The 72,089-nt window shown below is 39.3% G+C and overlaps 3 protein-coding genes, 2 long non-coding RNA genes, 3 other non-coding genes and 1 pseudogene across 11 annotated transcripts; 8 read left to right on the top strand and 1 right to left on the bottom strand.

The window, feature by feature from the left end:
- Positions 1–9,302: 9,302 nt before the first annotated feature.
- Positions 9,303–13,551, top strand: LOC113653677 (piggyBac transposable element-derived protein 4-like). Its single transcript, XM_047813582.1, has 5 exons — positions 9,303–9,853; positions 9,954–10,143; positions 11,057–11,227; positions 12,884–12,932; positions 13,457–13,551. The coding sequence occupies exons 1-5, from the start codon at positions 9,303–9,305 to the stop codon at positions 13,549–13,551; spliced, it is 1,056 nt and encodes a 351-aa protein (XP_047669538.1).
- A 332-nt stretch (positions 13,552–13,883) lies between these two features.
- Positions 13,884–16,444, top strand: LOC113653678. Its single transcript, XR_003443139.2, has 3 exons — positions 13,884–14,617; positions 15,403–15,499; positions 15,923–16,444. It is a non-coding gene; the product is annotated as an uncharacterized LOC113653678 (long non-coding RNA).
- A 5,270-nt stretch (positions 16,445–21,714) lies between these two features.
- Positions 21,715–23,509, top strand: LOC125141255. The gene is made up of 4 exons (XR_007140640.1): positions 21,715–21,985; positions 22,065–22,135; positions 22,840–22,954; positions 23,049–23,509. It is a non-coding gene; the product is annotated as an uncharacterized LOC125141255 (long non-coding RNA).
- Positions 23,510–24,432: 923 nt separating this feature from the next.
- Positions 24,433–26,371, top strand: LOC113653652 (chromodomain-helicase-DNA-binding protein 1-like). The gene is made up of 3 exons (XM_027163342.2): positions 24,433–24,775; positions 25,422–25,503; positions 26,107–26,371. Exons 1-3 carry the CDS (start codon positions 24,702–24,704, stop codon positions 26,227–26,229), a joined length of 279 nt encoding a protein of 92 aa, XP_027019143.1. The 5' UTR covers positions 24,433–24,701; the 3' UTR covers positions 26,230–26,371.
- A 5,092-nt stretch (positions 26,372–31,463) lies between these two features.
- Positions 31,464–46,099, top strand: traf3ip2l (TRAF3 interacting protein 2-like). 4 transcript variants are annotated; one of them, XM_027138692.2, is made up of 10 exons: positions 31,464–31,639; positions 37,952–38,095; positions 39,451–40,103; positions 42,147–42,189; positions 42,311–42,378; positions 42,868–42,965; positions 43,625–43,693; positions 45,083–45,196; positions 45,285–45,359; positions 45,597–46,099. In XM_027138692.2, exons 2-10 carry the CDS (start codon positions 38,052–38,054, stop codon positions 45,741–45,743), a joined length of 1,311 nt encoding a protein of 436 aa, XP_026994493.1. In that variant the 5' UTR covers positions 31,464–31,639; positions 37,952–38,051; the 3' UTR covers positions 45,744–46,099. The 4 variants fall into 4 exon arrangements, with proteins under 4 accessions (XP_026994493.1, XP_026994494.1, XP_047670261.1 ...); XM_027138693.2 differs by having other exon boundaries at positions 31,465–31,639; positions 37,994–38,095; XM_047814305.1 differs by having other exon boundaries at positions 31,466–31,639; positions 37,994–38,095; positions 42,314–42,378.
- On the top strand, positions 32,486–32,632 carry LOC113653681 (annotated as a pseudogene).
- Positions 46,100–56,128: 10,029 nt separating the features above from the next.
- trnaf-gaa lies at positions 56,129–56,201 on the top strand. Its single transcript has one exon. It is a non-coding gene; the product is annotated as a tRNA-Phe (tRNA).
- Positions 56,202–58,498: 2,297 nt separating this feature from the next.
- trnal-aag lies at positions 58,499–58,580 on the top strand. The gene has a single exon. It is a non-coding gene; the product is annotated as a tRNA-Leu (tRNA).
- A 2,406-nt stretch (positions 58,581–60,986) lies between these two features.
- On the bottom strand, positions 60,987–61,059 carry trnaf-gaa. The gene has a single exon. It is a non-coding gene; the product is annotated as a tRNA-Phe (tRNA).
- Positions 61,060–72,089: the final 11,030 nt, after the last annotated feature.

The following is a 72,089-nucleotide window of genomic DNA, read 5'->3' as shown; positions in this document are numbered from 1 at the left end:
GCACGTCATTATGCACATTTTATTATGCACATGTACAGTTCATCAGCTAACAGAATTCCGTGGAAAGATAAAACCAGTTAACATACAAAACTGTATAAGTTATATATGCCACAGGTAATCAATGTAGTAGCATTAGCAATAGCTACATAGCGTAGCATGAGAGATATGTTAGCCTGTTTCATTACATTTTTTCCATCTTTTTCTTATTATTAGCCTATAATTTGCACTAATTTCTAAGCTCGCTTGCACCATCTTCCTGCACTTGACTAAACTTGATACAGTTTAAACATTACTAAAGTTAATATTAATACTTTTTAATAATTCTTATCACCTCGCGCACACGAACCTGATTGGACAACATTGGAATACATCACATCCGGTCAGCATATCGGATGCGGTGTAGTCGCACAAGTTCAATTTTTTTAACGGATCCAACGCTCAAAACGGATCCGAAAATTACGGATCCGTAGATGGTCGGCACCTCACGCAACGACCTTGCGACTCTCCATAGGAAATGTATGGCTTCCGGTTTATCAGCGGTCGTTTGTCGTGTGCAGTGTGAAGGCGGCTTAAGTCTTCATTTAAAGATTCAAACAATAGATTAAGTAGAAGACCTTGGGGAGGAGCCTTTGTTAGAAAACCGAGGGGCCTTCAAAAGGACACCTGCGTTCAAGGTAAGACCAACTTTTAAAAGTTGATCTTGTGTTCACATTCTTAACGGGTGTGCGGAAGGGTTTCCTACGCAATCCGAAAACATGTGTCGCTAAGGGACAAGTATGTCAGTATAATTACTTCAACAGTCAACTGTTAGTGGTATTATAACACACAAATTAGAAGCAATTGGGAACAACAGCAACTCAGCTACGCAGTGGTAGGCCAAATGAAATCATAGAGCAGGGCCAGAGAATACTAAGGCACATAGTGTGCAGAAGTCATCAACTTTCTTCAAAGTCATTAGCTCAAGACCTGTAAACTTCGTGTGGCCTTCAGATTATCTCAAGAACAGTGAATAGAGAACTTTGTGGAATGTGTTGTGCAATGCAAAGTGTCGAATGCAGTGGTGTAAAGCACTCTGCCACTGGATACTAGAGCAGTGGACACGTTCTCTGGAGTGATGAATCTCACTTTTCTGTCTGGCAATCTGATGGATGGGTTTTGGAGGAACGGAAGATAGGAATGTTAAAGGAAAGTCATCACTCTGCTTCATGACACTACTTCACCAATGATTATTTTCCTGTAACAGCATACTCCATTTTTATTTTTCACTTCAACATTACAAACTCCCTCTTTAACCACAAAGGAAATGATTCTGACTATTTATTGTGTCATAGCAGTACACTTTAATGGTATATCATGTGTATATCCACCATGTTTGTCTCCTTTCACAGGCCATCAGTTTGATGGTATATGCTCGAGGGTGTCTCCTCATGAAGGGTCCAGTTTTTGGTGCTCTGTCCACTGGTGGCTATAGACAACTGGAAAATGAGTTTAAGCAGTAATGAATTATCCTGCTAGATTTTGATTAAGTATAAGGAAAATAGCATATACTATAAATTGGACTACATAGCTAATGCTAAACTAAATATCTGTAAAAGTTATGAGGCTCTGTAATGAAATTACCTCAGACTAGCTAGTAAATGCAAACCTACATTATTTCAGATTAGCTAGGAAAAGCTAAAGTAAATGACCTCTTATTACATTTAGAATGTTAACATGCTAAGAGAAAGTCTTAGTCTCTTTTTTTTTATTTTCTTCCTTTTTTCAGTCTTGGAATTTAAAAGTAAATGACTTCAGACTAGCTTGCAAATACAAGGCTATTTTACCACAGATTAGCTAGGAAAGGCTAACGTAAATGAACTTGTACTGCATCTTAAATGCTTAACTAAAATGACCTCAGACTAGCCAGAGAAAGATAACTGAAATGACCTCAGACTAGCCAGAGAAAGCTAACTGCAATTCCTAGCTAACAAATACAAACCTTACTGTTGTATTTGGTCATTATACAGATATTTTATAACATGTAAAATATTTATAATCAACTCTCAATTATTTATTATAAAATTATTAAGCTTATTTTTTTGCTTTTTTTTCCAGTTTCTTCCCCAGAATGTCTGTGATTTTATACTCTAGTGTACCAAGAAACAGAGTAACCAAGAAACAGAGTAACATGGAAAAGGAAGCTTTCCACATCTTACTGACTAACTTTGAGGTCAAGATACGAAGCTGGATGACAGGATTCATTTTTGTCCTTTAGTTTTTTTTCTCTTTTCTTGCATATTCAACATCAGTTACCTTTATGATTTTACTTTTCCTAGATATGCCTGAAAGTATTAAAAAGTTTTTTTTTGTTGTTTTGTTTTTTGTTTTTACATTTTATAAATATAAATAAATAAATATAAAATTAGTCATGTAAATTGTTAGCTTTACTTTAATTCGTTCAGGCGGAAATGGAAGATTATGATGTTGGATGAAGCTCTGAAGAACGAATTTTCTAAGCTTCACCAAAAACTTAGATTTTCTTCAGAAAACTGTAAATAAACCGTTCATTTCATATGGATTAGTTTTCCGATCTCTTTATGAAGTTTTTGAAGCAAGTTTTTGAAGTTACAAAGGTAGTCATTGGAAGTAAAACTGACAGCATCTTGTCATCAAAGATATCATTTGTGTTCTGAAGATGATTGTATTCTTCTCAGTATTGATGTTTTGATAACCTTTCAAATATTAAATATAAATGATCTTTTTTAGAATAGGTTTTCATTTGTATAGCTGGTCTTCAAAATTTATTTATGGTCTTTTTATGCAGTGGTTCGAATGTCTGTATTCCTCCCTGCATCCACTGCTGTGTCCTGTTTGAAAATGCCTTTACGTTTAGACACAATACCGTGTTAGTACTTTAATTTCTCATTGTAATGTATGCGCTCTCAAAAGCATTGTGTGGCTTACTTTGACTTCAATTTTGTTATATAGCATTCCCAATTTAGGACTGTGATGGAAATGAAGACATGTCCAACATTGTAATTGTGATTCTGACAGTGATTCCAGAGGACTCTGTAACCGTACCCTACTCCCTGCATCTTGATGCCACAACAACAGCAATCATTTTTACGAAAATCTTCCAGAAGCAAAGTGTTTGCTCTTTGGACAAATTTATGCTCTAAACTTAGAGTATAATGCAGCACTGAAGAGCACATTTGATTTCATACAAATCTCATTGGCCACAATTCACTCAAACCTAAAATCCAATCACTAAAAAATCACCTGATGCAGTAATAGGTCATTGCCATGAGGTGATTTTTTTTTTTCATGGTTAACTATTACTGAGTTGAGTTTGAGTGAATAGAGCTGTCTAAGAAAACTATTCAGTAAGAAAATTGTTCAGTACTGTTTTACAGATACTTCAGTGTTTTCCAATCGTTGAAAAATATCCCTGCAACCTGTTATGTGACCGCCGTGCCGTCCATGGCACACAACCACTAGGGTTATGTCCATGGCACACAACCACATACTAATTCAATTCAAGTTGATGGTCACCTAAACTAGGTGGCACTAGTCCAGTTGTTTACTTACCTTTAAACGCTTCCCTTTCTTCACTGGGGTAATATTTTCCAAAACAAATTTTTTATAAATCCCTAAGAGTCCAAGGAACTGGAATATGTAAGCCTTTTAATCCAAAACGCTTTGCTCGCCTCACAAATATTACGTTTCTGACCGAAAACTGTAAACAGCAGTTCACTTCCGTTCTTTGTTTCGGCTCTCACTTCTCCTAGGAGGCTTGTAGTCCAGGGCCTAACGAATCAAACAAGCCCACACATGAGCCAATCGGCGCCTGTAGTGCAGAGATAGACGGCTGAGAAGCCAATGATTTCTCTCCATCCTAGGTGGGACACCCTTCTTTGACTGACATTTGTTCCCTCCAGTAGCCATTTCATGATCCAGGACCTTTACAGCTCTTTAGCCAATAAGGAGACGATTCCAACGGTATGCAACCTGACACATCTATGAAGAGCAGGCTTTTCTAAGTAAAGTCAACTTATTACTTTTTACAGTGCAGGAACCACAAGAAAGTTGATTTCAAAGGTTTCTACTGAAGTTTAATTCCAATCATATTACAATTCAGTACATCATATTAAACTCAAAGAAAGAAAAGCAGAAAAATAAATCACAACTATTTATTTCAAGCCCAGAAACATTTACCTTTTATAACAAATAAGTGACAAATAGATAACTCAGATAATTAAGTAAATGCAATAGAGCGGCCACATAAGAGCAAAATCAGGCATAAGAAAAAAAAAATCTGCATCCAAAGTTCAACAAAAGAAAAAAGAAACACATTTGCTTACCATGTCACTCATTGAACTACTGGGCTTGAAACATAACTCATAACTTCACACATAATATTTACAACATAATCCGGCAACTCAAGCACCAAAATAAACACCAAAAGAAAAACCTCCCTATACAAAAAAAAACCCATGACAAAGAATTTCTTGTGTTAAGATTCCTGTCGTGTGTTTTATTTAACTAGCATTGTTATAAAAATGCATTTTGGCTTTTATTTCCCCTTCTGTTCTCAGTTCACTGTGGACTTCAGACTTTTGTTAACTGCTACTCCAGTACAGAATACAGTAGACTTGAGGAACTCTACTCGCTCCTCACGTTTATTCAGCCCAATATTTTCCATCCTGATTCTGGGAAAGAGTTTTGCACCACATATAACAGACACTGATAAAACAAAAGCTATTACATCATCCAAGCATTTATTCAAAAAACACAATATATTTCTTATAATTGCACAATATAGACACAATTTGACTTAAATGTATAGATTATAAAATCTGAATAAAACCAGTTAATTGTTAATATTTTAAACCAATAGTACATTTGTTTAAATAAGGTAATACAATATCAGTAATTTAGATAATAGCTGCTATAACAAGTGAGAACAGAAATAAATTAACACTTAAAATGTTGCCATAAAAGAACACCGTTGGTGAACACCGTCCCACATATGGTAAACCACCGCTAGGGGATGAGGCTGCATCAACTTCATTGTAACTTTTAAGCATTAAATCCTCTAAATATACGATTATACCATATATCGTTTGAAAGCTTAGACTCTCAGAATTTTATTCATCCCACACACAAAGCATATGATTTATAGCAGTCATAAAATCTAATCAAATTTATAGTCACCTGAACTAGGTGGCGCTAGTTCAGTTTGTTTATTTACTTTTAAACTCTTCCCTTTCTTCACTGGGGCAATATTTTCCCAAACAAATATTTTTTTATAAATCCCAAAGAGTCCAAGGAAATGGAATATCCAAGTCTTTTAATCCGAAACACTTTGATCGCCTCACAATAATTACGTTTCTGACCGAAAACTGTAAACAATAGTTCACTGGCGGCCATTCTTTCGGCTCTCACTTCTCATTGGCGGCTTATAAAACTACACTTGGGTGTCAAATTTGTAGTCCAGAGTCTAACGAATCAAACAAGCCCTCTCTTGAGCCAATCGGTGCCCGTAGTGCAGAGATCGGCAGCTAAGAATTCAACGACCTCTCTCCATTCTATTTGGAACACCCCCCTTTTGTTGACAATTGCTCCCACCAGTAGCAATTTGATGTTCCGTGAGCACAATAGCTCTTTAGCCAATAAACAGACGATTTCAATGATGTATGATATGCGTTATCAGGTAAGGGTGTGTGCCTGTTAGAGCCGTGCTCAAAAAAGCGTGCGCCCTCACACAAACACAAGCTGTTGGGAGTTGGTGTTGTTGGAGAGAGTGTGGTTTGAGTAGGTTAATGCAGAGAGCGTGTTTTTGGAAAGCTTTTTTGGTTTTTGCGAGTATTTGGCAAACAACGTCAAACAAAAGGTTCACAGCTGAGGAGTCAGCCATTATGTTGGCCGAAATGTCGGACGACGATATTTCGTGCTCGTCGGATAGCAACGTGTCTGTGGACTCTGAGGCTGAGATGGATTTCCTAAAAGGAAGAGATCCTGATCTAGAACTGTGAGTACATATATTAGGTTATGTATTTATAATTTTGTGTGTCTGCATGCGCGTGTGTGTGTGTGTAAGGGAAAATTGTAAATGTGATTTGAATAAATTTCATTTTAAGTTCTCTGACTGTTGTCAATATAGAAACTTTGTATTTTGGAAAGGGTGCTGTTTAAAAACAACACCTGCCTTTTATTGCATTGAGTTTATTCTGGGTGTTGGGGGATGATACTGTGTGCATCAATGAGGTGTGAGAAGCTACTCATTGCATTTCTTTGTTTCAGAGAGTCAGATTCATCTGACTCAGATTGGCAGCCAGAGTCAAAGAGGCCCACGAGGACCCTGGTGACTGTGGAGGAGGAAGAGGAGGAGGAGCTAGAACCCCAAACCTCTACCTCCACACAGCCTGCAAAACAGGGGAGGCGGGAGAGCCAGAGGAAGAGCCAGGAATTACAACAGGTATGTACAGAGTTTTCATAGATTCAACTCTTTGAATTGAATTCCATGTCAATGCATCAATATCAGTGTAATGTAATGGCTATGTTCCAGAGGAAGAGCAGGAGGGAGAAGCACTCCAGTGCAGAGTTCTGGATCTGAAGGTGGATGGCAGGGCACTGATGTGGAGGACATCACTCTGGGACAGCCATCCTTCCTCCCAGCACGCACACCTGGTGGCCAGCTCATGGGTGGTGTACAATACACCATCCTAGAATTGTTTACTTTGTTCATGAACAATGATATACTCCAAGTCATCGTGAACAATTCAAAAAAGTTTGGAGAAACCAACCACCCAGACACCTTTCAGAGGATCACCTTGGCGGAGATGATGTCGTACATGGCAATGACCATCTATGGGACTAGTCAAGACACGGCACATCAATGATTATTGGAGAAGGTCTGAGCTATATGCCTTTTCCGTTCCATCAAGTGTGATGTCAGGACGCAGGTTCAAAGTCATCTCGCGTGTCCTCCACCTCAGTGACCCTGATGATGCTGCTGCCAATAACTCAAAAAGAGGCACAGATGGTTACGATAGGCTTTGTAAAATCAAATCAAGCCATTGTACAATGAGTTTAGACAGATTTGCATGGCACATTACCAACCCCACCAGTGTGTTGCGATAGATGAGCGGATGGTCGCATCCAAAACCCGCACCAGAATCCGCCAGTATATGAAGAACAAGCCTGTGAAGTGGGGTTATAAGTGGTTTGTGCTGGCGGATTCCACCAATGGTTACACCTGGGACTTCTTTGTCTATGAAGGCATGGGATCATCCATAGTCAAGGGACTCAGCTACGACTCTGTTATGCGGCTCATGAATACGCATTTGCTTGCTACCAGGTATAAGTTATATGTGGATAACTTTTACACAAGCCCAGGTCTCTTTCGTGACCTGCTGGCCAAGAAGATCTGGGCCTGCGGTACCATTCACAGACAGCGTATTGGGTTCCCGAAAGACACGCCAGACGGGCTTGAGAGGTCGTCTCCCATTCGCTGTTTCCATTCCACCAGCCATCAATGATTACAACAGGTATGTACAGTGTTTTCATAGTTTCAACTCTTTGAATTGAATTTTGATATCATGTCAATGCATCAATATCAGTGTAATGTAATAGCTATTGTTCCTTTTCTACTCAGGAACACGGGTGGTGTGGACCTGTCTGATGCCTTGATTGGCTATTACAACACCCTGCACAAGACCAAGAAGCGGTACCGGTCTTTCCTGTACCACTTCATCGACATCATCATCCTGTACAAGGAGATCGCCACTGCAAGGCAGGAGAAGGTGATGACACACAAGGCCTTCTGTAAGACCCTGGTGATGGAAATTAAAGCAGTGGTCTACCACCACAGCCCCTCTACAGCCACCCCCTCCTGCTCCCCAAGGTGCCTCACACAAACCTGTGCACTTTTCACTGAATAGCACCGTAGGTCGGAGGTGTGTCTGTGTCAGGCAAGGGGGTGTGCCTGTTAGAGCCGTGCGCAAAAACTTTTCTCCAGATGCGTAAAGCGTGCGCCCCCACAAAAAACAGTTGTTAGTGTGAGTTATTGAGGAGAGCTACATTGCTGCGTTTTTTGGACAACGTATATTTTTGTAAGTTTGCAAAGTATTTCATAATGGCAGGAAAAAAGGTTCACGGCTGAGGAGGCAGCCAACATGATGGGCGAAATATCAGAGGAAGATATTTCGTCCTTGTCCGAGATCGATTTATCGGTGGACTCAGAAGCTGAGGCCGATTACCAAAGAGGAAGAGATCCTGATCTAGAACTGTGAGTACATGTGTTATGTATTTATTATTTTATGTTTGTGTGTGTGTGTGTGTGTGCGTGCGTGCGTGTAAGGGAAAATTGTAAATGTGATTTGAATAAATTTCATTTTGAGTTCTCTGACTGTGGTCAATACAGAAACTTTGTATTTTGGGAAGGGTGCTGTGTAAAAACAACACCTGCCTGGTATTGCATAGAGTTTATTGTGAGTGTTGGGGGTCGTTATTGGCCATTGAGATTGTTCTGGGTGTTGGGGGATGGTACTGTGTGTGTGAATGAGGTGTGAGATAAGCTAATCATTGCATTCCTTTGTTTCAGAGAGCTAGAGTCATCTGACTCAGACTGGGAGCAAGAGACAAAAAGCTCCAGGAGGACCCCAGTGACTGGAGGAGGAAGAGGAGGACCTGGAACCCCGACCCTCTACCTCCACACAGCCTGCAAGACAGGGGAGGGCGAGAGCCAGAGGGAGAAGCACTCCCCAGCAGAGTTCTGGACTTGAAGGTGCATGGCAGGGCACTGATGTGGAGGACATCACTCCTGATCAGCCATCCTTCTGCCCAGCACGCACACCTGGTGGCCAGCTCTTGGGTGGTGTACAATATATACCATCCTAGAGTTTTTTACTTTTTTTTTTATGACCAATGACATACTCCAGGTCATTGTAAACAACTCTAACAAATTTGGAGAAAGCAAACAACCGGACACATTCCAGAGGATCACCTTGACAGAGATGATGTCCTACATAGTGATGATCATATACATGGGATTAGTCAAAACACCTGAAATCCGTGACTATTGGAGAATGTATGAACTATATGCCTTTTCTTTTCCCTCAAGTGTGATCCCTGGGCGCCGGTTCAAAGCCATTTCTCGCGCCCTCCACCTCAGTGACCCTGCCGAAGATGCTGCCAATAACTTGAAAAGAGGCACCGCTGGGTACGATAGACTTTATAAAATAAAGCCATTGTACCAGGAATTCAGGCAGATGTGCACGGCACATTATCAACCCCATCAGTGCATTTCTATTGATGAGTGGATGGTCGCCTCCAAAGCCCACAGTGGAATCCGCCAGTATATGAAAAATAAGCCTGTGAAGTGGGGTTATAAGCTGTTTGTGCTGGCGGATTCCACAAATGGTTACACCTGGGACTTTTTCATTTATGAAGGCAAGGGATCACCGATCATCAAGGGGCTCAGCTATGACTGCGTAAAACGTCTCACGAATACGCATGTGCTTGGCACCGGGTACAAGTTATTTGTTGATAACTTTTACACAAGCCCAGATCTATTTCGTGACCTCCTGGCAAAGAAGATCTGGGCCTGCGGTACCATTCACGGACAGCGTATAGGATTCCGAAAGGACAGGCCAGGCGGGCTTGTGAGGTCGTCTCCCCGGGGAACCATTCGCTGGATCCGCGAGGGGCCCCTGGTGTTTGTGCAGTGGAGGGACACCAGAGATGTGCTGATGTGTTCCACGTTTCATTCAGCACATGGACAGGACAGTGTCCGGAGACAGATCAAGAGTGCAGATGGGCAGTGGTCTGTGCAGGATGTATCCGTTCCACCAGCCATCAAGGATTACAACAGGTATGTACAGTGTTTTCATAGTTTCAACTCTTTGAAATTGATATCATATTAATGCATCTATATCAGTGTAATGTAATGGCTATGTTCCTTTTCTACTCAGGAACATGGGTGGTGTGGACCTGTCGGATGCCATGATTGGCTACTACTCAGTCCTGCACAAGAACAGGTACCGGTCTTTCCTGTACCACTTCATCGACATCGCCATCATCAATGCCTTCATCCTGTACAAGGAGAAGGCCATTGCAAGGCAGGAAAAGGTGATGTCGCACAAGGCCTTTCGAGAGACCCTGGTGATGGAGCTGAGAGCAGTTGGGTCTAGCACCACAGCCCCTCCACAGCCCCCCCTGAACAATTTGTAACTTATATATCATGTAAATATTTTGTGTGTGGGTTTGTATTTTCACAGTTTTGAGAGTTTTCTTATTTTATCACGATTTTCAATAATGTAAATAGTTTATTTTCTAATATTTCTGCATAAAAACACTGACAGTGCATTTTGTTTGCCCCTTTTTTTTAATTATCAAAATCTCAGGTGGAATGGAAGAAAATATGTTTTTTTTTGTGGTTATGCTAATGTAATGTTGTGCCTAATTGACTGACATCAAACCCAAATACAGAACAAAATACCTCATCAGGTACCAAGATTATGTTTCTAGGCAAAGGGGTTCAAAAGTTATACGCCCTGGAAACTCTTACCCAAGGTTCATTTTGGAGTCTCCAAATGGCACAAAGCAAAAACGCATGGACATACCTGTAGAAAAACATTCATATACAATCTATTTTTGAGTCTTTTGACTTCAATCTTTTTAGGGTGAAAGATAAGACATGTGGCTGTGACCCTCAGTTGTTTAGCTCCTAACATGTTTCACAGCAATAAGATTAATCAGTTTATCAGGTAAACAACTCGGGCAGAAATCAAAACCTTCCATTCTAGCCTCTAACTTTGCGTCAGTAAGGTCTAGAATCAATCTGACACTTGTCTCTGAAACTAGAGATTGTCTTCTTTCCAATGAGACCAGGCTCACCCCTGAAGTATGCTGGAGCTGTGCCACTTTTTATTTGTCATGTAGGCCCATAGGAGGTTAATGTATTTCTATTTTATTATTATTTCCCATACACTCAATTTAGTAAGCCACTAATACATTATGTGCTCTGCACCTAATTTGCACAAAAATAAAGTGAATCATGTTCTCTTATGTGCAGACAAGATGGAACAGCAGCCTCTACATGCTGCAGAGCCTACTGCAACAAAAACGTGCTCCAAGTGTCTTTGCAGCTAAGCGCACTCTACCAGCAACACTGACAGCTCACCAGTGGGAGCTGATGAATAAGACTGCTCATGTGCCATCTCCCTTTGAAGAGCTGACCAGGGATGTGAGCAGGGAGACTGCAACTGCAGCTGATGTCATCCCTGCCATAAACAGGTAATATATATTTTTATTCATTACTTTAAAGGGTGCAGAAAGGGACCTGCCAAAAAAAATAAATGCAGTGGTTTATCGCAGGATGTCTTCTCTACAGAAGATGTTCTACAAAGCCGTTCGGAATAAGGACCGGTGTAAGACACCCATGTACACACAAACCAACAGAAAAGTGTACAAAGTAGCACTGCAACAAAATCTTTTTTTATATATCTATAAAAATCTATTTTTGTATCAATATTAATACAAATATTCACAGCCACATATACCTATTATGGAAAATTATTGATTTTGTTGATAAATACTTGCAGCCCTGTTTAAAATCTTGAGATTGAAATTTGAGTTTAAATGAATGTAGGAGTAATTTCCGTCCTGTTTAAACGACTGTCTGATTTTCAGCTGTCTTTACCTTGTTGCACTACTGAATCATCTGATTCATGACCAGAGGACGAGCCTCATAAACTAATGGATCTGAATTGGAAGCATGACTGTCTATAAGCACATGTGCTTCACTCTGAATACCGGGCACATTGAACTGTAATGACTTTGGTACTTTCAATAAACCCCATCCTCTTCCTTTACTTCCACAGATCGGAGTATTATAGTCATCAAAACCACTCATTGTGAATAATCACTACACAAACAATGAATAAAATAAATAGAACGAGAGGAAAAAAAAATAAAAAAAATTCTAGAACGTGCTGTTGGAAAACTGTCCTATGTAAAGGTCTCTAAATCTGAAATTCTTAAAGTCCCTCAGTGAATAAACATAATAACAAACAAGGTTTCTCTCATCCTTTTTTTTTTTCAAAAAAAGAAAAAAAAAAAAAAAGGGAGAGAGAGAGAGAAGAGACCACAGTTTCTTTACAAGACTTGTGTCCACCTGACTCCAGCGGAAACTTTAAGATGAACCCTCGGCCGCTTCAGATGATATCTTGATTGAAGAAACGACGAGTCACGGCACCGTGACTGTGTGTGGATGTAATAATCTCACTCAGATCAGGTGGATGATCACTTGGGGTTGCTTTACTGTGTCTGGGGGAAGAACAGCACAGTGCATCAGTGTCGCATTAGAAGTCTTAACAGCAGGACGAGCTATGAGTGATTATATATTTCTACAAAGTGCTCGCGAAAATACATTGATATATACACTAGATGTCGCCTTGGTTACGGCAGTACATTGGAACGAACGCGTCAATAGAGCCACCATCTTGGTACATGGGACCCTCTCCTCTTAATGCATTAGCATCAATGTTGGCAAAGAAATAAAATCACCATACAGTAAATCGTCATGAATGCGATTTTCTATTTTTTTTTTGGTTCGTTCTAACAGTCAGACATGTATTTATCATTAAGTCCAGAGAAAATTTAAGGTTTTGATGTTAAGATAATCTACTTTTTCACAATATAATGCATAGTGCTAGTAGGTCTAAGTTTATTATAAACCTCAAATGAACAATCGCTACTTACCTTCGCCTACTGCATGCAACACTGCTACAATAGTGTGACTATACATGTTAATTTAAACATTTAAATTGTATTGGTTTATTTGGTATCCCTGCAACAACACGACCTTACACAGTTTCTTCCTGACACTTTTGCTCTGCAGTTGCAGAGTATGAAGCTTTGTGACATGGTGTTGTCTCAGCTTATGAAAGGTAGAGACAACCAGTGAAATTAAGCTAAAGTGACGGTTGTCTGCCGTCTTGAGTCTCAACAATGTGATCACTAAGGCCAAATATGTCATTATACATTTTATTTAATTAACATACGAAAAAAAAAAAAATCCAAACCCTTTTCAGGCATAATCTCATTAAATATGTCCTTAATTGAAGTAACTTGATAAAAGAGCATTCTGCTTGTGTTAAGTCCAGGACAATCTAATAAAATATGTTTGACAGATAAGGGAATCTTACAAAACACACATAAAGTTGGGTTTTCACCTTTAAGCAAAACGAGCATGGGTCAATTTTTAATGTCCTTATTAAGAGCTTCGGATTCTACAAATATTGTCTGTTTTCCTTAATGTCAAAAACTAATGGGTAACTAGCATGGATTAGTTTTGGTGGTTAACGAAGGACTGAAACAAACCAACAGAACAAGAAATATAATTTCCTAACATTCAATAATATAAAACACATTCTCACCTGTGAAAAGTAATCCCTTGCTGTCTGGTTTTTAGATTTCGTTCATTTGAACATCCAAACGCAGCACAGAAGTCCGGCATCATCCATGAATGTGAAGTACAAGTACCTGTACAAAGATGGCGGCGGTTGAGACATTTTTAGGACCCCAAGGCGACATCTAGGTGTAGATAAGATTAGATTCAACTTTATCTTCATTACACATGTACAAGGCAACAAACTGCAGTTTAGGTCTAACCAGAGTGCAATAGCAGTAAGTGCAGGATATACAGTTTGTACAAGATTTAGAAAAGTTAAATAAAATGGTAATATGGAAGTAAGTTACAGATGTGTGTGTACTATGAACATAATATACAGATGACTAATAATAACTGAAATTTACAGAAGGATGAAACAAAATATGGCTACTACTATAAACAGTAATTTACAGATGTGTATGCATTATGAACATATATACAGATGAATATATATATACAGATGAATATATATATACTAAAAAATATAATAATATGCATATGGCTATTAGTATAAACTGAAATTTACAGAATGGTATGTGCTATAGACAATGTATGTACTATAAACATAATATACAGGTAGATATCTATGGTGAAAATACAGCATACATTAAAATAAAATAAAATAAAACACTAATACAGACAATTCACATTATTACAGTAAAGATATAAACTTAAGTAACCGCCGTTTTACACATTGTGTATAAATGAAATGAGGAGAGAAGAACGCAGCCCTAAAATGGCGCAGTTACACGTGCAGCACGTGCGCGCTTAGAACACACGTGTGCTAATAGCTAACACTTAGCTGGGGCTAATATTTGAACACAGAACATGACAAAACTCAATAAAACACATACCTGGGAAAAACAGCACCAAAAGGTTTATCAGCGTACAGTGCATCAGTGTCGCATTAGAAGTCTTAAGTGAATAAACAGACATTCGGAGTTTACAAGCAGGACAATTAACACACTGTTCATACTGAAACACAACTAGGAGTTGATTGAGAAAATAAGTAAACTTTTATATAGTTTATCGTTCAAACTTGGGCTTGAAAATGATCCGAACTTAATTATTAAGACGGAGCAAATCATTGATGCGACTTACCAGCAGGACGAGCTATGAGACTGTGATTATTAAGCTCCGCCCCCCGATATCGTGCACAAGTGCTAGTGACAACAGCCAATGGTGAGTTTCCCAATTTATACTGAATTTAACTATTTTTAAATCTTTCTTTTTCTTACTGTTCTTATTTTCAATAGTTCACAGTTTAGAGTCCATTTCAGAATGATTGACACTTGTATTGCAGATAGGAAAAACTATGTGATGTTTGCCATACCTAACATTAAATAAATAAATTTAAAAGTGACCATAGAGACAGATTAGAAGAACAGAGAGTTTATTTCTTTTAAATACCTGTGTTTACGTTTTCCCGACACAGCAGGAAACGAGCTGCTCAACTCCACCCCTTTTCTTGATATGGCGCGATAATTTAAACAAAAAGGCCCGTTTTAAATGCATTTGTAATTCATCTGATATGCAGTAGAGGGCAGTAATTAACTATAATTTAATAACTATAGTTTAATAACTAAGAGATCCCCCCCCCCCTCTCTAGCTGTCTCACTACTTTTAAATAATTAACTTATTTTTACACTGGATATGGAATGAAAAAAAGGTTTACTTAATTAAAAATTACATTTAAAGCAGCTCATTAATGATTTAATTTGCCCTTTATGCAATTATCTATCTATCTATCTATCTATCTATCTATCTATCTATCTATCTATCTATCTATCTATCTATCTATCTATCTATCTATCTATCTATCTATCTGTCTGTCTGTCTGTCTGTTTATTTGGTCACAACATAAAGTTCTCTCTCTCTCTCTCTCTCTCTCTCTCTCTCTCTCTCTCTCTCTCTCTCTCTCTCTCTCTCTCTCTCTCTCTCTCTGTGTGTGTGTGTGTGTGTGTAAGGTGTGGAGTCCGAGCCATTTGAAATTGGGGAACACTTGGTGGAAGCGAGTGTGAAACTCTCTCTGCTTGATGCGATGCTTTCCCAGCTGCATGAGGAGTAAGATTCAGTTATTTTTATTGTCATAACAGTATCTATTAACCTTTAACACAGTTCTTTACCGTAGGGATACATGGTCTCTGATATCTGTCCACTTTTAAGCCTCAAAAAAATTCTCAAACATCTGATAAGAAAATATAAACTTTTATTCGTCCCAACGGGGAAATTTGCATATATACGAGTTGTGAGGGTGTTGGGTGGCGAGGGAGTTGAGAGGCGGGGAAGTTGGGTGGCGAGGGAGTTGGGTGTCGAGGGTGAAGAGAGGTTGGTGTGAGTGGTGAGTAATGTGAGAGTCGGGGGTTATGTGAATATCAGGGTTAATGTGGTGTGAAGAACATGCTGGTGACAGGTCACCAGAACTACAACTACAAGAAACACAACTTTTATGTGTGTTTTACTTTTACTTTTATGTGTGTTTTTTAGGGGCCACAAGGTTCTGTTATTCTCACAAATGATCAGGATGTCGGATATTTTGCAGGACTACTGTCTGGAATTTAAAAGCAAGATCATATAAAAAACCTGGAAAAGTGTGGAAGCTGCTGCAGACTTCAAAAATCTTAGTATTTTTTGGCTTTTTGGATTCTTCCTGAATATCTATGAAATAATGTTTATGCTGGAATTTCCAGCTATATGTGAAAGGATCTTTCATCACTTATTGTACCACCCTTTTTTTTTACTGAGATCCATCCCCTCTTCTTTAGTATTCATAAAGCAGTTTTTCAGTACATATTAATTCACTGCTACTTAATATAAAGCAGCAATTCATTTTGTAACTGTTTACAATTAGTAATTAATAGATTTTTTAAATAAATTGCCCACTGCTAATTAACATTCATAAGCTGTACTTAACATATTTTAGAATCAATTATTGAGACCTGCCTACTGCTAATGATTATTCATGAGCAAGTTTTTTTTTATATTAATTAATAAATTAACTCACCACTGTTTTACTAACAACTAATAAATATTTTTCTAGAAATTATTGTACAGCTTTTTGTTTCTTTTCAGGAACCCACTCCTGCTTATTAATATTCATATTTGTAATATTATTATAATCTTTTTAAATCAGTTACAGTATATTGCAAACGTTTTTGTTACTTTACACTGAGACACACCCACTGCTTATTAATATTCATGAATCAGTCATTACAATGCTCATTACTAACTTATAATTCAGTATCTAATCAGTTTCTTTTACCGAGACCATTTTTAGTCCTCATTAATATTCATTAGCTTTCTGATACCTTTCTCATTGCTTTTCCTCAGAAAATGCCTGATATAAGAAAGTCTTTTCTTCTTTACATTTACTGGTTTCTAAGTAACATAAACTGTTTTGTTTTTTGTCTTATTAACTTCATTGTTGTAAATTAAAGTTGTTAACTTTTGAAATTTTCTGTGGTACATGAAGAAGAAAAAATGTGCAGTTCTAGGAAAACAATCAGATATCCGTAGCTCATGGGGGGGGGTGTGTGTGTCTTGTTATCATTTTTTTTCACATTAGCTCTGAAACATACCTGAGGAGCCAGTTTTGTTGCATAAAGTGGCACATTTGTGTAACCACATTTGTGCGACAAGCTACGTGTTCATGCCGTTATCACCTTCTGTGATCTAGTGAAGTAGCTGTGGTTTTAAATCACATCCTGTTGGTTTTTTGTGTTTGTGTTGATGAGCGTTCTTGAATGCTCTCAGGTTAGAGCAGTCTGTGTTGATCAGCATAAGCAGAAGAGCGCTCACTTGCCATAAGAACTTCAGAGACGAAGATACCTTAATCTTCTTGGTCAGCACCAGGGATGGTGGGTTCCTCCGAAGTTCACAGAGCAGCACCACACTGTCTGTCTTTACCCACAATCCTCTGTCTGTCTGTCTGTCTGCCTGTCTGTCTGTCTGTCTGTCTGTCTTTACCCACCATCCACTGTCTGTCTGCTTGTGTTTACCCACAATCCTCTTTCTTTATTTCTTTCTTTTAACCTTGCACCACATTGTACTGCTTTACCTAGAATCCTGTGTGTGTGTGTGTGTGTGTGTGTGTGTGTGTGTGTGTGTGTGTGTGTAGGCGGGGTTAGTTTGAACCTGATAGAAGTCGACACTGTAATCTTCTATGACAGCGATTATAATCCACAGAATGAGAGGAGGTAGAGCAGATGAACAATATAACCATCACACCTCTTTACCTCACTATGCACTGACACTGGAGACTCCTTCCTTAAACTTTTACATGAACATCTCCTTGTAGACAATTTTATGGTCCCTGTGAATGAACCCGTTACTATGGTAACTTCAGGTTAAAAGGAGCCTACAATATTAAATGGAATACAAGATTACTAATAAATATAATAAGAACTATAATCTATTCCTTTGTGGTAACAGTAAATCTGCTTCATTACACCACTCAGTGTGTTACATTCCTTATAAAGGGCTTATTTTATTTGGAATGATACATATTTTATTTTTATTACAAATATGATACATATTTGATTATTTTTAATCACGCTTTAAATAACGATCTGTCTGATCCTCAGTTTTTTGGTGGCTGTGTTGTCAGGCCTGTGAAAGTGTTCCGGTTGCTGGGGATGGGCACGGTGGAGGAGGAGATTTACTCCCACGCTAACACCAAACTGAAACTATACAAAGCCGTGATCAAGAGCGGACTGTTCCCTCTGTCCAGAGATAGTCAGGATGCTGCTCTAAGTCTATAGTATCTAAGTGAAATTATTCACCAGAACCTGAGAACCTTAGACTTACACAACCATCCAGGTAGAACAATCTATAGCACTCTTTAGGGAACCCGAGTGGTAACAACTCCACAATCTGACCAAAGTCTCAGCAGCAGACAGGCATGAGGTAGAGCTTCAGGATGGACCAGGCAAGTCCAGAGAGGACATAGTGTGCACATCCAGTGTGCTTTAACTCTCTACATTATATTGTCTTCTGGTAAAGTAGGTTCCTGACTTTTGTATACTATCTGCTTAACTCACTTTGTTCTAGAGTAGTGTGATTTGAATTGTGTTATATTCTATACCATTGTTGATTTTATAGTGTTGGTCTTTGTTGTTCTCTCAGCTGATTAATCAGGAGTAGTTTCATTGTCCCTTAAGGTGTGAATTGTGGGCAGGGCTTACCCATTAAAATTGAAGGATCTCTGCAGTTTGTAAGTATCTCACATTGTAACATAAGTGTCTAGTACTGCTTTGATATATTATACCATACTTTAATTCTCACTTTTGGTTGACTGCAAATATGTGCCTCAAACCCATCTCTGTCCTCAATTCCTACTGTTGCAGACACTCTCATCTACAGAGCAGAGGTCACAATCCCAGTAACCTCATCTTCCCTCCTCTGTTGTGTAAGTCTCAAACAGTGGTGGAAGGTGAGCTCTGGAATTGCCAGTCTGCTGTAAAGAAAGCTGATTTTATCTCCACTTTAACTTCCCATTGCTCCTTTGATTTTCTTGCGCTAACAGAGACCTGGATATCCCCACAGAACACTGCTACACCAGCTGCTTTTTCCTCTGCCTATGCTTTCTCTCACTCACCACGAGAAACAGGCAGGGGTGGTGGTACAGGTTTATTGTTGTCAAAGAAATGGTGCTTTACACCTATCCTCTTGTCTCAATTAACCATCTCCTCTTTTGAATTTCATGCTATTTCAGTTACCTCTCCAATCAACCTTGTTATCATTGTTGTTTATCGCCCTCCTGGTCCCCTAGGAGACTTCCTGGAAGAAATGGACACACTACTTAGTGTTTTCCCATCCAATAGCTCCCCTCTGACGGTGCTTGGTGATTTCAACTTCCCCTCTGACAAGCTTCAATCTTCTTCCCTCCTGACTCTTCTCGACTCATTCGCCCTGACACTCAACAGCTACATCCCCACACACAAAGGAGGCAATGTCCTGGACCTGGTTTTCACCTGTCCTTCTCCAGCTACAGACGTGACTGCTACCCCACTGCAAGGCTCTGATCATCACCTGGTATCCTTCACCATCACTCTTCCTAACCTACCAAAAACTACCTCTCACCCCCTCGCTCTTACTCGCCGCAACCTTCACTCTGTCTCCCCTTCATCTGTAGCTTCTGGCACTCTTTCTTCCCTTCCTGATCCTGATTCTTTTTCCTCCCTACCCTTAGACTCAGCCACAGATACTTTCCTCTCATCTCTTTCCTCAACTATGGACTTTCTCTGCCCTATGTTCACTAAACCCATGAAAACTTCTTGTTCTGCTCCTCAGATGTGCTGCACAATAATCGAAGAGAGCTAAGATCATCAGAGAGAAAGTGGAAGAAATCACAACTTGATGCAGATCTTGAATCTTACCGAACACTCCTTGCCAAGTTCTCCTCAGATGTGACTTCTGCCAAGACACATGACCCTTGGAAAATCCACAACATCATCTCTTCTCTGCTCAACCCCCCGGCTCCTCCTCCTTCATCCTCCCTGACTGCAGAAGACTTCGCTTCTTTCTACCAGGAAAAGATTGAAGAAATCTGCCAGACCTTCACTTCAGCCACGACTGCACTCACATCTCAGAGTATGGATTCCCCTACATCTTCGTTGTCACATTTCTCAACGGTAGCAGCAGAAGAGATTTTACAACTCATCCAGTCCTGCAATCCTACCACTTGCCCATTGGATCCACTCCCTTCCACTATGCTCCAGACCATCTCGCAAGACCTTCTGCCCTTCATTACCACTATCATCAATAGATCCATAGCATCTGGTCAGGTACCAACCACTTTCAAGTGAGCAAGGGTTATTTCTATCCTAAAGAAACCTGCCATGGATCCATCAGACATCAGTAACTACAGAACGGTATCACTTCTTTCTTTTCTTTAAAAAAATTCTTGAACGCATTTTCTATAATCAACTGTCTGTCTATCTCTCACAGAACAACCTCCAAGATCCCAACCAATCTGGCTTTAAAGCAGCTCATTCCACAGAGACAACCCTTCTGGATGTCTTTGAGAAACTACATGCTGCTAGATCAGCCAAACTGTCATCCGTCCTTATCCTCCTTGACCTTTCAGCAGCGTTTGATACGGTCAACCACAAGATTCTATTGTCCACCCTCAGGAGTCTTGGGATTTGTGGATCAGCTCTGGGATTGGTTCGCTTCCTACTGGAAGGACGCTCATATCAGGTAAGATGGAAGGGAGCGACATCTGCTCCACACAGACTCTCCACTGGTGTCCCACAGGGCTCAGTACTTGGTCCTCTTCTTTTCTCTCTATATACTCACTCTCTTGGTGAAGTCCTCACATGGGGTCTCTTACCACTGCTATGCTGATGATACACTTATCTTCTCTTTCACACCCTCAGTTACCACAGCTTCTGATCGGATCTCAGCATGTCTGGCAGAAATATCATCATGGATGACTGCTCATCAGTTAAAGCTCAATCCTAGCAAAACTGAACTGCTGATTCATCCCCAGGTCATGATCTTGCTATATCCTTGCACAACGATCTGATCTCCCGTTCAGCCACAGCTCACAACCTTGGGGTAACCATGGACAATCAACAGTCCTTTTCCTCTCATGTTGCTAATGTAACAGCGTTTAGCTCAGGAGTTATTGACTCGGGAAACTCCAATCTGTGAACATGCGGCCAACTTTACTTAAGACGCCAAGGCGCTTTTTTCCTTCTCGATAGGTGAGTAACGTTGGTTTTGCTTTGTTACACAGAACTAATATATGCCGTCCTTTGCATGATTATGCTTGTGTGTCATTTTTACTTGTTTTTATTTATCTGCAATTGTATTGTTCTTCCCTTCAGCTATGATGAAGACACATTTCTTACCATTAGTTGCCTGGCTTACGTACGTATGTATGGGTGGGGCTATCAATACAGGGGTGGGGCCCATTTGGGTTAGAGGCATGTTTGTTTTGGTGATTTCAAATGTCGACATTGGCTTTCAAACATCGGAGACCCCACCTTTAATGTCTATTTACTTTTCTTTTTCTTTCTGTCCTCCTTACTTTCTTTCTTATGTTATTCTTTCTTTCTTTCTTTCTTTCTTTCTTTCTTTCTTTCTTTCTTTCTTTCTTTCTTTCTTTCTTTCTTCTGATATAGAGCAGATAGGAATATAAAAGCATAAATAAAAAAATGTCATCTATAAATAGATATTATTATTATAATAATTATATATTATTATTATTATTATTATTATTATTATTATTATTATTATTATTATTATTATATAGTATATAGTATTTTCTCATTTTCAGGTTTTTACGTATAAATTGCATATTTATTGATAAAAAGACAAAAGGTTGCTCACATGAAAGACACAGTCCTTTTGAATACATGATTTTTTTTCGAGTGTGTGTGTGTGTGTGTGTGTGTGTGTGTGTGTGTGTGTGTGTGTGTGTGTGTGTGTGTGTGTGTGTGTGTAGATGATTCTGGAAAGTGGGGAACTGGTGGCTTGTGTACAGCTCTGGAGCGACATTCAGTGGAGGTGAAGAATCAGTATGAAATGGCCGACGCAAGTACGGTGAGTAAAAAGTCCAGATCCTTCAGAGACTCGTCATCAGCGATGTCTCCAGATTAACATACCCGATGCTCCGTTTCAGACCTGGATCTCGGGGACACGCTGCTGATACCCATCGAAGACAAGCAGTCGAGAGCGAGCGAAAAAAACTTTGTGAGTCATAACTCAACCGGCTCCTTGTTTCTCAGCATCTTCTGCTCTTTGTCCTCTGTGTTCGAGGTGTGCGTGGGATTTAAAAAATCTCAGTTGCTCTGCTCAGTTTCTGTGCATGCTACAAACCTCCCTCTGTCACCTGACCTAAACCAGGACAGGACACTGCACTGTGGGACTGAGGTCTGAGCTCACTTTCCTTTTGTCTGTGTGGGAATCACAATAAGCCGTGCCCCCAGGAAGGGTCACACTTAAACACTTAAATACACTACACCATACTGTCCATCGCTCTCAGTATTTCAACTCAACATTTCTACACTTGTCTTTCTTTCTTTCTTTCTTTCTTTCTTTCTTTCTTTCTTTCTTTCTTTCTTTCTTTCTTTCTTTCTACCACTTTTTAAAATTAATTTCTTCCTTCCTTCTTTTCTTTCTATATTGAGAGAGATTACATTACGTCCCTGTGTGAAAACAAACTCCTTCAGTATGAAGACACTCCAGTACGCACCACAGCAGCAGCTTGTCTTATTTATTATTTTTTATATGCTCAGTTGATACAGTAAGATCATTTTACACTGAACACTGAAGACAGGCATGTGACTGTGTGACTTGTAGCGCTTTTGCTTGCAGTCCTTTAACCCTGTGAGCTGTTCGATATTCCCGTCCTGTAAACAGACATCTGTTACATTTCCATCCTCATGTCACTACAGGTGACTCTGATTGTGGCACAAAGGAGATATAAAAGCAACAATCTGTCAGGGATTAGCCTCGCTGTCCTGGAGGAGGGGCTCAAGAAGATCTACAGAACTGCCAAGGCCAAGAATGGTAAAGATCCTGCTCATAAATGCTCACTTTGAAGAGGGAGATACAAAGTTTTAGAGTGTTGATGCAGTTTTTCTTTATCCGGTTCTTTTTCCAGCAAGGTTTCACCTTCCGCAAATTGGGGTAACCACTAAAGACTTCAACTGGTTCGGCACTGAGAGACAGATACGCAAGCACTTAACCTTGCGAGGCTAACACTTATCATACCACCTTCATGTATCCTTCTACACGAGAAACTTCATCACTGCATCACTACCAGATACACTCGATCCACTACAGTTAGCGTACCGCCAGAGCCGCTCTACTGAGGACGCCATTGCTCATCTTCTCCACACCACGATGAGCCACCTGGACTGCAGAAAAGGGAATTATGCAAAAATGCTGGAACTACAGTTCAGCATTTAACACCCTAATTCCCTCCACGCTCACCTCTAACTTGAAGGTCCTGGGACTCAGCCTGCTGCTGTGTCAATGGATCTCCAACTTCCTGAGTTGTGTTGTGGTTGTGTTCTGAGCCCCCTGCTGTACTCACTGTATATGTATGACTGTGTGGCCACTTTCAACTCCACCACCATCATCAAGTTTGCTGACGACACTGTTGTGGTGGGCCTGATCTCCAACAACGATGAGACGGCCTACCTACAGGAGACTAAAAACCTGGAGAGATGGTGCCAGGAGAACAATCTTCTCCTGAATATCAGCAAGACCAAGGAGTTGATAGTGGACTTCAGCACAAAGCAGAGGTTATCATACCAACCGCTAAACATCAACGGGACCCCAGTGGAGAGAGTGGACAGTTTTCGGTACCTGGGTGTTCACATCCCGGCAGCGTCTTTACCACCTGAGACGGAGGGACTTAAGGGACTTCAGACTACCCTCTCAAGTGCTAAAGACTTTCTACACCTGCACCATTGACAGCGTCCTGACAGATAGCAACCCTTCCTAGTTCGGGAACAGCACCATGCAGGACAGGCGAACCCTCCAGAGGGTGGTGCGATCAGCTGAACGTACCATCCACACTGAACTCCCTGACTTGCAGGACATCTACAGCACGCCGTGCCGGACCATAGCCAGGAAGATTGTAAAGGATCTCAGCCATCCCAACAATGGACTCTTTTCTTTGTTGCGTTCAGGGAAACGTTTCCGGTCCCTGAAAGCAAACACAGAGAGAATGAGAAGAAGCTTCTTCCCGCAGGCCATTCGGAGTTTAAACCAGGAAACACACAGGATCTAGTACTGGACCTCTCTCTCCATTTACACTGTTTTTATGCACACCTTTTTTTTGCACTGACACTTTAACTCTGGACTGTCACTGTCACTTTAACTTGGACTTGCACAGCACAGTGCCACTTTATACACTATATACACTATTTACACACCATACTGCACCTGGACACTTTAAGGACAATCTTTAAAAACCATACACATTTATACATTATTTCTCCACTTATATTTTCATATTTTATATAGTTTTTAAAGATTTGTATATAGTTTATACTTTTTTTAATTTATCTATCTCCTTTTGGTTTTGGTTTATTTTTTATCCTAAATTGCATTCCTTTTTTTATGCTTATATATCGGACAGTTGCATAAAGCATTACTTATACTTAGATACTACTACAAGCGTCCAGCCTTTCAGTCCACCACGAGGACTCCGTCTCCAGACACAGAGACCCCGTCTACCTCGAAATCAGCGACCGGTCCTACGGAAGCTTCCGGGACAACGCAGTGGTGCGGTTTACCCAACTTTATGAGAGGAGTCAGTGTGTTCTTCTACAACATCGGAGCGGCAGAGAGAAAGCAACTCACACGCCACCTCATCGCATATTAGTAGTTAATTAATAGTTATTAATTGAGAAGAAGCTCAGTCCAAACACTGTCAAGGACACGCTACATTTCCCGGCTTGTATAAATGTCTTGTGGTTGTTCTGTGGTATGAGAACATTTTGTGAATGATTATTTTAATGCGAGTAGAACAGGTTTGAAACAGGACCAGCCACCTTTAGCACATTCACAGAGCTGCTTGTAGGAAAACTCCACTTCAGCAACAAACAAGAGGTTTGTCATATGTTTGTGCTGCAAAATATGACAAGCATGAATTTCAAAAAATAAAGACATAAAATAATAATAAAATAAAAGCTCAGCACTCCAATACTATCACTACATGACTAACTTGGACCTTTTCCAACAGTACAAACAAATATATCCTAGAGGCCCAACAGAATCTTTTTGACTCTGCATTCGTTCTTGGTGTTTGTTGGGAAATTGAAAGTTGTTTCTATTAAAGCAATAAAACAATTTAAATCTGCATGAAAATCATTAACTTCTGACTAACATCGGACATAAAAAAAATACCAAAACTGGTAAATTGTCTGTCTTTTCTTCCCGCTTGTTGACCTGTCCTGTCCAGTGTCCTGGGTTTGTAGACAATGAGCCACTTTCTCTCCATTCCTCCTTAACCCCTCTGTACGTATGACGGAGATAAAGAAGACATCATGAGCTCACAGGTCATTCACATAGTAGCTGAGGCGGAAAGTCCAGCTCATACCCAGGTATAAAATATTTTACTCTTTAATTATTGTTACACTTAAAGAACAATACAGTAAACAAGGAACTCTTTATGTTAATGTTTCTTTAACTGCTAATATTTAACATGAGATAACATGAACAGGAGCTCCATGTTAACACCTTAATAAACGTGCTTTTAACTTTCACCTCATCCTTATACACCTTTCTACATCTTTCTTTCTTTCTTTCTTTCTTTCTTTTTTAACAACAGGATGAATAGATTTTGTCAGAAAATCCTTAAGGTTCACTGCTGTCAAAAGATAATTTACACACTTCATTTAATGCCAATTTTTTTTACTTTACTATATAATTATAACTGTTAAAGAAATGCTTGTGGAACAGATCAGATACATTTACAGATACAGAAATACATTTCTTTATTAAATCAGACTCATACCGGTTTGTTTAATAATATATATTTTTCTCCACAGGGATTTCCTGTAAATATAAAGATACTTCCTGCAATTAAATTTGATAAAAATATATATATTTTATTTCATTTTTCCCCTAATAATCATTGTACACAATATTTGTTGTGCTGCAGGTCCAATGCTCTGACGAGTTATTTGTGTTTGCTCTCTCTGTAGGAGTTACAGGATATGTGTCAGCAGTATCCTCATGCCATCCTGGTACAGAAGAGATGGCTGAGGTCTTGTTTTGTCACCCAGAAAAAACTCTCTTCTTCAAAGTACATCCTGAAGTTAGAATAAATGAGAAGGTTTTTGTTTGTTGTTGTTTTTATTATAGAAAAGAATGAATTTGTTCAAGTTATGAAGTTGACAAGTTAAAAACCTCGGTCTCGTTCTGCTGATGTGTTTTGGGCTGGGAAAATAAAATAAGTTATTTCTTTCACTTTTTTGTTTTGTATGTAATACATTTTTTATCACCTCTAGTATTGTCAGTGACACTTCAAATTTTACAAATAAATGTTATACAATAAATAACAATATAATAAAATAATACAAAATAATAAATAATTTAACAACAAACTGGTAGATCTAAATAAAATGTTACACACACACACACACACACACACACACACACACACACACACACACACACACACACACACACACACACACACACACTGTAAAAACACAATGAATGCATGTCATTATGTGCATTTTATTATGCACATGTACAGTTTATCAACTAACAGAATTCCGTGAAAAGATAAAACCAGTCAACATACAAAACTGTATAAGTTATATATGCCACAGGTAATCAATGTAGTAGCATTAGCAATAGCTACTTCATAGCAGAGCATGAGAGATATGTTAGCCTGTTTCATTACATGCTATATACTCTTAACAAAACGACTTAGTCTTAAACATACCTTTTGTGCCATTTATCCATCTTTTTCTTATTATTATCCTACAATTTGCACTAATTTCTAAGTTCTAAGCTCGCTTGCACCATCTTCCTGCTGCTCTCATTACAGACATCATTGTCACCTAAAGAGGTGTCAACTGTAAATAAACAGCAGCCATCCTTCTTGTATTGCCCAGTAAGAATCTGCCACTGAGAATTGTAAAGAAAAACAGAAATAGTGATGAAAATCAAATTCTTAAAGTCCTGAGTGTCTACTTTCATATGAGCTCCATATTAACACCACTGTGGAGTGAGACATGAGGAAGACGTTCAGTCATCGACACGGACACAAAAAAACAGGAGGAAAATATTTTTTTGGCCTTTGGGGAAAAAGTTAAACCTGACTGAAATTCAGCAGTTAAATTAAATAAATATTGTCTTTCTTAAAACAATCCAAATAACACAGAAAAACATTAGGAAGAAAATTAGAACTGTATAAACATACACAGGTAATAAAAATAGAAATCTGATTCTTTATTCTATAATAATCACACATGCAACAACTATTGACTGAACAGCAGGACCCTTTTAAATTTTATTTCATTTTTTTTTCTGTAGAAATAGGAGGAGAAAAAGAAAAATGTATCTGTATGTATGAGTCTTTTTGCTTAAAAATAATAAAACCGAGTAAACAAGCTTGAAGTGTTTCATACACTGTGTTTAAAAAGTCAGGAATTGATGTGGCTTTATATTTATTGTTTATTAGCATATGTTCAATTCAATTCAAGTTTATTTGTATAGCCCTTTTTACAATTGACATTGTCTCAACATAAACATAGAACAAATGGTTAATATAAAGAATAATATAAAGATTAATTGAATACAAAATTCAAGATTGATATTAGATAGATTTAGTTCACAAAATGTAATTACACTTTTTATCGTATAATTATTGTTTTACTTTTAGATGAAAAAAAATGGTTTTGGCGTCAGACGAAAGGGTAGAAACAGTGCTTCTTATTCCTTCTTGCTTTTTCAGACACCCTGTAGAAATAGTCGGGGTGCCAATACTTTTGACTCAGGAGGTGATGCATTAAAAAAAAAAAAAAAAAAAAAGCTAGAAAGCATTCACATATGTATCCATATATCACTTCTTCTATTGTATTATAAATGAGAAAACACTTCAAGGATATTGCAGGGTGCCAATAGTTTTGGAGATGATGTGATTGTGTGTTTTTACAGATTCTCACGTTCGGATTGAATCGTCATAAGTACAGATTCCTGGCAGCTTGTATTTAGTATCTTCATACAGAACTCTCTGTAAATTCTCTCAGAATTGTGGCGTATTTACTTTTACAAAATAACAGCGGTTCATTTTCCATCTGAAGTAAAAGACATCGACCGCAACGAGAACGGATTTAATCCTCATTAGCGTAAACACGTGTAGCATCATGTAGCATTAAACATCATGAGTCATGTGTTCATTATGGTCCAAGTTACGAGAACTGAGAACACGAGCACACACACACACACACACACACACACACACACACACACACACACACACACACACACACACACACACACACACAGTGGAACGTGACCTCTTTCACTCTGATGGTTTGCACAGAGGAAGATAAAGAAGAGAGAGAGATGAAGAAGAAGAAAGTAGAAGAACACTAACAGGTTGTGTTCTTGTTTTCTTTAAAAGTAAAAGCATTGCAGTAATGAACATGCGACACTTCAGGAACTGAGCGACGTAATGCGTCTAAGGATGAGAGATGAGTTTCTTTATTTCATGTCTCGATTGTGATCAACAGTGAACGACGAATTATATATTACACTTTAAGGAGTTTTAAGTCTTTAACCTCAACTTTAACTGTTCCGTATGATGTTGTGCTACAACCAGGAACTGAAATGGACTTCACTAAGATTATATGTCTTGAATAATCCCAAAAAATATTGGGGAAGATCAACAGAGTTCTGGGGGAAAAAGCATCATGCTTGTTAGAAAGGACATTTAGAGATGAAATAATTTGGAGCAGAGCCACAATTGTGTCCACAGAAGAAACCCTCCACCCAGAGACTGTGACTAGGTAAAGAAGGAATTAGTCAAAGATGCAAATCCATGAGATTGTGTAAGTCTGATTCCTGAAACAACCGAAACAACCAGAGCCAGGACACTCCACAAAGCTGGGCTTTTGAGAAAGAGCTTGTTTAGCTTGCTGGAAACTCATGAAAAAAACATGTCAAAAATGCTTCTCAAGTCTTAAAACACCTAAATTGAAAAGTCTGACCTTGGTACAAAGTGCTTTGTTTGGAAAAACCCAACACTACTGATCACCCTGAGAACAAAATCATCTGTTTGGAACATGGTGGTGGTAGCATAATGGTAGTATCATGTGACTGTTGAAAGGATATTATTCATTATAACACTCTCTGGTGTTTATAACAGTTTATAATCACATCCTCCAGTGTCACCCAAATGAGGATGAGGTTCACTTATGAGTCTGGTTCCTCTCATGGTTTCTTCATCTTCTATCTAAGGGAGTTTTTCCTCACTACACTCACCTCAGTCACCTCAGACTTGTTCATTAGAGATAAATACAAACATATTTATATATAAGTCTAATGTTAAACTTTTTGTACTGTATTTCTAATGTTCTGTAAAGTTGCTTTAACACAATGTTCATTGTTAAATACAAATAAAATTAAATTGAATGTAACAGGGATGCTTATATATCAACAAGCAAATGGGAAACTGGTCAGGAGTAAAAGAGAGATAGATGGACAGGACCATTCTAGAAGATACCTTCTTCCAGACATCTTCTAAAAGGAAGTGTAAATCTGTTGGGATCACAAAACAACCACGGCTAGAGCTAGGATACTCCACAAAACTGGGCTTTTAAGGAAAAGTGGTCAGAATATGGGAAAATATAGGTTTGGCTTTGGAACTCTTCTCCAGTCTTTAAAGACCTAAATTGATAAGTTTTATCTTGGCTTAAAGCATGTCATTGGGTGGAAACTCAACACTGCTCATCATCCTGAGATCATCAGTGTGAAACATGGTGGTGGTAGAATCCTGTGGCTGGAATGTTTATTTATCAGCAGGTAAATGGAAAACTGGCCAGAGTTGAAGGAGAGATGGTTCAGACAGGGAAATCTTTAAAGACACCTTATTCCAGACGTCTTCTTACAGGACAATGATGCGAAGCAAAACACCAAAGTTAGGACTTGAAGCTGATTGAGAATCTGTGGGAAGTCCTGAAACCTTGCTGTACACCTACAAGCATTTTACTGAGTGTTGTGTGGGGTAAAAACGTCTTCAAATGGCTGTGTATGTTAATTAAATACACTCCAGATGCTGAGGAGAGAAATGAGAAACACATGGAGGACTGTGTTGTGACATATATATAAACTGTTAGAATGAGCACATTATCTTAGCTGGTGTTCGTAGTTGTGTTTTGTTGCTGTCAGGAAGCTTTTCTTTGACCTTCTTTTCCTTCCTGACTCTAAACTGCTAAGACAGTTACAACCTCAGCATCATCAAACCACCATCTCTTTATCACTGAAACCTGCTGCTTCTGCATTTCTTTGTCCTACTTATTTTTTGTCGTCGTATTTTCCGATACTAGAGATCTCTGATCTGCTTCAAGACTTTAATAACAAAGATGAAATTTAATGTTAACATTCTTGATAACATCCTACTTAATAAAATGAATAAGAAAGTCTAAGAAACCAAATAACTCTTTAACCTAGTTTTCATTTATTTATTTGTTTGTTTATTGTCTGTATTGTCTTATCGCAGGAATTAGTCCACTGCATTCTTGAATCTGATTGGTCGGAAGGCGATGCAATTTTTGACACAAGTGTAGCTGCAGATCAAAGGTCTATATCAATGCGTTCATTCTATTCCATTATCGTTTCCAGGGTAACAACTTACACAAAGGTCTTATACAGGGGACGAGTAAACAAACAGAGGTTTTTATTGCTCTGATATGCTGTGGAGATGTACGGAAGGATTCTCACTAAGGAGTAACAGGACAGCTGTGTTTTTGTTTCATTTATTAACTTCATTAAGAACGAATGTTTACAGCTGTTATAACGTAAGTGAGAACCGGTACTAAATTGTCTCTATGATCACCATGCTAATCATCTGTACGTGATTGCTACTTAAGCCTTGATTGATAAAAATAATTTTATTTTTCCCATGTCTGTTCAATAAACGATATATACAATGATTTATATAGTACTGGCATTATTAAAGCATTTACTACTACTACTACTAATAATAATAATAATAATAATTATTATTATTATTATAGCAATACTACTACTACTACTACTACTACTACTACTACTACTACTACTACTACTTCTAATAATAATAATAATAATAATAATAATAATAATAATAATAATAATAAGAAGAAGAAGAAGAAGAAGAAGAAGAAGAAGAAGAAGAAGAAGAAGTCGAAAGACAGGAACACAATGCAGTCAGTTGTTGTTTTAAAGCCGCGTGTTACAACGAACAAGACTGTGATTGGACAGGGAACCTGATAATCATGGCTCAGGAGGCGGGATTTATTGGAACGCAGGCTGCGCGTTATAGAGAGAGAAAGAGAAAGAGAGGGAAAAAATAGAGAGAGAGAGAGAGAGAGAGAGAGAGAGAGAGAGAGAGAGAGAGAGAGAGAATATGTTTACGAGCTCCGTCCTGTAACCTCAGCTTTACTCCGGAAATTTATTTGATTCATTTGTACTTTAAATAACTTTGGACTCCAAACGTTCTCAGCTGTGTGAGTGTTCAAGGTAAGTGTACACTTATATGTCCCGGTGTGTGTATGTTTGTGTGTCTATCTGTGTGTGCGTGCGTGTGTGTGTGTGTGTGTGTGTCTATCTGTATTTATCTGTGTGTCTCTATCTCTGTATTTATCTCTGTGTGTGTGTCTATCTGTGTGTGTGCGTGTGTTTGTGTGTCTATCTGTGTGTGTTTGTGTCTGTCTATCTGTGTGTTTGTGTGTGTCTATCTGTGTGTTTGTGTGTTTGTGTCTATCTGTGTGTGTGTTTGTGTGTTTGTGTCTATCTGTGTGTGTGTTTGTGTGTCTGTTTGTGTGCATACGCGCTCGCCGGCGCCCGAACGAGCGCTCGCGTTTGACTAACAAAATGTCCGATTAAAAGCAAAGTAATTAATTAAATGAGTTACTAACGCGTTGGTTTTGGGTCGAAAAAAAGGGACAATGGGTAAAGAAAGAAAGAAAGAAAGAAAGAAAGAAAGAAAGAAAGAAAGAAAGAAAGGCAGGTAGGCAGGCAGGCAGGTGCGGGCGGAACCGGTAGCTTTCTCATGTCTGCAGTGTGAAATATTGTCATGTGGAAACTCCAGTTCATCCTGCTGTACTCTCAGGTCTCAGGTCTCAACACACCCTCATCAGGTCTTCACTGGCTTATTATACACGCTCTTATTATACACGCTCTTATTATACACGCTCTTATTATACACGCTCTTATTATACACGCTCTTATTATACACGCTCTTATTATACACGCTCTTATACACTTTACTGGCTCAATATTCCACTTTAATGCAAACAACGACGGAGAAATGTATTAAACTTAAGATGCTGTGCAGAAGTTAAAGTACTTCACATTTCCTTACACATACTTACCTGGCAGGGGCAATACCATGATCAAGGAGGTGGTTTGCCCAAAGCGAGGCTCGGCCATTGCACTCGGGCTGTGCTGACCTTTGTGAATTCCCCGAATGCGGGAATCTCGACTGCATAATTTCTGTTGGAAACGTCGTGGCCTAAAGGTTAGAGAGACTGACTCGTAACCCAAAGGTTGTGGATTCGAGTCTCGGCCCGGCCACGACTGAGGTGCCCTTGAGCAAGGCACCGAACTGCTCCCTGGGCGCATTTATTCAGTTCTTATGTCTAGGTATTTAACACTGCTACTGCAATCATCATCATCACAATAATAATAATAATAATAAATAATAAATATTTTGATTGCATATTTCTTTGTTTTAAGGTGCAGTCCTTGTTTATCATAGATATATTTGGGTAAAATTAAACGTATTTTCTTTTAAAAGTGACTAAGCAGGTTTATTACATTGAAAATATAATACATTATAAAGCTTTACTCTAAAAACAAAAGCTCTAAAAATCATTTGTGCACAATATCAAAACTTCCAGGTAATGTAATATTGTAAACCAATATTGTTTTTGTTTTGTGTTTGTTTTATTCTGAAAATATAAAATAATAATAATATTTGATGACCAGAATATGGTAATAATTTTGCAAAGAATAAAACAAACTGCTGTAAAGAATTTGTTGAAGGTTAGAAATATTTTAGAATCTGAACAGGAAAACAAAATACCAAAATAAAAAAACAAAAATAAAATGACAGGTTCCACAAGTTTTCACTAAAGATTTATTTGATTCCTTACTATCACTCGTCATATTTAAATCTGCATTTAAAAGCTTTCAGGGATTTTAATAGCTTTTATGACGTAATTTTTGTGTGTAAAGTTAGAAAGTGCTGGAGATTTTTTCTGGTAGTAAGTGCTGGAGATGGGTTATACTGCTTCAGAAGATCAGTAAGATATACAAGAAATGAACCATTTAGCGCTTTGTACGTCATCAGTGAAATCCTGACGATGTGAAAAACGTTAATAAACAGCTAATGTGAACTGAATAAAACTGGAACGATGTGAGATGACACTTTTTTTTCCTGGTAAGTATGTAAATGTGCCACAGTCAGAAATAAGCAGAAATGTTTTCATATTTCAATGTTATTGTCCACCGCTCAAACCTTATCGCACACTTTCTCACAAACTAGCCTTGTGGGCTTTAAGCTCCGCCCACTTCACAAGCACCGAGAACTTGTTTATTGATACATTAATATGTTAATATGATGCTAATGGAACATAATTTTATCCCCTTGATGAACTTTATTAAGTTTACATTTCATAAAAGTACTACATACACACTGCATAGAGTGGAAACACTTTAACTTATGTTGTATTTTTATATACATTTTCACCAGTGTTGTTTATTTATTTATTTTTTTGTTTGTTTGTTTACTGAGTTGACCGAAATTATTTATTTAGTATTTACAGTTTCATTATTTTTAATTCCTGTCCCTAGAAAGAAGGAGCTCACAAAGGAGTAAAAAATTACACCGACATTTCTTTTGTGTTAGATTAAAAAAAGCAGCATCCACAGAGTAGATTTTTATTTTAATCAGTCTACAAATGTATGCATATTTAATTAGACCATTCCTCATTTGAGTCACTAAATGTTCAAAAGTTTCATTGGAAAAAGTACTTTTAGCATTCAACTGAAAAGGCATGAAAAAAAGGCAAGACAAAAAAGGTATGAAAAGTAAAGACAGAAAGTGACACAGAGTTGGAGAAGGAGATAAAAAGATGCTGATGTTTTTGTTTTTTTACGGAGAGTTATCGAGCACTGAAACCTGTGACTGATGGAAATCTGGATTTAATTCCACTGTTTATTTTGACTTTTATATGCAGGAGTTTCCTCCATTTCTCACAGAGTTAACAAAAAATATTGTTTTGTTTGCTCTTGTGATTATGTGGCTGACAAATGTAGGGGTGTGCAAACTTTTGCAAACTCCCTTAAAACAGTAGTATTTAGAGAATGGTACAACTATGAGCAATAGTGCTTAGTAACTGGTTGTTGTTAGCATTAATAATTCTTGAAAGGTTTCTATGAGCAGTAGTGATAAGTGATTGGCTGTTAGGAGGAATAGTGATTAGTGATTAGTTTCTATGAGCAGTAGTGACTGGTAGCTAGAAACAGTAAAGATCAGTGATTTGTTGCTTTTATCAGTAGTGATTAGTGAATAGTTGCTATGAGCAGTAATGAGTAGTGAATGGTTGCTATGAGCAGTAGTGATAAGTGAATGGTGGCTATGAGAAGTGGTGATTGGTGAACGGTCGCTTTGAGCAATAGTGATTAGTGAATGGTTGCTGTGAGCAGTAATGATCAGTGATTGTTTACAAGGATCAATTGTGATCACACTAGTGCTTTTTACACACTCCAGCTGTATTATATCATCGTAACAACACCCAACGCACATTATCAGAGCTGGAGCGGCGTATGAAATATAGGACAGTTTATAAATTTTGTTTCAAAAGGATTTGTGAAAACAAAGTTTCATAAATAAAATTTTCATAAATATATATTTTTAATAAAGTTGCTAAAGGAGTTGTTGGTACCACAGCAGGACAAAGATAGCTAGCAGACAGTTTTAGAAAATGACCAAATATTCTTCTATTTAGATTTACATGTTCAGTAGTAATGTAGTTCCTACTAAAGGCCTGTGAAGCTGGTCTGAATTCTGAAGGCCTCAGCGCTCATGAGCTCTCATGACCTTGTTAATGGTGTTTGTGTTTTGTGTCTGTTCCTGACAGACATTGCGCTATGTAGCTTTAATGTCAGATTTGAGTTTCTACACAACCGAGGTGCTTTCCAGTGGTGCAGTGAGTGGCTCTGATATCACACGCTACAAACAGAGCAGCACAGAGAGAGAAATCCCCTCAGTATCGCTCACTCATCACTTCACAGTCTGACTTTCACTGCTTTTGCATCTGCAAGAAAAAGGTCAAGTGTAGATTCTAGCACTGTGCCAGATTGATCACTCTCTGCTCACAAGTGAGATTCACTTCTTTTATTCAGCTTTAATTGTATTTCCTGTCTGCACTTGACATTGTATTTAACAGAAATAGAGATTTACTACTTAAAAACTTTTTCATCCTTCATTAACAAACAAACGGGACACTTTCTGTGTATATTGTGGCTGTCAAAGTCTTACGGTGTCAGCTTTTTTTTTAAACATTATTTACAAATGTCAAGATGTCTGTTTTTTTTGTCTGAAAGGAATAGTGGAGGTTGAAGTAATTCTCTTATTACTGTAAATATCACAAGAACATGTTTTAAACAGAATTCATAGAAGTGGGCGGGATTACACAGAGCAGAGATCAGTGATTGGTCGCTAGGAGCAGAAGTGATAAGTGATTGGTTGCTAGGAGCAGGATTGATCAGTGATTGGCTGCTAGGAGCAGGAGTGATCAGTGATTGGTTGCTAGGAGCAGGAGTGATCAGTGATTGGTCGCTAGGAGCAGGAGTGATCAGTGATTGGTTGCTAGGAGCAGGAGTGATCAGTGATTGGTTGCTAGGAGCAGGATTGATCAGTGATTGGTTGCTAGGAGCGGAGTGATCAGTGATTGGTTGCTAGGAGCAGGATTGATCAGTGATTGGTTGCTAGGAGCGGAGTGATCAGTGATTGGTTGCTAGGAGCAGGAGTGATCAGTGATTGGTCGCTAGGAGCAGGAGTGATCAGTGATTGGTCGCTAGGAGCAGGAGTGATCAGTGATTGGTCGCTAGGAGCAGGAGTGATCAGTGATTGGTTGCTAGGAGCAGGAGTGATCAGTGATTGGTTGCTAGCAGCAGAAGTGATCAGTGATTGGTCGCTAGGAGCAGGAGTGATCAGTGATACATGTTTATATATAATTTTATTTAAAGATGCATAAATGTTTAAACCCTAGATGTTTGTCCTTAAGCATTTGTAATCACCGTGTTGGTAACTCCTGGGATGTTCATATTTATAAATCTGGAAGTGGTAATTACGATTACAGGTGTGAAATGGAGGTGAGCGTTCACTTAATTAACTACAACAATAGTATTTTACCTTCTGTTGATTCTACCATTTTTTTTACTAACCCGCCTCCAACTGGGAATATCCTGAGTTTCCCACTTGTAATAACGACTTTGTGGTGGCGTTCCTGTGCGTTCAGTTCATAAATTCGGTATTATTGTTTTACTTTGTTCACCTGTATTTATATGTCACTGTGTAGGTTGTAAAAGGCCCAAGATCAAATAAAGAAAGAGTTGATCAATGATTTGTTGTCAACATACGCAAAAATGACTTGATGACCAAATCCTTAAATTCATTACAGTATTCTCTCCTTTTTATTTCTCATAGTCATTAAAAATGTACCTCAAAAGTTATAAACCTATTTCTGTGTATGTTGCTACTGGATGCTTGAATTTAACTTGGGATCAATAAAGTCAGTCTCTCTCTGTGTCCAGAGCGACTTACATTATCTCATTTTTTATGTAATTAAGTGTTAAGGGCCTTGCTCAGGGGCCCAATGGTGGCAGCTTGGTGGACCTGGGATCGAAAGCTACCACATGGCCCACTCAGATACACACATACACTACATTTATATGCACAAACACATGCACACAAACACACTCGCACACAAAGACACACACCTGCAAATGCCTTTCCAGTGAGACAGCTTTAATTTTTGGAATGCTATTTATTTTCTGTCCCTTTGTGTGTGTGTGTGTGTGTGTGTGTGTGTGTGTGTGTGTGTGTGTGTGTGTGTGTGTGTGTGTGTGTGTGTGTGTGTGTGTGTGTGTGTGTGTAGAATATATATGTTGTAGTGCCAGTAATAGTGACACTATGTACATGTCTAATCACAGAATTCACTCATACACACACCACACTCATACACACACCACACTCATGCACACACACCACACTCATGCACACACCACACTCATAAACACACCACACTCATAAACACACACACCATACTCATACACACACAAAAACCACTCATACACACACCACACTCATGCACACACCACACTCATAAACACACACACCATACTCATATACACACACACAAAAACCACTCATACACACACCACACTCATGCACACACCACACTCATATACACACACACCATACTCATAGACACACACAAAAACCACTCATACACACACCACACTCATGCACACACTACACTCATATACACACACACGCACCAAACTTGCAAATGCCTTTCCAGTGAGGCAGCTTTATTTTCTGGGATGGCGTTTGTTTTGTTTTTTGCCCCTTTGTGTGTGTTTGTGTGTAGAATATATATGTTGTAGTGCCAGTAATAGTGACACTGTATGTGTTTGATATTATAGATCAGTTTCAGAGACATATCTATTCACAGAAGTGACATTTGAAATGAATATTTATGTGTAATTAAAGATTTAATCCTTTAACCTGTTTGAGACTGATGGCAGTGTTTGTGGCAGGGTGTGTGGCAGGGTGTGTTCACAGTGTGCACGTATTCACAGGATCATGGACCTATTGAGGCCTTGAGATGGTGTCGGTCTTTTAGTCATCGGAAGAAAGATGTTGCAGAATCTGCTCTCCTCAGCCGCAGCAATAAATCCGAGGTAGACGCAGTTCTTTTCTTCTTATTTACTGATGGGCTTCATTTCACTCACAGAAACGTCACAGTGTTTTTACTGTCTCTTGAAATTAATACCACAGCACACACACACTGACACACACACAGACTCACACACACACACACACACACACACACACACACACACACACACACACACACACACACACACACACACACAAACACACTGACACACAAACACACTGACACACACACAGACTCACACACACACACACACACACACACACACACACACACACACACACACACACACACACAAACACACTGACACACAAACACACTGACACACAAACACACTGACACACACACACACACACACACACACAAACACACTGACACACAAACACACTGACACACACACACACACACACTGACACACACAAACACACTGACACAGACACTGACACACACACAGACACTGACACACACACACACACACACACTGACACACACAAACACACTGACACAGACACTGACACACACACACACACACACACACACACACACACACACACACACACACACACACACAGACATATCACACACTTACACTCAGACACTCACAGACACAGTTTCACAGACTCACACACAAACTGACACATCACACAGACACACACACACTCTCACAGATTCAATAACTGACACACACATACAGACACCTACAAATACACATATACACTCACTCACACACCACACACACACACACACACCTACAGATACACACACACACTCACACAGACACCACAGACAGACTCTCTCTCACACACACACACACACTCACCTTACCTCGAAACCACAAAATGTCACTCCTCTGTCCTGAAGATGTTCCCATGCTAGAAAACTCCCACGCTACAAAGCGCTGACACTCATGACCCCAGAACACACTCAGACACACACATTCGTACACAGGCACACAAACAAACACACACGTTCAGACACACACACACACACACCCATTAATTCATTCATTGTAGACCTGAAATATTAAAGCCACTATTAAGAGGGGGAGAAAACTGCTAAGAACAGCCAGAGAAAAGGAAAATCATGAATAAAAATTAACAAGGAGAAAAGAAGAAATATATATATATTCATCAACAAATTAACTAAACTAATTTGCCAAAGAAAACAAATTTATCACAGATTAAAAAAAGTTTGTCTGTTTTGTGCTCCTGTTCTCAGTATGTTCTCACTAATGTACACATGGATTTATTTAAACAATTGTGTTTGGGCTATAATTTAAAGGATGTAATGTTAGTTTAATTCTTTAATTATTTATATTGTTAAAATCCACCACATTTTCCTTTTTGTTTTTGTTTTTAGCTCTCATTTCCATTCACTGAACTTCCCGGAGGAGAACGACGAAACCATGAGTAAAAGCGACTTAGAAGCTCTGCTCTGTTCAGAGTCTGTGTCTGATGTCAGCGGCGTGGAGTCTCAGCCTTTTCCCGCTCCAGCTCGGTCGCCCTCCGGTGGCTCGGCTGCGTCCCTTGACCTCTGTGACAGCGTGAGCGACAGTGACAGCAGCAGCATGCAGTCCAGCTACGGGGCATACCAACCTCGTCTGGGCCTGCCTGCAGGGTTCAGCGCCCAGACGCCTTTCCCCAGCCAAGCTCAAAGCTTCTTCAGCACACTGCAGTCTCCTAAAGATCAGTGGCTCCACTCCAGCTCATTTTCAGGCGGGTTCTCCAGCAGCGGCCATCCGTCCTGCCTCGTGTCTGGAGATTACTGTTCTTATCAGAGCAAATCCTGCTGCTCACACTCTCTGCCAGATGGCCACAGCTCTGACCCTGCCAGCCTGGAGCAGCCTCGCTCACTGCACTCCATCCCCATGGATTTAGCACAGCAAAGCTACTACCTGCCCCCCTGCTCCTCACACGGGGCCCCGTGCTGTGGGCAGGGCCCAGGACATGCCTTCTGGATGAATCCGAGACCGCATCCTGACATACGCTACCACATGCCCTATTCATCTTCCTGTAAGTGTGCATAAAGGTCTTGTTGTGAGCCTTCAAGAAAAAGGAGATATATATATATATATAGTGTCAGGGATGGTTTCTAGAATATTATGTATTTTTGCAGAATATTAAAGCCATGCCTAGAAGATGGAGAGAAAACAAGAACAGCAAGAGAAAAGAAATAATTACAAATAAAAATAATAGATGTGGGAAAAAATTAAACAAAACCAATTTAGTCCAGATAGAAGTCTGACAGTGAGCTCTTAGAAAATTAAATTTAAATAAATAAATAATGTGTTTAAGACATGTAACTGCCTGGGAAAAAAAAAATCTGAAATATTCAGCTCCATGTTCATTTATCACTTCTTGACTTTTGATCATTTGCACTTTTAAGCATGGGGTTTGTTTGCTTACATTCAGAAATGTATTATAGGACAAGCAGGAACAGGAAGTTCTAATCAACTCCTGCCCTTTTCTTTTTTCTTTTTTCTTTTCACCTGTACGTCCCAGAAGGCTGTGTATTATATAACGTGTCTCGGCTTGGACTCACATCTGTCCCTGTGCCAACATGTCCTGTCTTTAATAGACTGAACTCAGTGTCTGAAAAACATGTTTATTCTCGTGTCACGTATTCAACGGCGTCGTCTTATTAAGTCACCTGATGTAAGAAACCGTGTAAATATCCATACGAGTGACGATATTCATACAGGAGACAAGTGCTAGAAGTCCCTCGTATTCACAACCGGGTTAAATTCAAACTCAAATTTAATTATATTTAATGCTTTTTATGACTGCCTCTCATGTTCTGTCAAAAACATTTTACACCACAAATAAACAATTTCTAGTATTAGAAAGCTGTATTTGTGATAGCGTTTATTTTCCACATTTTCTCCACTATACAGTTACAAACAGAACAGTACTTATTTCGGTCAGCAGGTGGCACTGTTTTTAGTATAAGGCACCATTCATTCATTCATTCATTCATTCATTGGAAGATTTGGTGAGGTAATAATAATGCAACTGTTGGTGCGACATAGTTTCAGGGGGCTAAAACTTTCGTCCCTTCCAGGATTAATGCCCCTGGTACAGAATAAAAGAGTAAAGTAAAGGAATAAAAATAAGGCACAAGTGGGTAGAATATAAAGAAGGAATAAATCTACCAAAGAATATATCATAAATAGAATCACAAGCAGAGGTAGAGTTGAGTGTGATGCAGGTTTTGTTGTGTGCGATGTTCAGATTTCTCCCAAGCAGAAGAGCTCGAGACTTGAGATCTCAATGACCATCGATTTTAAACCTAAACCTCACAAAAACATGATGATGACATGCTCTGTGTCATGACTTACAGGTTCGGTGTCAAAACCAGATGATTCGTAACTTTTTTTTTGCAAACATTATTTTTTTCCCTGAACAGGATGAAGAACATTTTAAATTGATTAAAAAAAAAACATTTTTATGTGCAGTTTTAATGATACAAAGACTTCAACAGCGACTCGGCTCCTTACACGGAGGTATTCTTACACAGACTTAGACTCCAGAGCAGCTTAAACATTAATAAACTAAACCATCAGAGATTTTCCTCAGGTTCACTATCGAAGGACTTTTTAACGTCAACTTTAACTTGTTAAAATGGTTTAGAAATCTGAAAGATGAGGTTTGTACTGACTAATTCAGAAGACATCAAATAAACCTGTATAGTAAAATAAGACTAGACTCGAGGCACTGAGTTGCTGCCACATGATTGGCTGATTAGATAACTATATGAATGTGTAGATGTTCCTAATAAAGTGGACACGATTGTATATTGTTCTGTATTTTGTTAAAAAAATATGATTTTCTTTAATAGACAGATGATGTGTTTTATTCGGTTTCTAATCATGTTGTGCGCTCTCTCTCTCCCTCTCTCTCCCCTCTTGCTCTCCCCCCCTCTCTCTCTCCCACTCTCTCTCTCTCCTCTTGCTCGCTCTCCCTCCCTCTCTCTCTCTCTCTCTCTCTCTCTCCCCCTGTCCCTCTCTCTCTCTCTCTCTCTCTCTCTCTCTCTCTCTCTCTCTCTTTTCCCTCCAGTCTCCAGTAACAGCAAGCCATCAGACCCCGAGCTCAACCCTAGGTACTGTTATCTTGTTTGTAAGCTCGTCCTTCAGTAAATCTTGTTCTGAGATCTTTGTCCTTCTTCATGCAGTGAAAACTCTTTTGTGTGTTTGTGATTATTGTGTTCTTCCCTCTGAAAGCAGACACAAGTCCTTTTACACTCAGCCAAAGAGTGTTCCCAGCACCGCACCCCTCTCATTAGAGCAGAGTGAGTTTCTGAACAACAAAAGCACAAATTATGCACTGTGTGTCTGAGTGTGTGCGTGTGTGTGTGTGTGTGCGTGTGTGTGTGTGTGTGTGTCTAACAGGAAAGAAATTTTACCTGCACTAAAAAATTAAGAAACCTGTTTATTCTGAACTCTTTTATCACAGACATCAAAGGGCAGAAGTTTTAAATTAGTAATGATAGATAGATAGATAGATAGATAGATAGATAGATAGATAGATAGATAGATAGATAGATAGATAGATAGATAGATAGATAGACAAAAGACAGACAGATGGTTATGTACAGAGAGCTGAGTGGTCCAAACTTCCTTCACCTTTGTATCACATTTAGATAAGTCCCTTTGGTTGCTATAGAAACGCTAACACTGTCAGGACTGCTGTTAAAGACAACTAATCAACACTTTATAGTAGTTATAGTGTTTCATGATGACTGGCTTTTTTTTTTTTAATTCTTCCTTGCTCATTTCAGGGAAAGTTTTCGTGACTTACGAAGCCGACAACGAAAAACACGTTAAAGAGGTCATCAATTTTGTGGCACTGCTGCGGCACAACGGCTTCTACACCCACGTAAGAGAGAACGGATTCAGACTTCAGAGCGTGAAGCTGGGGAACGAGGAATAGTTCATCTTTTTCATTTTTTTTTCTCCAGATTGCATCAGCACTAAGTTAATGATGCCCCCGCCTTTAAAAAAACCCCAAAGAGCTTTTCACCTTGGACTGCAGGGTTTCCTGCAGAAAATGTGTTAGTTAAGGTGTTAGGGTTCGGCGGGTGGGTGGGTGGGGCTAGCGGCGCTTCTTTGTGAGATAGACCACAGACTCTGTACTACATTTAACATTTATTTATTTAATACTAAATATAACATTTAAATAACATATAATAATAAATAAGAAAGTGCAAAACAACATTCAAAATTTTGCAGACACGCGTTTTAATTATCCTCTAGACAGTGACAGACCACGCCTTTCTCTCATTTCGGCCGTTGTGAAGCGTATGCGCTATTCTCCAAGATGCACTTGACGGCCTTTTGTGCAGCGGAATATTCATTTTTTTTGGACAATTTAGTTAAGGCGGTAGGGCTTCCGAGCTTAGGCGGGCCGCCTTAACTGAAAAGCGCTGCGGGAAACCCTGGACTGACTTTATATCTGTGTTCCTTATTTAATTAATGTAAGACAAGCGAGTGGCCGGAATTCATTGCAGTATCTGAACTGACTGCTCTGTGTTTCAGATCGACATGTTTGAACAGCAGTTCAGGAGCATCAGTAAGATTGACTTTATGGAACGGTACATTACTGAGGTAAGCTTACTTTTATTTAACAGTGAAACTGTCTCGAATTTCAGCTAACAGCACTGACTTGTGTTAAAGTGCAAGATTTAAACACACACTAGCTGGATGTTTAAAGTCTCTTTCTAGTTTCTTTCTATAGGTACAACAGTTTCAGTTTGTAACTCTGCTGAACTGGGCATAATTTAAAACTTTCTGTAGTGAGAAGCATCAGTCTGCTTTGAGTTGGCAGATGTGTTAATCTGCATCGAGTTGTGAGGCAGATGCGTTAATCTGCATCGAGTTGTGAGGCAGATGCCTTGAGAGGAACCGGACTCAAAGGGGAACCCAAACTCATATGGGTGACACTGGTGGTGTGATTACAAATATACAGTCAAACAAGTGTTGAAGGCAGATGTGTTAATCTGCATCGAGTTGTGAGGCAGATGCGTTAATCTGCATCGAGTTGTGAGGCAGATGCGTTAATCTGCATCGAGTTGTGAGGCAGATGCGTTAATCTGCATCGAGTTGTGAGGCAGATGCGTTAATCTGCTTCGAGTTGTGAGGCAGATGCGTTAATCTGCTTCGAGTTGTGAGGCAGATGCGTTAATCTGCTTCGAGTTGTGAGGCAGATGTGTTAATTTGCTTCGAGTTGTGAGGCAATGCGTTAATCTGCTTCGAGTTGTGAGGCAGATGCGTTAATCTGCATCGAGTTGTGAGGCAGATGCGTTAATCTGCATCGAGTTGTGAGGCAGATGCGTTAATCTGCATCGAGTTGTGAGGCAGATGCGTTAATCTTCTTCGAGTTGTGAGGCAGTTGCGTTAATCTGCTTCGAGTTGTGAGGCAGATGCGTTAATCTTCTTCGAGTTGTGAGGCAGTTGCGTTAATCTGCTTCGAGTTGTGAGGCAGATGCGTTAATCTGCATCGAGTTGTGAGGCAGATGCGTTAATCTGCTTCGAGTTGTGAGGCACATGCGTTAATCTGCTTCGAGTTGTGAGGCAGATGCGTTAATCTGCTTCGAGTTGTGAGGCAGATGCGTTAATCTGCTTGGAGTTGTGAGGCAGATGCGTTAATCTGCTTCGAGTTGTGAGGCACATGCGTTAATCTGCATCGAGTTGTGAGGCAGATGCGTTAATCTGCTTCGAGTTGTGAGGCAGTAAGATTGAAGTCTGAGTCGAGTTTTGTCAGATTCATTGAAGTCTGACTCGTGTTGTGAGTCAGAAGAATTGAAGTTTGAGTCGAGTTCTGAGTCAGAAGCTTTAGTCGGAGTTGAGTTGCCTGCCTTAAGCAGTGAAGTCAGTTATATCTCATTTCTCTCGTGTGTCGTTGTCTTAGGGCTTTACATTGCACTGATCTGAAACCAACTGAATTCATGTTTTTTCTCTTTCTTCTGTCTGAATATTTCATCTTTGCCTGTTTAGAAAGATTATCTGATCATCATCATCATCAGCCCAAAGTACTTTGAGATTGTGACTAATGCTTCATTATGCGTGGAGAACGATGAAACACTCAACACCGTCTATATCCACAAACAGGTGAGATTTACTCTTAAAAAAACTTTTCTCTTTGTACAGTTCACTCAGTTTATATTCTTCACTGAGTTCTTTGTCTTTTATCTTACAGTTACAGAACGAATTCATACAGAACGGCTGCAGGAATTTCAGATTCATCCCTGTGTTGTTTCCCGGTGCCAAGAGAGTAAGAATTGTTTGTTTATATTTATATTTTTTATATTTTTATTAGAACATTTGTATGCAGGTGAAGATTTAAGTAGAAATTGGTGGTAAACCTTTGGCTTTGGTTTTACATAATCCTTTGGCGGGTAAAAAAAAAAAGTTTAAAATCAAAGATCACCAGATCAGCAATTTCTTTTCTGACAACAGTAACATGTTCTTACCAGTAGTTGCAAATCCTACGTAACCTTCTCGTCCTTAGTGCCATGTTCCTGCCTGGCTCCAGAACACACACATCTTCAGCTGGCCCCGAGACAGAGACGACATCTTGCGACGGCTCATGCGAGTGGAGAAGTACAACCCTCCGCCCATAGGGGAGCTGCCCACCATCGTCTCCATCCCCATATAGTGAGCGAACGAAGCGTGAGACGCTGTAAATGCTGGAGTCTTTAACCTGCATTCTGAGCCAGAAAGTGGACTTTGGACCCTTTTGAACCAATATTTGTAACTGTTTAGCTACTATTTAAACCTGTATACATAGTTTCTGTCATGTACATTTAACCCACACACCTGTTTAAATCTCACGGGTCTGAATAAGAGCAGAAAAATAACCTCTGATGTGCGTCTTCAGCCCCAGAAGGTTAAAGGTTTTGTAAACTCGTTAGCATAGAAATGACCAAAATCTCAGAGAACACGGAGGCGGTGCTAAATAAATGATTCACTTATAAGAAGTAGATTAAAAATATCTGTATTTTTTTTGTCACATTTTGTGTGTTTTTCTCTTTTTCTTCCACACGTCTGCAGTGCTACAGCTTTGTCATTTAGTTCTGAGAAGCTCTCAGATCGGAGCGTGATTGTGATTGTGATCAAAGAAACGTATAGATCTCTGCATACTCTCGACAAAGAGCAACCAGGAGCCTTGACCACTTGAGCCACCACTGACCCACACACAACACTCACAATAGACCAAATAGTCAGTTCTTTTAATTTCTTTTTTTTCTCTCTTGAAGACAAAAACCATCATGTTACAGAAGTCCTGAAGATGTCTGAGAACCTACAGACTTCACCTCAGACTGATATAAAGCACCGATGTTAGAGACTCCTTACAGAATTATTATTTAAACATCTTCCAGAAATTCAACAACCACACGACCATTCAGTTAGATCGCCTGTCGAACGAGTCACTGTAAAAGAGCTGTTGCCATGGAAACGATAGCATATTGGAACCGCAATGATCTAATCCTGCGAGCTGCTGTTATAGAGAAGCAACCGTCCAATCGGAGTCTGGAATTCGTAAAAAAAAAAAGAAGGTATGAGTTTGTTTTTGTGTGACGTTTTCTGTTTTTTGCTGCGTGTGAACGCTGTAAGCTGTAATGTTACGGGATGCTGCAAGATTTCAGGAAAAAAGCATTTGTTTGTTACTGTCTCAGATCGTCGAGGACTCGCTAAGATATAATTTGAGAGCAATTTTGGACAAAGTTAAGTGAAAAGCTCACCGTGCTGCAGAGAGAAAATAACAGCTAGAAGCAAAACCAGAGGACAACGAGCAATAACCCGTATTCATTCCTGTGAATTGTGCTTATGGCTGCAGTCTAATTCACTCCTGAGCAGATCTAAGATTCAGCGCTAGTCATTATGTGAGTCCTAACAGCTCTTAAAGAAACTCCGACTCTCGGGACTCTGTTCGCCGTTCATCTGTTCTGCAAACGTGGACCGATAAGAAATCTGCCTCTTTTCTGCCTCATCAGCCTCTTTTCTTTCACATTTTCTTTCGCTCTTGCTCGTCAAAACCATAACATGTTAACGAAACAGATAAGAATCTGTCAGCACTGCTCCGGCGATGGAGGTTGTGTCTTGTGGTGTGAGAAAGTCATGAAAACGGGTTTGTGTATCTGTGTTTTTAGACTAAATCTAATATGAAATGAGTCTGAGGCTCCCTGATGATTACTTGTAGTAGAATTCTATAAAAAAAAAAAAAGAAATCAAAATCATGACCACGGCTGAAGTGGAGTTACATCAGACAAAATTTGAACAGATGGAGAAATGAGCATCTCCTTCTGCCCAGCAGCACTCGTGGCTCACTGACACAAACAAATGGCTAACTTCAAAACGGAGGCGTTTTTTTATTTCCGGCCTTCATGTTAGAGAAGCAAGGTCACTGTGGAGTGCATGCGTTTCTAAGATACAGATATCATAATCCGGCTTTCTCTCTCTCTCTATGGACAAAAGTATGTGTACCCCTAACCCTGACCACCATTCTTGTTAAACATCTTATTGCACATTTAATCCCAGTTTCTTTATAGTAAGGGGTGCACATACTTTTGTATTTATTTTACAACATAAATGGTTCTACGCACCAGACATACTTCCTGCACTTTTTTTTATTCTTTCTGGCAACCCTGTCATTATCTGTCCTTTCTGCTGAACACCAGGCAGCGCGATTTTTACCCCATTGGACCTCTACCAACGTATGTTGCAGTTCATAATTTTGACCACTAGAGGTCCCAATTTCGACCACAATAATATGTCTATGGAGCTCACTGATACTGCACAACATCTAAAAACCCAGCAAGTATAAAGATATAAAAAAGTAAAGAAGAAATTTGAATGGAATTATAAAGTATTGGCTTTGCACATTAGGGCTTTGAGAATTGATAAACAGCTAAGAAATAAACATTTCTCTACTGATCCTGACCAATCTGAAGCAAGCATCGGTAGACTGTGAGACTGTATAATGTGATGCCCTGTTAAATAATTTCCCAGAATTCCACACAAGCTTCTGTATCACACAATGGTCCCAATTGCTTCCACTGTAGGAACGGGAGATTCCTCCCATGTGTGAACTACCAGCTTTGTGCTCTCGGTTCTGCCACTGGCCAAATACTGAAGCCTGCAGCATGAAAACATCCTTTAAGATGGAGGTCTGATGAAACATACAAACAAGTGCTTCATTATGAGGAGAGATAAGGATACATTTTAAAACTTTGTAAAAAGGGTTGTGGATAAATTTTGCTTATTCATACAGAAACATTTTACTATGCAAAAGACTCAAAACAAAAACAAAACAAAACAAAACACCACCTTTTAGAAGTGGAACAAAATAAATAACAAAGTAAATAAGCTAAATCTTTCTGGAGGCTGTGTAAAAATTTAAAATAAATAATTAGAACAAACACAAAAATCAAACTATAATTACAAACAAAGGAAGAAATTTATTTTTAAAAAAAGAAGTGTTTAAACTTTCTAAAGAAGAAATCCAGTATTTAAAAAATTCTGAGATCTTTTTGGTTTTTTTGGTTTATTTCTTATAAAAAGTTTTTATTTATTTTAACTAAATGCTACATTTGCCCTTTTAAGGTTAAAACAGTGCTGCTGTTTTTTTTTTTTTTTTAAAAACATATATTTTACTCCTTCCTCACACACACACACACACACACACACACACACACACACACACACACACACACACACACACACACACGTGAGAAGAGTGTTGCTGTGAGTCGGAAGAGCAGTTGAAGGTTGATTTGATGTCTAATCACACTGTGACCTCATTGTGAGGATGATTAGGCCTGAATTATCCTAAATGAAGTGGAACACGCTCATAAAGACGATGGACTATAAACGAAAGGCAATAAAATACTCCATAAAACCCACGTTATCACGTCCTGCTCTCACAAAACCATCCAAACTAATGAAGCGTGACGCTGCGTGATGAATAATAGATTTATTTAAAGTATGACTGTATTTTTTAATACAGTGTCTCATGTAAGGGATGAGTTGATTAAACAGACGTCTTCAACGACACCATTGTTTCCATGATTATGGGAGAATTTTACTTTTGAAATATCAATTTGGGGACTTTTATCATGAAGGACATGACTTTGTTTGTTTGTTTGTTTGATTATTTATTGCATTCAATTTCATTTTATAAAATCCAGCAACATTAAAAACAAATAAATCACATAACTAAACTATTTATTTACTTATTCAAATGAAAATGAATATTTTGCTAATATTTGAATAAATATTTACATAAATGAAACCTTTATACCGACAACACTGACTCAAATGTGCATCATGGCTTAGTGGTTAGCACGTTTGCCTCACACCTCCAGGGTTGGGGGTTCGATTCCCGCCTCCGCCTTGTGTGTGTGGAGTTTGCATGTTCTCCCCGTGCCTCCGGTCTTTCCTCCGGGTACTCCGGTTTCCTCCCCCGGTCCAAAGACATGCATGGTGGGTTGATTGGCATCTCTGGAAAACTGTCCGTAGTGTGTGTGTGTGTGTGCCCTGTGATGGGTTGGCACTCCGTCCAGGGTGTATCCTGCCTCGATGCTCGATGACGCCTGAGATAGGCACAGGCTCCCCGTGACCCGAGAAGGTCGGATAAGCGGTAGAAGATGAGTGAGAGAATAAATAAATAAAGCAATCTATAAATGAATAAGTTGATTCATTAAAGTTTTCAATGTTGTTGGATTTTGTAAAGGTAAACAATGTTACAAAAATGACTAAGTAAGTAAACAAATATTATTTTAGTGTGGTTTGATTTCATAAAGGACACTGAATGCCATAAATATAAACAAATTAGCAAACTTTCTTTTTTCATTTAAAACAAACACAGAAGTTTGTTTTTATTGTGCTTTGATAATATATAATAAAATATACTATACTTATGAAATCAATGAAATAAAATGCATAATTAAATAAAACAAAGAAATGTTTATATATTTATGTGTTTGGATTTGATAAAGTTACACCAAATACCTGAAATAAACAAATAAATATGTAAACAAAAAAGTAAACACAAGTGAATAAGTAAAAAAAAAAAACGATAATTGTATTAATTTTTTTTGTATTTGTATTTTATAAAGACACCCAGAGGGCCACAAATAAGAAAATAATGCACTTAAATAATTAAATGAAAACATAAACAATAACTTCAGTAAATGATCTATTACACTGAGTGACATTTTGGTGAACTGTTTTAAATCATTTTGCTTTAACATTCCCATAAAAATGATCAGTTATGAGTAATTAGTAACTTTGCTGTTTCGTTTGTACGATGTGAAAGTCTGTGATATGATGTAATAGTTTCCATGCCTTAAGTAGGATAACTAATACTTATGTAATCATTTAGGAGCACTGTTAACGTCAGTGAGTCATAATGAATCCAGAGCTCCACTAGAGGGCAGTGTGGCGTCGGGTCATAATGCGCTTGTCCTCGTCTCACTTCTGAACTGAAGGATTCACACGCTCTATTTTTATTCCTCTGAATAATTCAGGGCGCTATATGATCAGTGACACCCAGTCACCCTCACCCCGGCTACAGCACTCTGACTCTGCCCTTGCATCATTTGATCTTTGATCTGAAGGCCAGAAACCGATACAGTATAATAATATTAATAATAATAATAATAATAATAATAATAATAATAATAATAATAATAATAATAATAATAATAATAATAATAAACCTCAGCACTAGGAATAGTGATTGCAGGGTCAGAAGTGACAGTGATGTATAATCTGTAACACACACTCTGACCTGGGAGATGTTTCATGCTACACACATCCCTGTGACACATACTAATTATTTAACAGTGCAGTGATGTGTGATGCAGTGATGTGTGATGCAGTGATGTGTAATGCAGTGATGTGTGATGCAGTGATGTGTAATGCAGTGATGTGTGATGCAGTGATGTGTGATGCAGTGATGTGTGATGCAGTGATGTGTGACGTGTAATGCAGTGATGTGTGATGCAGTGATGTGTGACGTGTAATGCAGTGATGTGTGATGCCGTGATGTGTGACGTGTAATGCAGTGATGTGTGATGCAGTGATGTGTAATGCAGTGATGTGTGATACAGTGTTGTGTGATGCAGTGATGTGTGATGCAGTGATGTGTGATGCAGTGATGTGTGATGCAGTGATGTGTGATGCAGTGATGTGTGATACAGTGTTGTGTGATGCAGTGATGTGTGATACAGTGTTGTGTGATGCAGTGATGTGTGACATGTAATGCAGTGACATGTGATGCAGTGTTGTGTGATGCAGTGATGTGTGATACAGTGATGTGTGATACAGTGTTGTGTGATGCAGTGATGTGTGATACAGTGTTGTGTGATGCAGTGATGTGTGATACAGTGATGTGTGATACAGTGTTGTGTGATGCAGTGATGTGTGATACAGTGATGTGTGATGCAGTGTTGTGTGATGCAGTGATGTGTGATGCAGTGATGTGTGATGCAGTGATGTGTGATACAGTGATGTGTGATTCAGTGATGTGTGGTGTAGGGATTGTGTGATGCAGTGATGCAGTGATGTGTGATGCAGTGATGTGTGATGCAGTGATGTGTGATTTGTAATGTGTGATGCAGTGATGTGTGTTGCAGTGATGTGTGATGCAGTGATGTGTGATACAGTGATGTGTGATGTAGTGATGTGTGATACAGTGATGTGTGATACAGTGATGTGTGATGCAGTGATGTGTGATACAGTGATGTTTGATGCAGTGATGTGTGATACAGTGATGTGTGTTGCAGTGATGTCTGATGCGTCTTTGGCTCTCGGCTCTCAGATTCAAGTTCAAACATCACCTAATGATGTGACGGTGAGTCTGCTGTGGTACCCCGGTTACTTCAGCGTGTATCGAGGGAGTAATGGTGTGTATAAAATTTCGGCCGTGATCCTCTGGCTTGTGAAAGGGCCGTTGCCATGGAAACGTCACAGTTCATCACACACACACACACACACATGCACGCGCGCACACACACACACACACAAATAACTGTTACTGTCTCCAACAGTTCCATGTAGGCAGGGGTGCCAGTAATTTTGTAAATTTCAATCAGTTCTTCACACTAAGAAATCTTTGTGCTAAAATACACTTCTGATATATGAGTTTCTTTTAATATGTTGTTTGCTGTATTAATAATAATGAAGAGTGCCAGTACTTTTGAAGAAGGGGGAGTAGGGGGGCTGTGATTATTTTGTTCTTTAATTGTTCCACACCTTCACTGGGACCCCTGAAGAAGTAATCGATGAAGTAATGTTAGTGAATTTGTTGGTTTATCAAGCTAGGTTTTAAAAATGTTTTAAAGAACAACACATTGTACATTTTATCCATTTACAGTTACATTTAATGTTGTGAAGGTTCTCACTTTTCAGTGAAGCAGCTATAAACATCATTTTACCACTGGCCACTCTCTCTTGATATTCTAATTCTTATTCTTATTCTTATTCTTATTCTTATTATTATGACTCAAAGCACAAAGTGTGAATCCCTCAGTTGTGAAAAGTCAACTTAAAGTTACATCTTCAGCTCTGACACTGGAGACTCTTTCCATAAATATCTCCTTAATGGAGCATCTGCTGTACAGGTCCACGTGAACACTCTGTTGCTATAGAAACGATAATGTATCAGAAGAAGTCGGTTATTATAAATTCATTCATTCATTCATTTTCTACCGCTTTATCCGAACTTCTCGGGTCACGGGGAGCCTGTGCCTATCTCAGGCGTCATCGGGCATCAAGGCAGGATACACCCTGGACGGAGTGCCAACCCATCGCAGGGCACACACACACACTCTCATTCACTCACGCATTCACTCACACACACACACACTACGGACAATTTTCCAGAGATGCCAATTAACCTACCATGCATGTCTTTGGACCGGGGGAGGAAACCGGAGTACCCGGAGGAAACCCCCGAGGCACGGGGAGAACATGCAAACTCCGCACACACAAGGCGGAGGCGGGAATCGAACCCCGACCCTGGAGGTGTGAGGCGAACGTGCTACCCACTAAGCCACCGTGCCCCCCGCTGTTATTATAAATAAACCCAATTAATGAATAAATAATTAATTAACACATTCTGACCAACCACAATCCAGAATTCAAGGAATGAACTACCGATTTTCTTCTTCTTCTTCTTCTTCTTCTTCTTCTTCTTATTATTATTATTATTATTATTATTATTATTATTATTATGTTTTGTGTTTCTTAAAAAAGTTAAGTTTAGAGTTAAAGCCTAAAGTCAGGCACCTCACTCTAACTCATATGAACTCTTTAATGCATAAAATGATCAGAAACCTGAAATAAATTTTATATAAACAAATAAACAAACAAATCATCCATGTGAAGGAATGTCTAAAAAAATTTATTAATATATATATGTATAAACATGAATTTAAAAAGATCATCCAATGTCATTAGAATAAAAATAAATTAAAATATCAAATAAAAATAGTAGGAGTGCACGGTGGCTTAGTGGGTAGCACGTTCGCCTCACACCTCCATGGTTGGGGGTTCGATTCCCTCCTCCGCCTTGTGTGTGTGTGGAGTTTGCATGTTCTCCGCAGACATGCATGGTAGGTTGATTGGCATCTCTGGAAAATTGTCTGTAGAGTGTATGTGAATGAGAGTGTGTGTGTGTGTGTGTGTGTGCCCTGTGATGGGTTGGCACTCCGTCCAGGGTGTATCCTGCCTCGATGCCCGATGACGCCTGAGATAGGCACAGGCTCCCCGTGACCCGAGAAGTTCGGATAAGCGGTAGAAATGAAATAAAAATAGTGTTAATATCAACGAATAATTCAAATTAAATATTCAGATTCATAAAATGTAAAACAATTTTAAAGATCACCCAATGTGTTTAAAATAAAAAATATAAATATAATATATTTAAAGTCAACAATCAACTATATATTTAAAAACTATATATTAAAGTATTGTCATTTTTAGGTAAAAAGCTAATCAGATTTAATAGGTAAAAAGCATCAAAAGTGTTTAAAATAAATAAAATTAATAATAATATATTCAATAATATTGACACTATCGATGTAAAAAAAAAATTATCCAATATTCCTATACACTAAATGTGCAAAAAAAAATAAATTATCCAATGTGTTTGGAATGAAAAAATAAAATTAAAATCTGAAATGTTTAAAGTGTTACTTTTTTTAAATCAAAATACAGTGATCCCTCGTTTATCGTGGTTAATGGGAACCGGAACCCCTCGCGATAGGTGAAAATCCGTGAAGTGGGATTGGCCCTTTCCACTGATGGTCATCATCTTCCTCTTCCTCTTGGGCTCACTAGAGGAATCTTTCGCAGAGACACGGCACTTAGGAGGCATCGTAAGGGCTTAACGAAAAGTTAATTTCGAACACGATACGCGAGACACAGTTGACAGCATGAACCAGAGTGGTGAGATACAACAAGGGAAGAAGCTGGGAGAGGATGCGATGATGCGCAGCCAATCAGCTCAGATCTCACGCCGGGAACCAATCATGTGCCTTGTCTGAGTGCCTGTGGGTATGTACAAAGCCTCTGAGAGAGTTTCTCTCTTTGTCTGGCATCCTGGGAAACCGTTTTTATTTTTATTTTCGATTAATATTTTTGAAAAATCAGTGATGCACTGAGGCCGCGAAACTTGAACCACGGAACTTGAACCGCGAAGTGGCGAGGGATTACTGAATAGTGATTTAACTGATGTACAAAATATATACAGTTTAGGACTTCTGATTTCTGAGTTTTAAAAAAATCTTCAATTTGATTAATTAAAATTAATTTATAATTATTATTATTTTTTGTTTATCATATTTAAATATATATGCAGCTTTGTGGTAAATAAACAATATATTTTGAATTTTTGAATTTGGGGTTTAGAGTACAGATCTCTCTCTCTCTTTCTCTCTCTCTCTCTCTGTCCTGTTTAAGGATCTAAATCTCCTTATGGATTTCTAGAAATGTGCTTCATAACAGCTGGTTTGTTCAAACTGCTACAGAAATGAAAGTGAACTGATTTGGTGTAAATGTTTCCATGCTCTGTTTGTGATTCTTTCTTCATCCCGACTGTCAACAAAACTGGGAGAAACACTCAGCTGTTCCGCTGCAGCTAAAACTCTTTTTTTCTGATAAAATGACTTTGGCTTTGACGTGAGTGGTTTGGGAACGACTTCCATTTCAAGCACTGTAGGGCACAATAAAGGCTCAAATGAGACAGAAATCGAAGTAGTCATCTTCTGAGACCTCCAGTTCACAGAGACATTAAAGTGAACCTCGACAAATTGAAAGGGAAAGAGAAAAAACAATAGGAAATAAAATAAATACATTAAGAAATTGTGGAATCTTTTTCCAATTGTAGCTGCAGGAAACACCTGAAATGATAAAGAATCAGGAAATAACACCTAAATAATCCTCAAACTACTCAGAGATAATATTAGACACTGCTCAGAGATACTGCTAATCGTGTGCTATAGAAAAGGATTCTTCTTCTTTCAACTGAATATTTTTTGTCTGTATGTTTTATTATGTAAGTTAATCACCAAACTTAGGGATCTGGGCATCAACACCTCCCTCTGTCAGTGGATTATGGACTTTCTGACTAACAGACTCCAGCATGTCAGGCCAGGCCACATCCACACTACCACCATCACCCTTAACACAGGTGCTCCACAGGGCTGTGTGCTGAGCCCATTCCTCTATTCCCTCACGAATACAGACCTGTGCATGGATCTAATTCCATAATCAAGTTTGCTTGTCTTCTATAGTCCTGGGTCTGCAGCTCTTGCAACGTTAGGCAGTATTTTACTGCTGGATAGACACAGATGCTTGTTAGTTCACATGAGCTGTGCCAACAAAAGGCTATGGAGCGCCAATGAACTTTGCAATGCATAGTGGGGTCTTGGCAAGACAAAGGCTTTACAATGGTTGTGGCTGCCATGCCTTTGTGATATGAGTTCTTAGATAATGAGTTCTTAATCTTAGGAAAAAGAGTTAAAGGCTCCCGTTGCCGAAATAGCTCAGTTGGGAGAGCGTTAGACTGAAGATCTAAAGGTCCCTGGTTCGATCCCGGGTTTCGGCAAATAGTTTGTTTGGACACAGGCTGCATAAGTTCATATCCTTAAGCTATATCAGCTAAGGAGTGCTAATGAACATTGCAAAACCCTTGAGGCTTTGGATCTTGGTGTTCTGAACAAGACCTTTCTTAAGCCCATTCCTCTATTCCCTCACAAATACAGACCTGTGCATGGATCTAATTCCATAATCAAGTTTGCTTGTCTTCTATACATTTACATTTACATTTACATCATTTGGCAGACGCCCTTATCCAGAGCGACGTACATAAGTGCTTAAATCTCTAACACTGAATACATTAATGCTGGTTCACTAGGTTACATACTTAAGATACCATGAGTTTAAAACATTTGTTCAAAGTTACAATGAAAAACTGTCAAAGGTTTTTTTTTCTTCTTTTTTTTTAAATGCAAAGGATAAGGAAAGAAGTGCTAGTTGAAGTGCTTCCTGAATAAGTAGGTCTTCAACCGCCGCTTGAAAATAGCCAGTGACTCGGCTGTCCGGACCTCTATGGGAAGTTCATTCCACCACCTTGGTGCCAGTACAGAGAAGAGTCTTGTAGTATACTTGCCTCTTACCCTGAGAGATGGTGGAACCAGTCGAGCAGTGCTGGTAGATCGGAGGTTACGGGGTGCAGTGCGAGGAATGATGAGGGCTTTGAGGTAAAAGGGAGCTGGTCCATTTTTGGCTTTGTAGGCCAGCATCAGTGTTTTGAACCGAATGCGTGCAGCTACCGGAAGCCAGTGGAGGGATCGCAGCAGCGGGGTGGTATGCGAGAACTTTGGCAGGTTGAAAACAAGCCGGGCAGCTGCATTTTGGATCATTTGCAGAGGACGGATTGCATTCATAGGTAGACCTGCCAGCAGTGCATTGCAGTAATCCAGTCTAGAAATGACAAGAGACTGAACAAGTACCTGGGCAGTCTGTGTGGACAAAAATGGCCGAATCCTTCTAATGTTGTAGAGAAGAAACCGACATGAGCGAGTCACATTTGCAACATGAGAGGAAAAGGACAGTTGATTGTCCATGGTTACCTCAAGGTTGCGAGCTGTGGCTGAAGGGGAGATCAGATCGTTGTGCAAGGATATAGCAAGATCGTGACCTGGGGATGAATCACCTGGGATGAACAGCAGTTCAGTTTTGCTAGGATTGAGCTTTAACTGATGAGCAGTCATCCATGATGAAATTTCTGCCAGACATGCTGAGATCCGGTCAGAAGCTGTGGCATCTGAGGGTGGGAAAGAGAAGATAAGTTGTTTATCATCAGCATAGCAGTGGTAAGAGAACCCATGTGATGAAATAACTTCACCAAGAGAGTGAGTATACAAGGAGAAAAGAAGAGGACCAAGTACTGAGCCCTGTGGGACGCCAGTGGAGAGTCTGCGTGGAGCAGATGTCACTCCCCTCCATGTTACTTGATATGAACGTCCTTCCAGGTAGGAGGCAAACCATTCCCAAGCTGATCCGCAAATCCCAAGACTCTTGAGGGAGGATAAGAGAGTCTTGTGGTTGACTGTATCAAACGCTGCTGAAAGGTCAAGGAGGATAAGGACGGATGATAGTTTGGCTGATCTAGCAGTATGTAGCTTCTCAGAGACATCCAAAATGGCTGTCTCTGTAGAGTGAGCTGCTTTAAAGCCAGACTGTTTGGGATCTTGGAGGTTGTTCTGTGAGAGATAGACAGACAGTTGATTATAGACAATGCGTTCAAGAATTTTTGAAAGAAATGAGAGAAGTGATACCGGTCTGTAGTTACTGATGTCTGATGGATCCAGAGCAGGTTTCTTTAGGATGGGAATAACCCAGGAGGGCGGTAGACAACAATGATAACAAGGTTGATAGGAGAGGTAACTGAAATGGCATGAAATTCAAAAGAAGAGATGGTTAAATTAGAGAAGAGTAGAGGTTTAAAGAACCATTTCTTTGACAACAATAAACCTGTACCCCCACCCCTGCCTGTTTCTCGTGGTGAGTGAGAGAAAGCATAGGCGGAGGATAAAGCAGCTGGTGTAGCAGTGTTCTGTGGGGATATCCATTCTATAGTCTTGTATAGGACCTGCACAGCTTCACCCTCCAGTGGATGGACTGCACATCTGTTCCTAACAAGTCCTAACATGCTTCAAACAATTCCTAACATAGGTCCTAACAATTCCAAATGGCAAGACCTAACACTTCCAAACAGGGCAAAACATTTGTATCCCACCCTTGTCGCTGACCTCTTTACCTCAACACCTTCGTTTGTTACAGACTGAATGCCTGGTCTGTGCTAGAATGCGATGTGAGAGGGCAGTGTTGAGTAGCACAGGTAGCGTGGCCGAGCGGTCTAAGGTGCTGGATTAAGGCTCCAGTCTCTTCGGGGGCGTGGGTTCGAATCCCACCGCTGCCAGAAAAATTTTCAAGGCATGGATTGAGGGAACAGGTAGGAAAAGCTGTGCTAGAGTGGGGTATGATAAACTTGCCCTGGGTCTGCAGCTCTTGCTGCCAGCAAATTTTTTCAAGGCACGTATTGAGGGAACAGGTAGGAAGCTTTTCCCACCTGTTCCCTCAATCCGTGCTAGAGTGGGGATGGACTGGAAATCTGTTCCTAACAAGTCCTAACACACTTCAAACAATTCCTAACTTAGGTCTTGACAAGTCCTAATAATTCTGAACTGCAAACTAACAGTTTGCACTAAACTAACAGAGCTAAACAGTCATTGGCCGAAACACAGTCTTAGCACAAACAATTGGTTTTAAATGGAAAAAAAAAAAAAGTAAATTCTGATGACATATAGTCACATCAATCAGCTGTTTGAAGACTGCAGAGAACTGCTGGACAGGACCAGGCTGGTATTATTAACAATAAACAACACTAAAGTTTATTTTCGATGAGTTGGGGTTCTCTTTCCTACATTCACATTTCCTACCTTTACTGAGATGAGGCCAACCATGTGAGGATCCTGAGGCATCTAGAGATTTACCAGCTCCAGTCGGACTCATGAAGAGGAGATGCCAACTCCATGTGGTCTTTGAGGACTGACTGTCAGACTGTATATTTTCACACCCAAATAAGTTTGGGTTCACCTTTGAGTATGGTTCCTCTCAAGGTTTCTTACTTTACCATCCAAGGGAGTTTTTCCTTGCAACATTCCCCTGAGTCACTTCAGGCTTGTTCGTTTGGGATAAATACAAATACATTTAAATATAAGTCTAATATTAATCTTTATATTAAACCTTTTGTTTTAAGTTTATGTTCTGTTTATGTCAATTGTAACATTTTAATTTACCACTGCAAAAAGTGGTGAAAACCACCCAGTGAACCACAGGAACTTTACTTCCAGCCATTGAGGACTTCCAAAGAAAAATGCTGCCTACATCATATATTATATTGTTATAGTTGTTGTTAATGTTACTCTCTCTATTGTCCACTATCTAGCTTGTTGCTAATGTTATTTACCATTCTCCACTAACTAGCTTGTTGCTAACGGTATTTATCATTGTCCACCAGCTAGCTTGTTGCTAACAATACTTTCTATTGTCCACTTTACTATTGTCTACTGGCTAGTTTTTTGCTAACATTACTCTTTATTGTCCATTACTGGCTTGTTATTTACCATTGTCCACTGGCTAGAATGTTGTTAACGTTATTTGCCATTGTCCACCTGCTAGCTTGTTGCTAACATTATTTACCATTGTCCACCTACTAGCTTGTTGTTAACGTCATTTACCATTGTCCTCTTGTGAGCTTGTTGCTAACATTATTCTCTGTCTCCTGAATTCTGGCTTTTTCATTCTTTCTCAAAGTAGATATTTGTTGTGAGCATTAGTATTCACCCCCTTCAGTCTAGTTCTTAGCTGTAATCACAACTTTGTCTCAAATTGGAGCCTGATTTTATCTGTCAGATTAACTAAAAATCTTTGTAATTAAAGCCACTGTATGAAGAAAAAAAGTAATTTCTAGAGATAACAAAGAAAGATATTTATCATTGTAAGTAAAAAAAACAACAATTTATTTTGGCTCACTTCAGAGATTTCCACATTTAAAATTCAGCTTTACTTGTGTTTTTTTATTAAACAATGGCTCAGTTTTATTAGATTATAAACAGCATAAACTTAAAAGTGAAAACAAGCTAACACAGGCCAGGCCACATCCACACTACCACCATCACCCTTAACACAGGTGCTCCACAGGGCTGTGTGCTGAGCCCATTCCTCTATTCCCTCACAAATACAGACCTGTGCATGGATCTAATTCCATAATCAAGTTTGCTTGTCTTCTATAGTCTTGTATAGGACCTGCACAGCTGCACCCTCCAGTGGATGGTCTGGACATCTGTTCCTAACAAGTCCTAACATGCTTCAAACAATTCCTAACATAGGTCCTAACAATTCTTAACAATTCCAAATGGCAAGTCCTAACAGTTCCGAACAGGGCAAAACATTTGTATCCCACCCTTGATGCTGAACTCTACCTCAACACTTTCATTTGTTACAGGCTGAATGCGTTCTGCCTGGTCTGTGCTAGAATGCGATGTGAGGGGGCGCTGTTGAGCAGCCAATGGAGTAAGTGTGATTTGAGACTCCTGCAGAGAATGTAGGAAAGAGAACCCCAACTCATCGAAAATAAACTTTAGTGTTGTTTATTGTTAATAATACCAGCTTGGTCCTGTCGAGCAGTTCTCTGCAGTCTTCAAACAGATGATTGATGTGACTATATGTCATCAGAATTTACTTTTTTATATATTTTTTCTATATCCTAGCTGATATAGCTTAAAGATATGAACTTATGCAGCCTGTGTCCAAACAAACCATTTGCCGAAACCCGGGATCGAACCAGGGACCTTTAGATCTTCAGTCTAACGCTCTCCCAACTGAGCTATTTCGGCAACGGGAGCCATGATAGTGTACACGTGTGAGTTTCTTGGCATTCATATCTCAAAGGCATGGCAGCCACAACCATTATAAAGCCTTTGTCTTGCCAAGACTCCACAATGCATTGCAAAGTTCATTGGCGCTCCATAGCCTTTTGTTGGCGGAGCTCATGTGAACTAACAAGCATCTGTCTATCCACCAGGGAAATACGGCTGAATTTCTATTTTTTGAAATAGAAAAATTTTGATGGCAGCATTGGGACTCAAACACACACCCCTGAAGAGACTGGAGCCTTAATCCAGCACCTTAGACCGCTCGGCTGTATGGACATCTTGGGGAAGTTTGTTTCTCCACCCAGACACCAGAACATAGTTGATTCTTAATTCAGGTCTTCCTTGTACCTTGAGAGATGGTGGGATCAGTTGAACAGATGATGCTGGAGGACCTGAGAGGGGTGTGAGGTCAGTGGTCAGTGGCATTGCAGGCAAGCATCAGGGTTTTAAATCTGATGCAGCAGCCACAGGAGGCTGGTGTAGAGATGAGCTAGCATGAAAGAACTTCAGAAGGTAAGAAGTCCTGCAAAATAAACAATAAAAATTCCTGTTAATTGTGCATTGGTTACAAACAAAGGAATAATAGATGCTCAGGAAAGATGTTAAGAAGGAAGTTAGGAGGTTGAGCTGCCCTTCGTATCACCGTTAGTGTGTTTAAACTCTCTGCAGTTTACTGACACCGAGTGGCTTTCCAGTCATCTCTAGCCTGCAGTCAGGATTAAAATAAATAAGACTGCAGGAGGAATTAAAGTGACATCAAGGGTTAGACAGGATAAGATTTCACTCACTGGGGAATGCTGATGTATTTTTCTGCTGAATGTGTTGGTAGATTTTATACAGGTTAAAATATTTTATAACAATGTCATAAAAAACACACTTTGTCTTTTTGTGTCACAAAGTGCCATTATCTGAGGTGTCATTATCGGAAGCTCATGTCGATCATTGAATGTCTTTGTCATGTCCTGCTCCACAATGATGAAACTCGTACGACACTCCGGACTTCAGTGTTTCTGCTTTCTCCGGCAAAATCTATTCATAATGAATCAACTCAAAATCACAAAAGGTACAATAGCTGAAGTATAATAATAATAATAATAATAAAAAAAAAAAACGATCATGGGACTCCATCAGCCTGACCTGACCAACATCTCATGACCTGATTACTCACCTGTTTCCTAAATGCACCCAATTAATGCCCTATGGTGCACTTTATTCTGCAGTCGCATAGTAAAACATCATCGCTGGCATTTACCAACAACATGCAGGACTGATATCTTTGACTTTTTTTTTTTAATTAAAAAAATACTATGTTCTATAAAATAGCTTTATTTTTTGCTATCAATTCTGCACAATTCCGCACAATTGTACACTGGCTAGCTTGTTGCTAAGGTTACTCGTTATTTTCCACTAGCTAGCTTGTTGCTAACATTATTCACTCTTGTCCACTGGCTAGCTTTTTGCTAACATTACTCACTATTGTCCACTGGCTAGATTTTTGATAATGTTAGGCACTATTGTCCATTGGCTAGCTTGTTGCTAAAATTACTCACGCTTGTCCACCTACTAGCTTTTTGCTAACATTATTCACTCTTGTCCACTGGCTAGCTTTTTGCTAACATTACTCACTATTGTCTGCTGGCTAACTTTTTTTGCTAATGTTATGCACTATTGTCCAATGGCTAGCTTGTTGCTAACGTTACTCACTCTTGTCCACTGTCTAGCTTGTTGCTAACACTATTCACCATTGTCTACCTGCTAGCTTGTTGCTAATGTTATTTATCATTGTCCACTGGCTAGCTAGTATTATTCACAACAGAATAATTTTGGATGAACGAAAACCAATAATGTTAATGTTCATTCAAGCAAATGCACAAGTCAACATTGTTTTTTTCTTTTTAGCATTGCATTAAAAAGAAAGATTCTTTCACTTCAGACAATTATCCTACAGTTTGCTCATCATAGTGCATATTTTGATAAGTGAAAGTGACGTATGGCTAAATACGGTGACCCATACTCGGAATTCATTCTCTGCATTTAACCCATCCAAAGTGCACACACACAGAGCAGTGGGAACCCATTTATGCTGCGGCACCCGGGGAGCAGTTGAGGGGTTCGGTGCCTTGCCCAAGTGGCCAGCCCGAGACTCGAACCCACAACCTTAGGGTTAGAAGTCAGACTCTCTAACCATTAGGCCATGACTTCCCCCAGGTTTTCGCATATCCCAGGTTATGGGGTCAGAGCGCAGGGTCAAGCCATAAGCAGGTGAGTTTAAGGACCTTGCCCAAGGATCCAACGTTGATGCTCAGCAGCTTGTGGACTCGAACCCCGACCTTCTGATCAAGATCCCAGCGCCTTAACCACTCATTACGTAATGATGGTTAATAAAAGTCTGTTAAAATAAAAGGTCCTCTAAGACCTCTTAAAACAAGCAATTTTTTTCCATTGACAAATTGTAACACAAAACATCTGAAGAACATTATTCATTATATGTACAGTTCTTCAGTACTCAAATACTTCACTGGAGTTTATAATTGGTCTCCACCAGACGTCAAGTGTTACTCCCTGGAAAGCTTTCCAGGCCAGCCTGTAGAGAAATATGGTACAAATATGGTTTTACTATGGAGCTCAGTACTGTATGCTCTATTGCCATTGTCTTGAGAACTTTCACACCTTTAACGAGGATGAAAGGATGAAAGCAGAAAATCACCCAACAAACCTGTCGCCTCCTGTGGGATCTCCAGCCTGATGCACAGCTGTAGTCTCGACCTGTGAATCATTCTAGCAAGCTGGTTTAAAAAGAAAAATACAGCGCTTAATATTTACTGTTCATTCTGAAAAACAAATTCATATTCAGTTATGTCTTTAGTCACACCGTACATCCTGTATTTAACCTTCTTATCAGAAATAAGCCAGTTACCTTCAGAAGCTCCTCTGAGGCATTTTCTCAGACATGCGCGTGAGTCACATGTTTCCATTTTAGTAAATGTTTTGTTCTCCAACAGCTGTGCCAGAGATGCGTGAAGGACATGTATTTTTGTCAGATGACCAGAAAATCTACTTGAGGTCACTGTATCCTACTGTATTCTGGAAAAAAGCCAAAAGTGACAAAAAAAAAAAATCAGCAATGACAGCATGGCACCTCTTCATCTTCATCTTTCTTTATGAAGAGGTGCCATGCTGACATTGTATATATTACTTAATTTGCCTTGGTGTCTTGGTGCAAAGATCACTGGTTTAACAAAAACCTTTAAGATCTCTAAAGCCTTAGCTTAGGTAGAAAGAAATGAACAGGTTAATACTTCTAACTCTCCTGTGTTCTTATGAAGTCTTTGCAAGCCAGCTTATTATAGTCTCATTAAGTTATGTAAAACGATGATGATTATTATATTATAATAATGTGAATACGGCGTTTTCACAGCAGCGACGTGGCCGAGAAAACCGTACTACGGTGGCTGAGAAGTGCAAAACACATTAACAAATCCGAAAACACAACGACAATTCAGACTACCCGGAAAAGGTAGGTATAGTTTGCGAATGGAAACTTACCGATCATCGGACGAGACACCTGTCACTCACCTGTATATCTTGAATGACAGGTGTCTTGTCCAATGATCGGTAAGTTTCCATTCACAAACTATACCTACCTTTTCCGGGTTGTCTGAGTCGTTGCACGAAACACATTAATGAATCCGGAAACACAACGACAATTCAGACGACCCGGAAGAGGTTGGTATGGTTCGTGATCGGAACACTTAGAGATCATTGGACGAAACACCTGTCACTCAAGGTGTACATGCAGTTCAACAGTCTACTGCAGGTGAAAGTTGGAATGGATGGATGGATGGAATGGATTACTGTGGATTAATTCTTTTATTTTCTTATATTTAAACGGAGAGCTTTACACATTACACATAAGATTCCATACCTGTATATCTTGAGTGACAGGTGTCTCGTCCGATGATCGGTAAGTTTCCATTAAAAAACGATACCTACCGTTTCCGGGTTGTCTGAATTGTCGTCGTGTTTTTGGATTTGGTAATGTGTTTTGCACTTCTCAGCCACCGTAATTTTCTCAATTCTATGCAAATTTGTTAAAGGAACAAATATAATTGGTTTAATGTGTTGTCTGATGTTAGCTCACGTTTACTCTTTAGCACACACAAATAGAAGCAAATCTTCATCTTAAGACGAAATCTTGGAAGGAAATATCAGAGATCGTTGTTGCCTCTGGCTAGCGAATGTCATAGAGCAGCGGTGTCCAATCTCATCCGGAAAGGGCCGGTGTGGGTGCAGGTTTTCATTCCAACCAAGCAGAAGCCACACCAGAGCCTACTAAAAGTCAAGAACAACTGATTAAACAGGTGGAATCAGGTGTGGCTTCTGCTTGGTTGGAATGAAAACCTGCACCCACACCGGACCTTTGTGGATAAGATTGGACACCGCTGTCATAGAGTGTACATTTAGCTTGTTTTGCTAACCTGAGAATGCAGCTATCATTGAAGCCAAGCACGTAACTATCTATCTATCTATCTATCTATCTATCTATCTATCTATCTATCTATCTATCTATCTATCTATCTATCTATCTATCTATCTATCTATCTATCTATCTATCTATCTATTTATTTTGTGTTAGCATTAGAAACTTTATATTACTACTTAATTTTACTCATCTGATCTCACATGACATATGATTGGTGTTTCAGGGTTGTGGTACCAATAAAAATGACCTGTTACTACTTTAATGTTTTCCCAGTAAAAAGACTTTCTGGAGTTTATATGCCCACCCCGCAGGGGTGTGTCTTGTAGAACATTAGCATCATGTTATCAGCAAACATGACTTGTTAAGGTGTTTATTAATATTATTATTTTATACCTTTTTTGCACAGTATTACACTTCTGCAGATATCACATTGTGGACAATGATACAATAAGTTGAGTTGGTGGGAAAGATAATTTACGATTCATCCCAATGACTCATTTGACTCATTTGATTCCGATCAACAAAAGATTCGTTCACTAATTCATGCAGTGACCTTTTCAGTTACATCAATACACCAGTAGGTGGCGCCAGTAAGTGTCTTTTTAAATATCATGAGTAAGTCATTGTTTGATTCACTAAATACATTTGGTTAAAAAATTTATGTGCAAGTTTAATATTAGGATTTGTTCAAATTGGCATGTCCTTTCCTTAAAGAAAAGGTGTTCTGTATTTACTTTCAAGAAACACTTTTCAGTCAGTGCAGGCTATTTTTTACAGAAAGAGGTCATGAAAGATGGTACGAAGGTAGATTTTAAAATAGAAAATTCAGTGCTACATTCATTTTAAAATATAGCCATCAGTCATTTTACACATTCATGTATAGGGGATTATATTATGAACACCAACATCAACACAAGTTATGTCTTAATTCTACACACCTTTCAAATGCACTGCTCTGTTATGTTTCTGTCCTTGTGGCGAACTGAACTAAAGACATCAGTGAGTCAGCAGATCTTCATACACCTACTTCGTTCTTGTTGCTCATAGACGAATCGAATTACCGGTTTGATTAGAATCAGTGGGTCTACTGTATGGCTCTCTCTCAGAGTCAAAGTAAGAGTCATTTTCTTTCAATGCGTCCAATCAGTGACCTGCACATTCACAACTGTACTGTAATACAGTACAGCCAATGCAGTGACGACTTTAACAAAGGTGGAACTTACCTGAGGAGAAAAGTAGTCAGTACAATCAGGACAATTGAGTGACATTCGTTCACTTTAAAGATTTTGTTCAAAAACACTGATTGGTGGTTGGATGCTGGAAAGGCATTAAGTCAGTCTGATTGAAAATTCTGTCTTTATACACTGTTTGATGTTCTCCATCAGTAAAAGTAAGTAATATGATTTTGTCTACCACTCAGACGTCTCAAATGACGACTCTGCGGCTCTCCGTTACCGTCAACAAATACGTTCAGCATAACTTCATAGTCAATAAATGCACTCTTGTCTAGGATATGTTGGACTCTTGTTTAACTCTTTGCTGCTCTCTGTATTTACCTTCTGGTCTATAGTTCAGATCGGCGGCCTGTGTGACGGATCTCAAACACGACTGGCTGTTTTAACATACAGAGAGGGGCACGGTGGCTTAGTGGCTTAATGGTTAGCATGTTCGCCTCACACCTCCAGGGTCGGGGTTCGATTCCTGCCTCCACCAAAGACATGCATGGTAGGTTGATTGGCATCTCTGAAAAATTGTCCGTAGTGTGTGAGTGAATGAGAGTGTGTGTGTGCCCTGTGATAGGTTGGCACTCCGTCCAGGGTGTATCCTGCCTTGATGCCCGATGACGCCTGAGATAGACACAGGCTCCCCGTGACTCGAGGTAATTCGGATAAAAGCGGTAGAAAATAAATGAATATTAACATACAGAAACATAGCATTGAGGAAGTATGCAAGAAACATGGCTAATTTGCATTTTCTGAAGTTTACTGCAGGTATATAATTACTTCACTGCTATCTGTATCCTGGCAGAGGAAAATTTCCTGCTTATACGCAGGTGCACGCTCAGACATTCGCATCGCAGTGACCTCGTTGCTCTGCAGAGCCGGGCTTAATCTGAGGGGGAAAGAAGAAAGAAGAAGATGGATTAGTTCTCGGCTTTGCTGTACACACCGGGTCCAGGGACGTTTGTGTAAGAACGCAGGACCAACACTGCTCCCTCCATCTGGCCAGATCAAAGGGCGTCTAACTGGTGACGTCGTTTGACTTCGGAGAAAGAAAAGGTGTCTGGGAGGTTCTCTTCTGCTCTGAAATATTGATCATCTTGACTGCAGAGTGCTTCTTCTTCTCTAACACTATTATCCTGTATCAAAAGAAGCAGCATGAAGGCAGCAAAAAACATCTCACCTTTAGTACGTCTTTTTTTTTCTCTAATAGATGCAACGCAAATTCCGAGAGAGACTAAAATCTAAAACGTATCGATCCTAATACTTTTTATTTCTTCTAAAAAAAAGTCTACTTAGAAACCCCAGGGTTTAAAGCACCCAGCAATATGGTTTCTAACATCTCAGTGTGATAAGATCTGTGATTTAAAATAAAACTTTATCCTGAAACACATTCTATAAGTTTATATTGTGGTGTGTTTAGAGATTCTGTGCTAATTTGTTGGTCGGTAGTGTGTGAATATTTCTGTGCTAATTTTTTGACAGGTCGATTGCTAGCAGAAATGGTGTTAAACAGAAGAAAGAACCTGTCTTACAGGCAGCCGCTGAATGCCAAACAGAGAAACAGGATGGTATTTATTATGCCTTTTTCCTTATACGAACAAAACAGCAGAAGCAAAGAGAGAAAAAAAAAAGCTCAAGCAGCTTCGACACACAGGCTCAGCAGGACGTTGTCTTTTTCCTCACTGGAGCGTTGTGTCTCACTGCCTGGCATTTAACAGCTTACTGTTATAGCATATAGCATACTGTGACTCCGCCCACCATTTACGTGTATACTAATCACAAGACTGTCTCCGCTGCTCACTGACATTAAAAGATCAATGTTCTTTAAGCCAATTTCTTACTAATTCCATCAACTGAGCAATTTGTTGTTTCTCAGAATAACATAATGATTTTCTTAATAATAACCAAGATCCTTTTCCCGTAATAACAAGATTCTGTGTCATAATAATGAAATGCTTTTCTTGTGATAATGATTTCTTTTTTAAAATGAGGTGCATGTCTTGTAACAATGAGATATTGAGATTTTTTCTCATAATTAGAAGATGTTTTCTGGTTATGAAAAGATGACTTACTCATAAGAAACAAGATGCTTTGGTTGTAAAAGATGTTTTCCTCACAATAGCGAGATGTTTCCCTGTTCAGATGTGACGGTTTTCTCATAATGAGATGATTTTCTCGCAATTATGAGATCTTTACTTACAGTAATAAGATGTTTCCTTGATCACGAGATGCTTTTCTCATAACAAACTAGATGCTTTGATTGTGAAAGATGTTATTTCTCATTGCTGGGTCATGTCGTGTTTCTCTATACCTTCTCTTCTGCTATGCCGATGACTGTAAATTTTTTCCCCCATAATTTTCTCACATTTCAGCACAGATCTCAAAATGTCTGGCAGATATTTCATCATGGATAGTGCCTCATCAGGTGAAGTTAAAAATGAGCTGCTGTACATCCCTGGAGATGTGTCTCCATGTCAGGAACCTGTGATCTACCTTGACAACTAACAATTACCTTGGAGTAACCACGGACAATCAGCTGCCCTTCTCTCCTCACTTTGCTAATCGGATATAGCTATCACAATTTATTGTCTAGAACATCAGCAGAATTTGTCTGGCCACTCAGGTGCTTGTTTAATCCCTTGTCATATCATGGCAGGACTACTGCTCCTCATTCCTGTCAGACCTGACTCTTATCATAATCTGATTTCTGCAACAGATCCAGAATGTAGCTGTATGACCTGGTTTAAACCTTCTGAAGTTCTATCTTTCTGCTCCATAGATGCTATTTTAAAAAGTCAAAAAACAGACCATCAGCCATTTACCTCAAAGATCATCTTCTTCCAATCTTCTAGCATCAACAGCTTGACTGGTTCCATCATTTGTCAGGGTAAAAAGAAGACATGCAGACAAGGCTCTTCTCTGTTCTGGTACCCAGTTGGTGGAACAAACGTCCCCTGGAGTCACTGGCTATCTTCACACAAAGACCTACCTCTACACCATTATACTACACTAACCTTTTTTTTATACCTCCTCACCAGGATTTGAGAACAACAGGTTGTTGTACACGTAAAACAAGTTTCAATGTGCAGTTTCCTGCCAAAGTTATGATGCGTTTATTGTTACCAGTCGGCCCAGGAGAGTTTGCTGGTTGTTAGATTCAGAAAGCTGAGTACAAATACACTTGTAGCATCGTCCAGATGGCAGGAAAGAGAAGAGATGGTGGCAGGTCTTTACAGGTTCTGAAGATTTACTCAAGATTTGGCAGAGCACTTTTGATGACTTGCTGCAGGTTGGGCATCAGTGTACCATGTAGAGATGCAGTAGGTGAGAATGCTCTTGATACTGCTGTGGTAGAAAGTGACAATTTGGTCCTTGCCAAGGTTGACCTCAAAAAGTAGTGTTGCTGCTGTGCTCTTTAGGATCCATGACACATCCTCTGACATGTACTGTGACATGTTACAGCACAGTGAAGTTCTATTCCTGCATATTCCTGCATATATTTGCATTTTAGGAAGTTGGGGTCAGAGCAGAGGCTTAACCATGATACAACATCCATGGAGCAGAGAGGGTTAAGAGCCTTGGATAATGGCCCAAGGATGGCAATCCTAGGGCTTGAACTCATATTCAGTAACCCAGGGCCACTCTGCCTTGAACATAAATCTTCATCTTTTCTTTACCAAATCTCCATTAATGCAAACTGGAGCTGGAGCCTCACCACTTTTCCTAAAGTCCATGATGAGCTCCTCATCGAGATCCTGGTTGTTTTCTGAGCACAAGCTTGTCCTCTACTCTGTAAAATAATTTGTTGCTATGAGACGAGATGTCCATCCATTAAAATGATACGCTTTTCTCGTAATATGGAAATTCCGATAACTTTTCTTTCTCATAATAACAAGATGTTTCTCTCATAATATGCTTGTGATTTTTTTTCCATGGGCAGCAGTGCAGAGCCATAACTACAGTAAGTATCGTAGAAATGCATTCATTAGATGAAAATACAATAAAGTCCTCAGTATAGATCATGATGGCCTCAATTGGAGTGTAGCTACTCTACTAATTCTCAGTCCTCCATTATCACATAAACTACTGCACTACAACAGAGAATGTAAAATATTAAAAATGCAGTTTTGCTTAGGCACAACAGGATGGAGATAGATAAGTTAGTTACTGAGTTTGGGATAGAAATGTTTAAACCTCGGCTGATAGCTAATCCTGATTGGGCCTCCGAACCTTTGGTGGAAAAACAATAATTCTGTCTTATATATTTTGCAGTGGGTATTAAACCCTCGAAAGAAGCTCGAGTTAACAGTTAGAAGCTCATTATAAAAATGAGAGACTGAAGATTTAAAGATAACTGACACAAATATGTAGCTACGTACGCGCCACGGGATAATGTGGACTAGATTAAACCTCGTAATTACGTATCGGCCACAAAGTAAAGCTCAAGTGTATCATTAATCACAGATATTACACGGCTTTGTGGAGTACTTCGTCCTGATTGGACAGCCAAGGAGGTCTGTTAGTTCTTAAAGTGCTGAATGTGTATAATTGAGCACTCGGTCCTACAACTGTCTCACTTCTTTGTCTCATCTTTGTCTTCACTCCAACAAGCAGCTATTTTTGCGATAATGCACCACTTCCTGTACTCATACTTTACATACCATACTCTCACGTAGTGCACTTTCTACTGATATGCATACAAAAAATACATTTAATACGCGACAGCATAACACAAACGGAACGAAGGTTTCGAGGTCAACCCCGTAAATGTAGATATTTTTTTTTTAATTCCATGAACAGTTGTCATAAGGCAATTCAGGATGAATTAAATTATTTCCGGTCTGTCCTTCTGAATCACCCAGGCTATTTCATCGTATTTGCTCAACTGATGGTATGCGTCGGCAGAATGAGAGAATGCCTGATTGCGAGGAACAGAAATAAGACCATTTGCACACATGAATAATCAAACTGAAAGGAGACTTTGTCTTCCTTACACACAGCCAGGGCAGAAAGAATGGAGACATTTTTCTACAGCGCACTAACTTAAATTGGTTTAGTGAATGTGCTTTACCACCCGCTGCTGTTCTCCTCTCTCCTTTTTATTCAGGAATCTGAGGAATTGTCATTGTCGTAGCTTCAGGATCCGCCAAGGTCAAACGGCCAGTAGGGAAATTGAAGAGAATAACATCTGTATAAAACTAATTTCAATAAATCAAGCTGTGGTGTTTAGCTAATCTCCTTCACAGCAAACTTATTCCATAACTTACAGTATCCTTAGGTCCACA

Source organism: Tachysurus fulvidraco, chromosome 5, assembly GCF_022655615.1.
Source record: "Tachysurus fulvidraco isolate hzauxx_2018 chromosome 5, HZAU_PFXX_2.0, whole genome shotgun sequence".
Taxonomy (NCBI): domain Eukaryota; kingdom Metazoa; phylum Chordata; class Actinopteri; order Siluriformes; family Bagridae; genus Tachysurus; species Tachysurus fulvidraco.
This window is presented reverse-complemented; position numbering and strand designations above follow the sequence as displayed.

What these genes read in the sequence shown, in the direction of transcription:
- LOC113653677 (XM_047813582.1), top strand. Translation starts at nt 9,303, where the DNA reads ATGGTCGCCTCCAAAGCCCACAGTGGAATCCGCCAGTATATGAAAAAT. An exon ending in GCCATCAAGGATTACAACAG is followed by an intron (nt 9,854 to 9,953) that starts GTATGTACAGTG and finishes TTTTCTACTCAG; the next exon opens with GAACATGGGTGGTGTGGACC. An exon ending in GTTGTCTCAGCTTATGAAAG is followed by an intron (nt 12,933 to 13,456) that starts GTAGAGACAACC and finishes TCTGGTTTTTAG; the next exon opens with ATTTCGTTCATTTGAACATC.
- LOC113653652 (XM_027163342.2), top strand. Translation starts at nt 24,702, where the DNA reads ATGAGAGGAGTCAGTGTGTTCTTCTACAACATCGGAGCGGCAGAGAGA. An exon ending in CTCACACGCCACCTCATCGC is followed by an intron (nt 24,776 to 25,421) that starts ATATTAGTAGTT and finishes ACCCCTCTGTAC; the next exon opens with GTATGACGGAGATAAAGAAG. An exon ending in AAAGTCCAGCTCATACCCAG is followed by an intron (nt 25,504 to 26,106) that starts GTATAAAATATT and finishes CTCTCTCTGTAG; the next exon opens with GAGTTACAGGATATGTGTCA.
- traf3ip2l (XM_027138692.2), top strand. Translation starts at nt 38,052, where the DNA reads ATGTTGCAGAATCTGCTCTCCTCAGCCGCAGCAATAAATCCGAG. An exon ending in ACCCCTCTCATTAGAGCAGA is followed by an intron (nt 42,379 to 42,867) that starts GTGAGTTTCTGA and finishes TGCTCATTTCAG; the next exon opens with GGAAAGTTTTCGTGACTTAC. An exon ending in ACAACGGCTTCTACACCCAC is followed by an intron (nt 42,966 to 43,624) that starts GTAAGAGAGAAC and finishes TCTGTGTTTCAG; the next exon opens with ATCGACATGTTTGAACAGCA.